Genomic DNA, 72,089 nt, shown 5'->3' on the forward strand with positions numbered 1-72,089 from the left:
CATGATAATATATATAGAAAATCCTTAAGATGCCACAAAAAAACTATTAGATCTAATAAATGAATTCAGAAAAATTACAGGATAAAAAATTAATATATGGAAATCTGTTGCATTTATATTGCACTAATAACAATCTATCAGAGAGAGAAATTAGGAAAACAATCCCATTTACCATTTCATCAAAAAGAATAAAATACTTAGGGATAAATCTAATGAAAGAGGTAAAAGACTTGTAAAAATACTTAGGGATAAATCTAATGAAAGAGGTAAAAGACTTGTACTCTGAAAACTATAAGACATTGATGAAAGAAATTGAAAACAATACAAACAAATGGAAAGATATACCATGCTCCTGAACTGGAAAAATTAATGTTGCTAAAATGACTATACTACTCAAGGCAATCTACAGATTCAATGCAATTGCTACCAAAATAACAATGTCATTTTTCACAAGACTAGAACAAATAATGCTAATGTAAACACAAAAGACTCCAAGTAGCCAATACAATCTTGAGAAAGAAGAACAAAGCTACAGGTATCATACTCCCTGACTGCTACTATAATTACAAACATACGGTAATCAAAACAGTGTGGTACTGGCACAAAAGCAAAGACATATAGATCAAAGGAACAGAATAGAGGGCTCAGAAATAAATCCACTCATATAGTCAATCTATGACAAAGGAGGCAAAAATGTACGATGGGGAAAAGACAGCCTCTTCAATAAATGGTGTTAGGAAAACTGGACAGATACATGCAAAAGAATGAAACTCGACCACTGTCTCACACCATATACAAAAACAAACTCAAAATGGATTAGAGACTTAAATGTAAGACATGAACCCATAAAACTCCTAGAATAAAACATAGGCAGGATACTCTTTGACATTGGTCTTAGCAAGAGATTTTTGGATCTATCTCCACAGGCAAGAGGGGAAAAAATCAAAAATAAGCAAAAGGGACTACATCAAACTAAAAAGCTTTTGCACAACAAAGGAAACTATCAGCAAAATAAAAGTGTAGCATACTGAATGGAAGATGTCTGCAAATGATATATCTGACAAGGAGTTAATAACTAAAATATACAAAGAATTCATACAACTCAACATCAAAAAAAACCCAAACAACCCAATTAAAAAATGGGAAGAGGACCTGGATAGACATTTTTCCAAAGAAGATATGCATATGGCCAACAGATACATGAAAAGATATTCAACATCACTAATTACCAAAGAAATGGAAATCAAAACCACAACGAGATACCACCTCACATCTGTCAGAATGGCTATCATCAAGACACAAACATGACAAATGTTGGCCAGGATGCAGAGAAACAGGGACCCCCATGCACTGTAGGTAGGGCTGTAAACTGGTGCAGCCACTATGGAAAACGTAATGAAGATTCCTTAAAGTTTTTTAATGGAATTACAATATCATCCTGTAATTTCTCTTCTGGATATTTACCAGAGGAAAACAAAAACACTAATTTGAAAAGATATATGCACCCAATGTTCATTACAGCACTACTTACAAAAGCCATGATGTGGATTCAACTGAAAATGTCCATCGATTGATGAACGGATAAAGAAGATGTGATATATATACATATATATGTATATATATGTATGTATATATACACACAATGGAATATCACTCAGCCATAAAAAATGAAATCTGGCCATTTATGACAACACAGATGGACCTAGAGTGTATTATGCTAAGTGAAATAAATCAGACAGAGAAAAAGTACCATACGATCTCACTTGTATGTGGAATCTAAAAACAAAACAAACAAAACTATATGAAATATTCTTAGATAGAGAGAACAAACAGGTGGTTGACAGAGGGGACATGGGTGGGGAAATAGATGAAGGGGATTAAGAGGTATAAACCTCAGATTCAAAAGAAATAAGCCATTTGGATATAATATACAGCATAAGGAATATGGTCATTAATATTTTAATAATTTTGTATGGGGACAGATGGTTATTAGACTTATTGTGGTGATCATTTCATAATGTATGAAAATATCAAATCACTTTGTAATACTCCTGAAACTAACAAAATATTGTACATCAACTATGTTTCAATTTTTTAAAAATGATAGGTAATTCTCCAAAAAAGATATAGCAAATAAGCATATGAACATTACCAGCCATCAGGAAAGGGCAAATTGAGACCACAATGAGATATCACTGCACACCAATGGCTAAATAATAAATAAATGGCTAAAATAAAAATAGTGAAAATACCAAATGCTGGTGAAGATATGAAGCAACTTAATCCCTCTGTGGTGGGAATGTAAAATTGTACAGCTACTTTGGAAAATAGTTAGGCAGTTTCTTAAAAAACAAAACACAACCACCATATGACCCAGCAAATGTACTCCTGAGATATTCCCCAGAAAATGAAAACTTGTGTTCAAACAAAAATCTAAACATGAATGTTTATAGTACTTTATTTACAATAGATAAAAGCTGGAAATAATCCAGATGTCCTTCAATGGGTGATTGAATAAATAAACTCTTTTACATCCATTTCATTGAATACTACTCAGCAATAAAAATGAACAAACTATAGATATGGTCAACATCTTGGATGAATCTTCAAAGAATTATACTGAGTGGAAAAAAGCCTGAAGCTTACTCACTGTATGATTCCACTTTTATAGCATTGTTGAAGTGATAACACTATAGAGATGTGGAACAGATTAGTGGTTGTCAGGGGCTAAGGAGAGACAGGAGGGAAGGGGGTGTGGATACAAAAATTCAACAAGAGAGGGATCTGTGGTGATGGAAACTTTCTATATCTTAATTGCATTAATGCCAACATTCTGCTTGTGATAGTATAATAAAGCTTTGCAAGATATTACTAGTAGAGGAAACATAGGCTCTGTCTGTATTATTTCCTATAAGTGCATATGAATCTACATTTATCTCAAAATAAAATACATAATTTTTAAAAAGGAGTTTAAACAGGTATTTTTCAATTGCATTGTATAAGCCTTATATACACATGGATTCAAACAAAAATTTATGTCAGTAGTGACACATTTGGAAATTTGAACACAGATTAGACATTTGATTATATTAAGAAATTATTAAAAGGTATAGATGTGATAGTTCTCTTCTTTTTATGTTTAAAAAATTTTTATCTTTAGAGATCCATACTGAAATACTTATGGATATAAAGATATAATGTCTGGATTTTGCTTCAAAATAATATGTGATGAGAGGTAATGGATGACATAAGATACAAGGTTTACCATGAGTTGATGATTGCTAAAGCAGTATGATGGGTACTTGGGGAGTTACCATATTTTTCTCAATACTTTGTTATGATTAAAAATTTCCATAATAAAAAATGCAGTTTTAATGAACCATAAGCAAAACATTTGATTTTGAAAACCAAAAGGGTTTTTAAAGTAATCATTGATTAGGCTTTGCTTTACCTCTAATGAGTCCTGCCTTGTGCAAAATCAAGCACATACTGGACAGAAAAATATATTTAAGATGAATGTTGAATATAAAGGAAAATCTCCTCCCTATTTCTGGTATTTACCATGTCAGTTCCAACTATACGTAAGTTATTTTGCCAACTCTAATATTATTCCACTTATCAGGTTGCCAATTATCCAAATTCTAACCATCTTTCTTCATTTATCTTAATAAAGAGCAAATAAAATGTTTATTGATAATATTCATAATTAGTTTAATAGTAAACTAACAACAACAACATAAATCTATATTGGAACTTTATCACTAAAGAACACAGTAGCTTTGCAGCCACCAAGAATCCTGTGTGCAAGCACAGGTCACTATCTACACACCCCGGGGAGCCTGTGCAGCACACCACTGCCAGGGTCCTGTGACCAGGGACAAGTTCCCCTGGAGAACATTTGGTGCACCTCAGGCTGTTGCAACGTCCCATAGGCCTCTGCCACGGCAGGCTTGCTCTGCATTTCAATTATAACAATCATACCCTTCCCTCCACCAGGCATGAGTGAGCCAGAGCCCCCTAAACAGCAGCTCCTTTAAACCCATCCTGTCTGGGTGGGAACAGATGCCTAAGAGTGACCTACATGCAGAGGTGGAGCCAAAACCAAAGCCGAACCCCAGGAGCTGTGCAAAAAAAGAAGAGAAAGGGAAATTTCACCGTGCAGCCTCAGGAGCAGCAGATTATATCCCCACAATCAACTTGATAAACCTGCATCTGTAGAATACCTGAATAGACAATAAATCATTCCAAAACTGAGGTGGTGGACTTTGGGAGCAACTGTAGACTTGGGGTCTGCTGTCTACAACTGATTTGTTTCTGATTTTTATGTTTACCTTAGTATACCTTTTAGCACTACTATCATTGGTGGATTTGTTTATTGGTTTGGTTGCTCTCTTCTTTTTATTATTATTTTTTTATTTATATATATTTTTAAATAATTTTTTTCTTTCTTTTTTCTCACTTTCCTTGTGAGCTGTGTGGCTGACACAGTCTTGCTGCTCCATCCTGGTGTCACACCTGAGCCTCTGAGGTGGGAGAGCCAAGTTCAGGACGCTGGACCACCAGGGACCTCCCAGCTCCACATAATGTCAATTGGTGAGAGTTCTCCCAGAGATCTATGTCTCAACGCTAAGACCCAGCTCCACCCAACAGCCAGGAAGCTCCAAGGCTCGATGCCTCATGCCAATCAACTAGCAAAACAGGAACACAACTCCACCCTTTAGCAGAGAGGCTGCCTAAAATCATACTAACATCGCAGACACTGCAAAACACACCACCGGATGCGGCCCTGCCCACTAGAAAAACAAGATCCAGCCCCACCCACCAGAACACAGGCACCAGTCCCCTCCACCAGGAGAGGGACTACACAACCCACTGAACCACCTCACCCACTGGGGGCAGACACCAAAAACAATGGGAACTACAAACCTGAAGCCTGCAAAAAGGAGACCCCAAACACAGTAAGTTAAACAAAATGAGAAGACAGAGAACTATGTAGCAGATGAAGGAGCAAGGTAAAAACCCACCAGACCAAACAAATGAAGAGGAAACAGGCAGCCTACCTGAAAAAGAATTCAGAGTGATAATAGTAAAGATGATCCCAAACATTGGAAATAGAACAGAGAAAATACAAGAAACATTTAACAAGGACCTAGAAGAACGAAAGAGCAAACAAACAATGATGAACAACACAATAAATGAAATTAAAAATTCTCTAGAAGGAATCAATAGCAGAATAAATGAGGCAAAAGAACGGTTAAATGACCTGCAAGATAAAATAGTGGAAATAACTACCACAGAGCAGAATAAAGACAAATGAATAAAAAGAATTGAGGACAGTCTCAGAGACCACTGGGACAACATTAAATGCAACAACATTCGAATTATAGGGGTCCCAGAAGAAGAAGAGAGAAAGAAAGGGTCTGAGAAAATATTTGAAGAGATTATAGTTGAAAACTTCCCGAACATGGGAAAGGAAAGAGTCAGTCAAGTCCAGGAAGCACAGAGAGTCCCATACAGGATAAATCCAAGGAGAAACACACGAAGACACATATTAATCAAACTATCAAAAATTAAATACAAAGAAAAAATATTAAAAGCAGCAAGGGAAAAGCAACAAATAACATACAAGGGAATCCTCATAAGGTTAATAGCTGATCTTTCAGCAGAAACTCTGCAATCCAGAAGGGAGTGGCAGGACATATTTAAAGTGATGAAAGGGATCTTCTCAAGTGCGCAGGGAACATTCTCCAGGACAAATCACATCTTGGGTCACGAATCAAGCCTCAGTAAATTTAAGAAAATTGAAGTCATATCAAGCATCTTTTCCAACCACAACTCTATGAGATTAGAAATGAATTACAGGGAAAAGAACGTAAAAAACACAAAAACATGGAGGCTAAACAGTACGTTACTAAATAACCAAGAGATCACTGAAGAAATCAAAGAGGAAATCAAAAAATACATAGAGACAAATGACAATGAAAACACGATGATCCAAAAGCTATGGGATGCAGCAAAAGCAGTTCTAAGAGGGAAGTTTATACCTATACAAGCCTACCTCAAGAAACAAGAAAAATCTCAAATAAACAATCTAAACATACACCTAAAGAAACTAGAGAAAGAATAACCAACAAAACCCAAAGTTAGCAGAAGGAAAGAAATCATAAAGATCAGAGCAGAAATAAATGAAATAGAAACAAAGAAAACAATAGCAAAGATAAATAAAACTAAAACCTGGTTCTTTGAGAAGATAAACAAAACTGATAAACCATTAGCCAGACTCATCATGAAAAAGAGGGAGAGGACTCAAATCAATAAAATTAGAATTGAAAAAGGAGAAGTTACAAGAGACACCGCAGAAATACAAAGCATCCTAAGAGACTACTACAAGCAACTCTATGCCAATAAAATGGACAACCTGGAAGAAATGGACAAATTCTTAGAAAGGTATAACCTTCCAAGACTGAACCAGGAAGAAACAGAAAATATGAACAGACCAATCACAAGTAATGGAATTGAAACTATGATTATAAATCTTCCAACAAACAAAAGTCCAGGACCAGATGGCTTCACAGGTGAATTCTATCAAACATTTAGAGAAGCGCTAACACCCATCCTTCTCAAACTCTTCCAAAAAATTGCAGAGGAAGGAACACTCACAAACTCATTCTATGAGGCCACCATCACCCTGATACCAAAACCAGAAAAAGATACTACAAAAAAAGAAAATTACAGACCAATATCACTGATGAATATAGATGCAAAAATCCTCAACAAAATACTAGCAAACTAATTCAACAGCACATTAAAAGGATCATACAACATGAACAAATGGGATTTATCCCAGGGATGCAAGGATTCTTCAATATATGCAAATCAATCAATGTGATACACCATGTTAACAAACTGAAGAATAAAAACCATATGATCATCTCAATAGATGCAGAAAAAACTTTTGACAAAATTCAACACCCATTTATGATAAAAACTCTACAGAAAGTGGGCATAGAGGGAACCTACCTCAACATAATAAAGGCCATATACGACAAACCCACAACAAACATCATTCTCAATGGTGAGAAACTGAAAGCATTTCCTCTAAGATCAGGAACAAGACAAGGATGTCCACTCTCACCACTAGTATTCAACATAGTTTTGGAAGTCCTAGCCACGGCAATTAGAGAAGAAAAAGAAATAAAAGGAATACAAATTGGAAAAGAAGAGGTAAAACAGTCACTGTTTGCAGATGACATGATACTACACATAGAGAAACCTAAAGATGCCACCAGAAAACTACTAGAGCTAATCAATGAATTTGGTAGAGTTGCAGGATACAAAATGAATGCACAGAAATTTCTTGCATTCCTATACACTAATGATGAAAAATCTGAACGAGAAATTAAGGAAACACTCCCATTTACCATTTCAACAAAAAGAATAAAACATCCAGGAATAAACCTACCCAAGGAGACAAAAGACCTTTATGCAGAAAGCTATAAGATACTGATGAAAGAAATTAAAGATGAGAGAAACAGATGGAGAGATATACCATGTTCTTGGATTGGAAGAATCAACATTGTGAAAATGACTATACTACCCAAAGGATTCTACAGATTCAATGCAATCCCTATCAAACTACCCATGGCATTTTTCACAGAACTAGAACAATAAATTCTACAATTTGTATGGAAACACAAAAGACCCCGAATAGCCAAAGCAATCTTGAGATAGAAAAATGGAGCTGGAGGAATCAGGCACCCTGACTTCAGACTATACTACAAAGCTACATTCATCAAGACAATATGGTACCGGCACAAAAACAGAAACATAGATCAATGGAACAAGATAGAAAGATCAGAGATGAACTCACACACATGTGGTCACCTTATCTTTGATAAAGGAGGCAAGAATATACAATGGAGAAAAGACAGCTTCTTCAATAAGTGGTGTTGGGAAAACTGGACAGCTACATGTAAAAGAATGAAATTAGAACACTCCCTAACACCATACACAAAAATAAAGTCAAAATGGATTAGAGACCTAAATGTAAGACCAGACACTATAAAACTCTTAGAAGAAAACATAGGAAGAACACTCTTTGACATAAATCACAGCAAGATCTTTTTTGATCCACCTCCTAGAGTAATGGAAATAAAAACAAAAATAAAGAAATGGGACCTAATGAAACTTCAAACCTTTTGCACAGCAAAGGAAACCATAAACAAGACGAAAAGACAACCCTCAGAATGGGAGAAAATATTTGCAAATGAATCAATGGACAAAGGATTAATCTCCAAAATATATAAACAGCTCATGCAGCTCAATATCAAAAAAACATAAAACCCAATCCAAAAATGGGCAGAAGACCTAAATAGACATTTCTCCAAAGAAGACATACAGATGGCCAAGAAGCACATGAAAAGCTGCTCAACATCACTAATCATTAGAGAAATGCAAATCAAATCTACAATGAGGTATCACCTGACACCAGTCAAAATGGCCATCATCAAATCTCTGCAAACTAAATGCTGGAGATTGTGTGGAGAAAAGGGAACCCTCTTGCACTGTTGGTGGGAATGTAAATTGATACAGCCACTATGAAGAACATTACAGAGGTTCCTTAAAGGAACCTAGAAAAGGAACTACCTTATGACCCAGCAATCCCACTACTGGGCATATACCCTGAAAGTCCACAATTCAAAAAGAGCCATGTACCACAATGTTCATTGCAGCACCATTTACAATAGCCAGGACATGGAAGCAACCTACGTGTTCATCGACAGATGAATGGATAAAGAAGATGTGGCACATATATATAATGGAATGTTACTCAGCCATAAAAAGAAATGAAATTGAGTTATTTTTAGTGAGGTGGATGGACCTAGAGTCTGTCATACAGAGTGAAGTAAGTCAGAAAGAGAAAAACAAATACTGTATGCTAACACATATATATAGAATCTAGGAAAAAAAAAGGTTCTGAAGAACCTAGAGGCAGGACAGGAATAAAGATGCAGATGTAAAGAATGGACTTGAGGACACGGGGAGGGGGAAGGGTAAGCTGTGACAAAGTGAGAGAGTGGCATGGACATATATACACTACCAAATGTAAAATAGATAGCTAGTGGGAAGCAGCTGCATAGCACAGGGAGATCAGCTCGGTGCTTTGTGACAACCTAGAGGGGTGGGATAGGGAGGGTGAGAGGGAGGTGCAAGAGGGAGGGGATATGGGGATATATGTTTACATATAGCTGATTCACTTTGTTATACAACAGAAACTAACACAACATTGTAAAGCAATTATACTCCAATAAAAATGTTACAAAAATAATAATAATGAGAAAAAAAAAAAGAACACAACAGCTTGAAAACACAGTCTCCATGTTGCTAGGGCTATGGAAGGGCCTAGACCCAAGACATTCTGAATTACCCAGATCATATTCTTTTCAGACTCTGGAAAAATATGCCTGCCTATCACACTGAGAGCCAAATTCACCTGAATCATATTTCAAATCCTATAGAGAGAAACGCAGAATTTTATTTTAATCAAATGCGTGTATTTGGATAGGAACGTTTATCAATATTTGAACCATTCTTTATTGTCTTATTTGAGATAATACGAATTTTAATATGGACATTAAAGAATAAGACAGCATGGTCTCTGCATTCAGGGTTAGTGATTCCTCCAAAATGATTGGAGATTTTGAAGATGTTGAGTCACTCTAGTCATATTTCCAGAGAGAATTTAATTTGTAGCAATTCTCTTAATTGTGCAACAATGATGAATGAAGTTCTCCAAATATTTTACATTCTGAAAAACACTAGCCTAGCCAGAGTTTTAGGAAGGGGTGCCAAGGGAAGTAAAAATCTTGGAAACAGATTCTATTAAGTAAGAAAATCCCAAAAAAGGGTAAGCAAAGAATATAAGGGGTAAAAGGCCTCAATATTTCCCCCCAAAATGGACCTAGCAATAGTCAGTCATCTCTACTATGGTAAAGAAATCCATGTTATTGATGAAACCTGGAGAGTGCTAGCTAAAAAAGACACTGCTAATTACAAAAATTAGCTGATTCCTTATAGGAAAGACAAAGAAGAGACACTGAGTTTGTGAAAAGTAATCACAAAAGATCAGCAAAGATGATAACGAGTAAAGTACATGTACCTCTTTCTCCCAAGGGATGATGTAGAGTTATGCACATGTCACACTGTGAGGACTCTCAAGAAGTGAGTTTTGATAACTCAGTTAATTAACCATGTCTCTAATTATTTATATTCTTTCAATGCACTTTGCCATCTCTATTTGATGCACTCCTACCATCCCCCAACTGTGTAATGTGGTGTAAAAGATTTATCAAATTTTAAAAATAACTGTTGGAAAAAATATTTAGCAACAATTTATATTGGTTCCAGTCTGAGTAGATACATATTCATTCAATGGGTTCTTGGCGCCTGGGCACATTAGGCTATTCTGCAGTGAATTTATATATCTCTGGGCCCTTGTATCCCATACCAACCCACTTCCTACAGTCAAAATCACATAATTAGATTAAAACTCCTCCTCTGTATAGGGCAACAGATTTTGTGACGTTCAGTTCATTCCATGCAACATTATCAAAGCAGAAAAATTTCCAATCTGTATATCTGTTTATTGTACTTCAGAGCCTAAGTCATCCCTTCTTACCTCCAGTGTGAAATAGTTAAAAAAATAACAGCTCTTGTGGCTTTTAGACTTCTTTCAAATCACCTACATAAACATGACAAATGTTAATCCATGGATTAAGGTGCAAATCTCTTTTCAGCACATTATCCATTTGTTTTTGATTAATTTCTCCAGTAATAGACATTCCAGTGTGCGACTTTTAGTAACAGCGAATGTTAATACTAAAAATTTTTCTGAGTTTTTTCTTGCATCAACTGTGACTTTGTCAAAAAACTGAATAAAAAGGAATAATATAGACAAAATATGAATGTAATTAAAGGATAGTTTTGTGTGGAAGAAAAGGAACAAATCCTGAGAGAGGCAGTGCAGGCTGACGTTAGGACACCCAGCATCAGTGTCCGCATCTCAGCATTCTGTGCGTGGATATTTACTAACTAGTTTTTTGAACCCAAGCCCGTGACATCTCCTTTCAGGATCTGAGGTTCTGCATTTGGAAAATAACAGAGCTGAATCTCCAAACTCTAAGATTCTCTAAGTTTGGAAAATATTATATGTTGACATTGTCTGATCTGGTAATTCTAAGATAGAAAATATGCCGTTTTTTAAAAGCCACAAGGCAATATCACTTGTTGTATCATCCATGTGCTTGAATACTTTCACCTGAAAATAGTTATTAAAAATCTACTCTCTGCCTGCCTATGTGATAGATATTATAGAGAAAATAAAAAGATGCATGAGACAGAGAGCCTTCCTTTAGGGAAGCTTACTTGGTAGAATATAATAGAGGAATATATTTATATTTATAATATATTTATATTATATATTTATAATACATTTCTAATAAGAGAATAAAAGAGGATAAGCATCATGAGACAATTAGAAATAAAATGCTATGGAAATAGATAAAATGAAGAAGTTCCTTTCACCTAATAAGGTCATTAAGGGCTTTATGAAAAAGGTGGTATTTGAGCTGGGTCCTGAAAGATTGTATATATGGAAAAAATGGAGAAGAAAGAGGGAACTGGGTAAACAGTTAAGAGGGTTAAAAAACTAAGGATTTCTTGGGATGCTGTGAAGATTTTAGTTTAGTGTGTTGAAATTGTTATAACAGTGAGAAATTGGAGGCAGGGAGAGTAGTTATTTTTTTATTGGAAGCCACAGTTTTTGCTTTGTGGATTCTGACTCAGAGGTTCCCTACAGAGCATACTCAATTATTCTGAGCACTCCTATGTTAGTCTTTTCTTTATTTGTATATATTTCACTATACTGTTTAAACAAACTCTACTTGACATTCATACATCCATTATTATAAAAATAAATATGAATTTTTGAATAGACAAACATTTTTTCATTTAGTCCCTCAACAACAAAGTATATGGATAAAATAAGTATGCGACGGCAATTTGAATACCAGAAATGCTTTATATAGAAAAAATATAATGATCTATTTTCCATGACAAAAGTTGTCTCTCTATGTTGTCATGTGGAGTGTTATTTAGTGAAGTATATGGTTAAAAATATAATTTGCTGTTTTTTCTATTTTAAAATTTGTTAGCCCTCTTAGGTTAATCGGTACATAGTGGCATAGATTTTCTGAAGCAGTTTGCAACCTAGGAGACCTAGTCATCTGTCCCCTAGCACACAAAAATGTTTTATTCACTTAAGTGAAGCAGGCCACCCCAAATATTAGAGAAAAGCAATCATCTAACTGAAGTTTAAACAACATCCTATACATGATTAATTATGTTTTGTCTTGGTTTCCGTTGGGCCTAGAATCCAGGAAGATGTCACTTCCCATTATCCCTATTCTCCAGAGTCCTTTTGGAGAACTGTCATTCTACAAATATATTAACTAGGAATGAGCCTATTCTAAAGCACATACACTTTTGTCCCACTCTCTTTAAAAGTGAATTAATATTGCTTACTTTATTCTGGTTGCTAGGTCAAAGAATTTTGTGGAAGAATATGATAAATGCCATTTTCTGTGTGTGTGTGTGTGTGTGTGTGTGTGTGTTTGTGTGTGTGTGTGTAAGGTACATAGCCCTCTTTGATCACCTCCTTCCTTTCATTTAACTCCAGACCTTAAGTCTGGTCTTCAAACAGTACAACTTCAAAATTCTGAACAGGTTTATTTGGATGAAACCGTGGAACATTCAGCACAAAAAGGAACAAGAGGGGCTAAAGGGCGCTGGTATCTATACAGAACGGATATTACTTTTGTGGCCCAAACATGAGCTCTAAATTATTTGATGCTATAAACAACAGAGATTTGGAGAGCAGAGTCTTCCAGAAGAAACTGCCTTATAGTGGCTTTCATTTTTGACTTGTATGAAAATCCAGGCTTTCAAGAATGAGTGATCTAAACTTAAATGTCTCTAAGCATTTGATAGCCCACATGCTGTAGCCAGAATGGTTTGAATTTAGGTCAGGGCCTCTTTTTGAGCAAGGATACATTTGGTGTGTCTCCTTCATACAGTTTTGCCAGAACTAAAAACTGTTAAAATGCTTAGAATTTAAAGTGGCAGATGTTACAGAAGCAGCTTCTGAGAAGCTCATGTATCTTCTTTAAAATCACTGTCTCTTCTAACTTAGATTGTATTCATTGTTGTATTGAGATGAATGCTTACTGCTCTACGGATTTATTGGAAGAGTTCAGAGTGCTACATTAGTGACAATTTAGAAATTATTGAATTCCAATTCAGTGTACTTCTCAGGTCCCTATGGCAGTTTTTAAAGGTTTAGCCACAGAAACAGGTACCTACTGAATGTCAGCTAAGTGTACAGCACTGATCGGAACACTGAGGTAGAGTGGTACAAGACGAACTTGAGATGTGCTATGCTCTTACATTCTAAGTAAGATAATAAGGCAAGCATATCTGAAAGGATATCTATAATTTTGGGTAATACATGCTAAGTATCCAGATAAGTACTGACCATGTTGGAGCTCTGAGGAGGCAAACAATAATATTCAATAAAGCTGGGCAAGGCTTCAAAGAGAAAGAGAAGTCTAAGATGAGCCTTGAAACATTTGTCAAGGCCATATAAAAGGATGAGTGATCCTTGGTGGTAGGGGAATTGTGATAGGCAGTCTCTACAATGTCACCTAATGATCCTCATCTTCTGGTTTTCACACCGTTATGTAATACTTTCCCCTTGAGTGTGTGCTGGACTTATTGACTCATTTATAATTAATATAATATGGCAGATGTGATGGCATGTCACTTCCAAGATTAGGTTACAATAAGACTATGTCTTTCATCTTTGACGCCCACACTTGCTCCATGGAAAGTTACCTTTCTTGTTGTGAGAAGCCCTGCATCTACAAGGCAAGAACAAATATCTCCAGCCAACAGTTAGTGAGTAACTAAGACCTGCCAACAGCCACATAAGTGAACTTGGGAGTATATCCTCCCCCAGTTGAGCCTTAAAATATTGCCTGGCCAACATCTTGACTACAGCTTCATGAAAGACCTTGAGCCAGAGGCACTCAGCTAAGCCACACCCAGATTCTTGACACAAAGAAACTTAGATCATTAACATTTGTTGTTTTAAGCTATAAATTTTGGAATAATTTGTTACACAGGAGTAGATAACTAATATAGGACTGGGTTTGCAATGGCTTAAACTAAGGTTCAGAGGTTTAAAAAAAAGAAAAGAAAAAAAGAGAAAAATAATTTCCATGACTAGGCTTGGCACTTTGAGTATACCAGTACTTTGTTTGCTTGTTTTTACTTGTTTGCTGTTTTGGCTGGGTCAGTCCAGGTAAGAGAAAAACATAAAGTAGAACTAAATCTCTTTGTCCTAAGGATGATTTAAGAAAATGGATTGGCAATTCAAGCCATTCAAAAGTAATGAACTTAAAAAGGTAGTTTCCAATTTTGTAAGCACTTAGATAAGTAAAAATATCAAGTTTGCAAATACTGAGGCCCAGAGTAAAGGATGATTACAAGGCATAGAAAAGCTTTACTATTTTGGAGCAGCTTGTTTTTGAGCAGTTTATTTTTGTTCATTAAGGAAAAACTGGATTTTCTTACCTTTATCTGAAAAAATATTGATAAACCACATTTTGTTTCATATTGATGATTATTTTTTGCTAGCACCCACAAATGAACAGGTAAATGAAATGCTTCACATTTTCTTCAGTGCTGTCTCTTAAAGGAGTTAAAAAACTAGCCCCAGGATAAGAGTAAAATTTTAAAGAAGGCTCTTTGACTAAGCTGAGTTAACTTTTTGAATGAAATCTCTTAGGCAGTCAAGAATTCAGTTCTCTCACCAGCTTGAGATAATCCTCTAGTACATGGCCAGCACCATAGCCCAAGTTCAGATTCTATCTGCTTGGCAAAATGTGACTTCATCAAAGGTGATCCCATTAAAACTTCTAGTATACCTGGCAAAGTTTCAGCCCAGTCATTTTAGGGAGAAGTCTGGGATAGGCAGGTATTTACTGAATTCTATTTTTGTCTTACTACCTGTTGATGGTGTCATGTTTTCCTGACCTAACTAAGGACATATTAATATTTATGTTTTGAACTAGCTAATCCTCACAGACAGAACAGCATGACAAAAATTCAATTATGTTTCAAATTGATGACATACTTTTGGAGAAAGTCATGGAGACATGCCTTATTTGTCTCAGAAGCAACACGTTACTGGGAATGCAGAAGTGTTAAGAAAGGGCCCTCCTTGTTGAAAGAACGTGTCCCCGTCAGTTTAAAGACACTTTTATTTATTTAAATTTCAGACTTGAACAAGATTTTTTTAGTATATCTAGCGCTGCTGTTGTAATTCTTTAAAAAAAGAAAAAGTTTAGCTCGGTTATCTCCAAATACATGCTTCACTAAAAGGTCAGCTATTGCTAAAACTTAGAAGTAACATAACTTTAGCTCTTTCAGTCCCCAGGTACAGGAAAAAGCCCAAAGATAAAGGAAAGATTGTTAAAATACAATGTGCTTTTTTGCTTCATTTTTTTTTTCCTTTAGAACTAATTGATAAATCCTTAACTGCAGATACTGTATCTTTTCTGAAAGCTAGAACACACTGTGGATATGAAGAGTGGTTATTGTGTTAAAATTGCGTGTATACAACGTCTGATGTATATACATAGGTTTGCATTATATCACTACTCTACTCATCCCTAAGAATGAACAAGAAGAGAGAAAAAGTTCTTATCCTTGTATTTATATACCTGCCATCACCATGGCATCTAACTCATGGTAACTTATGATGAAACATAATATCATAGAAAGTTAGTTTTGAGAGCTTGCTGTCAAATAATTTCCTTTAAAAAAGGCCAAGTGATCTTCCTAAGGGTTACGGAGAGAAAAACTGAGGTTTTTTGGCCCCCAGTCTACAACACATTTAATTATATTATTTTGCACTACAAAATATTTAGCAGTTAACTAATTTAGAATTCATGATATTTTCAGGAAACATATTCCATTAACAACTTTCAGCCTGACTTCCCTCAGGTTACTTATTAAATGGAAGTACTTGCCAGTTTTCTCATTTAAGCATGCATTATGCCACAAATATTTATTAAACTACAATCTATGAGATAGACAATGTTTCTGATACAGGAATGAGAAAGGCATATTCCCCTATCCTACGTATCTTTGATAGTAAATGAAATGGTTGTTTCATTCAATTTTCCCACCATATTTTAAAGTGGATTGAAAAAATTAACGTTCTGGGAGCTTATAAAATCCTAGTTGATGTGCTTGCCTTTCTTCTATGTTAGAGTAGCTAGTATCTTTCTTGCCAAGAAACACTATGAAGGTAGACTAGAAATATAATTGGCTATTTGAAGGTGTCAGAGAAAATAAAACTAGAACTTGAGGGGTCACATCCCAGAGAGAAGTAAAACACATTAAGGTGATCCCTGAACGCTCAGTATATTTTTTCCTCAAATTATTTTCCACTTAAGTGTGTGGTAGATAGAGGCCAAAGAAAAAGTCCTAGATTATATAGCAATCTTACTGATATTTGAGATTATGTCATCAGTGTCATATAAGATAACATAAAGGATAGAGACTGAACAAATTGTCAAGAAATTATTATTGTCAAGAAATAATAACATAAATCTTCTCAAATTCAACAAAAGACATAAACCTACAGATTCCAGGTGCTGAGCAAATTTCAAACAGGAAAAATCCAAAGAAAGACACACCAAAACACATCATAGTAAATTTACTGAAAACTAAAGACAAATAAACACTTTAAAAAGCAATAAGGGACAAACAACACCTTACTATAGGGGAAATAAAACAATCTGAGAGACAGTGGATTTCTCATTGAAAACAATGGAGACCAGAGGAAATGGCACAACAGCTTTTAAATGCTGAAAGAAAGGAACTGTCAATCCAGAGTCCTATATCAAGTGAAAATATCCTTCACGAATGATGGAAAATCAAGATATTCTCAGATGAGGAAGAACTTAAGGGAATTTGTCACCAGCTGGCCTATATTAAAAGAATGTCTAAAGGAAACTCTAAAAAGAAAAGAAACTAAAAAAGGCAAAAACTTGGAAGTTAAAACAAAGATTAAAAAAACATGGTAAGCAAAATATGTGTTAAAAAGAATAAACTTTCCTTCTCCCACTTGAGTTTTCTAAGGTATGTTTCAGGGTTGAAGCAAAAATTATAACACTATCTGATGTCATTCTAAATTTAGATACAGGAAATATTTAAGACAAATATAAACAGGGAAGGGTGAATTTGTCAAATGACACCAGTAGACTATGATAAGTTGTGTATATAAAGTGAATAACTACAGCAACTACTAAAACAAGCTATAAAAATATATAAACTTAAAACACTACAGATAAATCAAAATGACATTCTAAAAATTGTTCAAGTAACCAAAAGAAAGGCAGGAACAACAACAACAAAAAGGAAAAAAATAAAATGGAAACCTCAATTCCTAACTTATCAATAAATGCGTTAAAAATAAATGGTCAAAATATACCAATAAAAAGATAGCAATTAAATGAGTATGGTAAAAGATGACCCAAGTTTCTGCTGTCTACATTAAACTCACTTCAAATATAACCACAGAGGCAGAATGAAAGTAAATGGATTAAAAAACATATATCATGAAAATATTAATCAAAAGAAAGCAAAAGGGAAAGACTTCTGTAATGGTTATCATAAAGAGCATCATGGGCCTTCTCATCAGTGTAAAAACCATAACTCATGAAAATTAAAAAAAAACCAATCTGAAAATTATCCTAAAGACATATAGCAAATGAAAGAATAAACAATTGTTCAGTGGTGACATCAGCAAGATGGCAGAATAGGAGATTTCAGTCACCATATCCTCACAGAAATGTTGGTTTTAACAACCATCCATGGACAAGAACATCTCTGCGGGAACCCAGGAGTCCAGTAGAAAGATTCCAGCATCCTGTTTGAGCAAAAACTCTAAGAATACATATAAGACTTCAAGGAACATGAAGAAAGGAAGAACAGACTCACTTTACCCATGTCACCTCTCCCCCAAGGCAGCATAGCAAAGTGCCAAGAGAGATAAATTTGGCCTGCAATTTCTTATACAGGAAAAGTGAGACCAGCATAAACACGGGGCTTCACCAGCTTCATGGAACATTGCCTAAGAAGCCACTTTTGCCTTGCCCCACCCAGATCGCTGTGGGGATTGGCAAGGCTGAATAGCCTGAGAAGAGCTAGGAGCAAGTAGCAGGGCCAGGGTCTCACAACAACCACAACATGGATCTGAAAAACAAACCACAAATCCTACTAACTGGTTCACAGATTCCACCAAGAAGAGGCCCTCCCATGAACCTCATGGGACACCTCACCTGCAGCTCTCCATAATTGGCTGACATGTGCCCCCAGCACTCTGTGTGTGCCCTGAAACAGCACAAGCAAGCCTCCGCATTCATTGTGCACAAGCCTCCATGGATGGTGAGTACCAGCTCTGCAGAGGGCAAGCACAAACCCAAACAGAAAGCACATTGATATCAACAGTCAGTTCAACGCTGCAAGATTGGAAGAAGGCACACAACCTTGAACACTTCAGGGCATCACCTTGGAAAAAAAGAAGAAACGGGAAGCTCTCAGCAACTAGCCTGATTTTGTGGGATTGAGAGAAGGGACACAATCTCCCCACAAGAGAAAACAAGAAAACTGGGACAGACGCATCCATAGAAAATGTGACAAAAAGGAATCACTTTCCTAAGCATAAACATTTAAAAGAAATTCACCTGAGCCACTCTGAATTTATGCCTTCAAGATTTTAGCAGATAATCTGCAAAAGCATCTTGTTATTGCAACATGCAAAAGAGGATTATTACTTTCCAAGAGATGCTTAAAATATTTTTGGATACACTAAGTGGAATTTATATTTGGAATCTCCATCACTCTTAATTGAAAACTCCAGTTTATTAGAATGGTTTTAAAACGCTAAACCCCAAACATGGTTAGCCCTGGTAAATTCATTTCCTGAGAATATAAGATTAAAGAATGTTTTCCCTCTTTTCTACTCAAATCTCAATTCTTTTGATTTTGGCTATAATGGTTTGAAATAATAGGCATTTCATTGACCAGGTTGTTCATTTAGTCCAATCTCTAATACCTTTAGCTCTTGACAATATATCATATTGTCCTGCCCAGTTGAAAATAATTATCTGGAAATGCTCTAAACATCTAAACAAGATGAGCCTGCATCAAAGTGGTAAATAAGAAATTGGAGTTGAATTCTGATTGAGGTAATTACTTTGGGTCCATTGGGCATAATTCATCTTTGGATGATTCTCAAAATTTTTGGATTTACAAGCCTTCTGCAGCTCATGAATTTCCTAGTCCTGAACAAATTACAATAGTAACTCATATGAATCTATTACAACTTGATGTGCCATCCACTCAAGAATTATTCCAATCAGGTTCCAATGAGGCAAGTAAAAATACAAGAAGAGATTAGGCAAAAGCAAGAGAACAAACAAGGTCAGATCACAAGGCAGTACCACACCCAACTGATGGTGGTAGTACCAGGTGGTAGTGTTTGGCTTTCTTCATTTATATTTCTATATATGATATGATATGATATGATATGATATGATATGATATGATATAATATAATATAATATAATATAATATAGTAGTTCCCATAGAGAAACCTGAAATCATAGTCATTCTGAAATGGTAGTCTATGATGTAACCCTTTGTGTATCCTTGGTGAATTCTTTTTTAAAGTAAACATATAAAATTTGTTAATGATCACCCTCTGAGTTAGACAATTGGGTAAACCATAGCCCACTGGCATCAATTTACACGTCAAAATCATGTGGCTGATGAGTTAGGCCTTCTAATTCCCAGTTTCCTATTTTTTTCTGTTATTCTACCTACAAATATTTTGTCTTTGCATTACTGTAAGAGACTTTCAAATATGGCCTATTCATTTGAGCACTTGCTGTTAATGATAGCTGTATAATGCCTGGCAATGGAAGAATAATAGAAAACTATTTTCCAGGAGTATAATTACTTCTTTCAAAAAGATGCATAGGGCTTCCCTGGTGGTGCAGTGGTTAAGAATACACCTGCCAATGCAAGGGACACGGGTTCGAGCCCTGGTCTGGGAAGATCCCACATACCGTGGAGCAAATAAGCCCGTGCACCACAACTACTGAGCCTGTGCTCCAGAGCCCGCAAGCCACAACTCCTGAAGCCCGGGCACCTAGAGCCCATGCTCTGCAACAAGAGAAACCACTGCAATGAGAAGCCCGCGCACTGCAACAAAGAGTAGCCCCCGCTCACCGCAACTAGAGAAAGCCCACGCACAGCAACAAAGACCCAACGCAGCCAAAAATAAATTAAATAAATTTTTTTTAAAAAAGATGTATATATCATTCAATACAAAAATTCAAGGCATATACATCGAATTGGATAAACTTGAATTATGACTAATTAGAAAGCATTAAAAAGTAATCCACAGAAATTAGTGGTGGAGAGTTTGTGCAAATCCATTGAACCCCATTTTGTCTCTGCCTTGAATGTTTTTGGAAACTGAATTATGAGTTTTGTGTTGATTCATCGGCAGACCACAAATGCTTCCCTGTGAAAGCCTGTGTACCACTCATGCTGAGTTTTGAAATGTTAACAGGTCTGTCCATTTCATTTTGAGTAAACAGAAAGCTAAGAAAGTCAAATAAAATTACCACTCACAGAAAATGCAGTCAGCAAGGCTGATGAACTGTGAGAGGGCCAAAATTATTAAAATGGAATGTATTTAACAGGGTTGGCTAAGGAAGAAAAAGGTAATGCCAATTTAAAAAAAAATAAGTATATGAATTGGCAGAGAGTACTACCGTGTAGTACTAGGCAAATGGTATAGAGAATTCAACATTTCCCATGGTGTTTTCAATTGCAGCCTTTTAAATTTGGACATTATTTTGTTTGGACTGATAGTTACAGGCTATCACTAGTAGTGAACATTGAAGTAGCTTTCTCCTGGACCTCCTTACTGGGGGCATATGTTTCCATGGTCACCAGTGTTGTGCATAGTGTTGATAATAATCTCATTAACAGAACACTCTAACTGGGCAAGGAGAAAAGCCTAACCGATATGTACGCGGGATTGCTATATGGACCAGTAGTTCTCAGAAGATTCTTACTTAGTGTAATTGATTAGATGCAACCTTGTAATTGGACATATCAGTTGGGTAATGAGGAACTGTTCATTCGTTCCAAGTAAACTACAATTTAATATCAAAGAGAGCTTTCCTGTAAAATAGTGCTTTGAAATCAGATTATTGATTTTAGGAAATTATTAGTAAGGCATTTATCTAATTCTTCCCCTTAATAAGCTAAATAAAATAGCCCTCAACATGTAGTAGATCACATGATTAGATTGATTTTTATGTAACTCTGTCCGAGATTGTGTGGTGGAACAACAAATTCTGTCTCTATTCATTCCTAGCCTGGCACACAAAATGGAAACATGCTACAAGGCAAATTAATTTAAAGAAGAAAAAAATGTGTATATGTTGTGTGGTCTAAAGTATACTTTGTAGAATAAGGAATCTGAGTTACCCAGGACCTCATTTTGGAATACGCAACAGAAAGGTATGGATACTGCCAAGGTCATCATTTATTTTTTTAAAACAATTACTTGCATCAAATGTATAATTTCTTAAGATTTTTTTTAAATTGCAAAGCCTTACACCTAGTTGTTTCCAGTTTATAGGTGGTTACCAACAGAGTGGTTATTGTACATACAAAAAGTCAGAAAGAAAAATCAAAGGTCTGGTGACAATTGGTCTCAAGACCTGAACAGATTTTATTTTTCTTTGTTTCATATACGTGGAAAAGTTGGCTACATAAAATAGCCAGAGTTCACAAATGTGCTGTTAAAGAAAAGAATGGCACCAGTCTCTGTGTCTATTTTCTCTCACCAGTCTCTGTGTCTATTTTCTCTATCTCTGTCTTTCTCTCTCTCACACCCCTCACCCCAACACATGCACACAAACACACACACATCCATCACCATGATCACACTCATGGACCAATAATTTATAAGAACAAATTCTATGATTCTGATATTTATGGGAGATTAATATGGCGTTGTGCTATTTTCTTTGGTACTGCAAAACTAAGCCAAAATTGTTGGTTTTTAAAAATCAGTTTAGAAAATTAGTTCACATTACATAGTAGATACTGTTATATCAATATCAATACACTAAAATAGGAAAATTAATCTTGATTTATCTTTATCACCAAGATACATCTCATTCTATAAGGATTTTGGTATCCTACTGTCACACTTTCAAAATATACTGTCCAAATGTCTTGGGATTTCTATGGGATTGCTTACTTTTGGTGGCTCAGATAACTGAATGAATGAATGAATGAATGAATACTTATAGTAGGTCACAGTTTTCCCTCTAATAACTCAGGATAACCATATGCTCCTAAATCTATTACCTAATGCTTTACTTTATCTAGATGTAGTACATAATCTGATTCTGCTCCCACTGCGAAGAAAACCCAAATTGATCTGTTTCTAAATTAAGTGTCATAGTTATTTTATATGGTGCCCTATCTAAACTTTCAAAATCATCAGTACTACATGATGACAAAGAAATATTTAAGGGAGATATTAACAATTTTAAACAGATTCTGATAATAAAAATTAAAATGTGGAATTTGTTTCACAACACTTAGGTGATATTAAGAGGAATGTCTCAAAAATTTTAACTGATATGGTTGTTAGTAAGCAAAGTAATGTTCACATTCTGAAATATTTTGGTTTTACTCCAGGTAAAGAAACAATAATGAGAGAGAAAATCAGATTAGTCAGATAAAGCAATTTTGTTAGAATATGTTGACTTCCTGTCAAAAAGCTAAATCATATAAACTCAGATCCCAGTACTTAATCTATAGATTCTCTTGCTGCAAATATTACCAGTTGGACTTGGAAGATCTTGATTTTTAAAATCTTATTTGCAATTATTAAACTAGAGGCTTATTCAGGTGAAAGATATGTTTTGAGGAGAGTAAATCTCCTGGGTTTTTTTCTCTCTGAACTTGTGATTAATTTTTTGAAATGCCTAGCTTGGTTCAGACAGAAAAATACTGGCTATGTGGGAAAAGGCCAAATGATCATCCCAAGAAGATGTCATAGGAACTCAAGCCAGAGCTATAGGCAGGGGGGAGGAATGCAAAACAGAAATAAAACATCAGGTTTTCCTCTTTAGCTATCTTATGAATAATTAATATAGACAGCCACAAAATCAATATGGATCTAAGAATTCCTGATGATCTTATTAAAAATTAGCTAATAGAGGTACAATATTTTGATACATTAAAAACAAAAACTTCTAGTTTTCTAACCAGAGATTCCATCTTTCCCAAGCGTTATTTCCATCTGTTTATTTTTTTTACTTTTTTTTCCCCAGGAGAATCAGAGTATATTTATTCTTAGTATATATACAAGGCTACAAACTTGATTACTTTCTTCCAAGGCCATTGTGGAAAAGAAGTAAACAAACATAAAGAGCAAAAGGCATGCTATAAGTAAACACACCAAGGTATTAAGAAGTAATAGCTGAATGCTCTAGGGGAAACACATGAAACTATAAAATTCAGATAAAAATCTTGACAGTTTTAACTATCTGGGACCATTTAAATCTAGTATCGATAGTCTTTTACTCTGTGGATTGTGAAGGCTTTATTTTACTACAATAAGAGCACTCACAGATTTTATCAAAAACATATTTAGCACATTTTATAAGCCAAAAAACACCTTGTTCTTTTTTTTTTTAACATCTTTTTGGAGTATAATTGCTTTACAATGGTGTGATAGTTTCTGCTTTATAGCAAAGTGAACCAGCTATACATATACATATATCCCATATCTCCCCCCCCACCTCTTGCATCTCCCTCCCACCCTCCCTATCCCACCCCTCTAGATGGTAGTGTATATATGTCCATGCCACTCTCTCACTTCATCCCACCTTACCCTTCCTCCTCCCCATGTCCTCATGTCCATTCTCTACGTCTGCGTCTTTATTCCTGTCCTGCCCCTAGGTTCTTCAGAACCATTTTTTTTTTAGACTCCATATATATGTGTTAGCATACGGTATTTGTTTTTCTCTTTCTGACTTACTTCACTCTGTATGACAGACTCTAGGTCCATCCACCTCACTACAAATAACTCAATTTCGTTTCTTTTCATGGCTGAGTAATATTCCACTGTATATATGTGCCACATCTTCTTTATCCATTAATCTGTCGATGAACACTTAGGTTGCTTCCATGTCCTGGCTATTGTAAATAGAGCTGCAATGAACATTGTGGTACACGACAATTTTTGAATTATGGTCATATGGTAGTTCTATTTTTAGTTTTTTAGGAACCTCTATACCTCCATACAGTATGGAGGTTCCTAAAAAACTAAAAATAGAACTACCATATGACCATAATTCAAAAATTATGCTCCATAGGGGCTGTATCAATTTACATTCCCACCAACAGTGCAAGAGGGTTCCCTTTTCTCCACACCCTCTCCAGCATTTGTTGTTTGTAGATTTTCTGATAATGCCCAATCTAACTTACTCCTCCGCCATCTTGAAGGTCTCTCCTCCACCTGTTTAAAACAGCTTCTGGACTAGTAAGGATAACATGGTTGACACTGTTTCTGATGAGATGTCTTGTCTGTGGTCTATTTGTGTGTATGTGTGTGTGTTTTTTGTTTTGTCTCCATAATAACTCAGTATGAGTTGGCAGCCACAATGAAATGCTGCCAACCAAACTGTTTCCAGTCAGTCTTAACTTATGTTCTAGCTTACCAAAACCTTTACATAGTTTTCAAAACCATCGATCTGCAATTACTTCATGCTATTCATTAATACAAAAATTCAAAAGAAGTTCAATATGTTTTAAAATTACCAGAATTCCTTTGTATGTGATAGCAATACTGGGAGTAACTCTCAGTGTTTCCTAATGTATGTTTAGAAGTTGATAGTGTCTACTTGTGACTCACAACAGGAAGAAGTCAAATACCAGGCTCGGTGCTGGTGCCAACTGCAGTGGTGGGGGGCAGTTAACATTTATGAAAGGAAGTACAATTTCATTTGTACTTCTCAACAGTTTAGGAGGGAATAGGCCTTAACAAAGGCTTTTAAAAAGGCCATATATCTTGGTTTTTGATTGATGGTTTGAAATGTGATGTTAACCCCTTTTAGGTCCTTGATCAGATATCACCCTTTTAGTTAATAGGACTATATTGGTTGCTACAAACAAGCATGTCAATTTCCTGTGATAACATTTTGAATTTAGCAAATGATGACAGGGATGAATTTAGGGAGATTCAAGATGTGTCAAGTGGTAAAGAATAATTTGAGAATCTGCATATATAAATATATATAAAATGACCTTTGAATAATAGTGAATAAACAATTTCTCCTTTAGATAAAAGGTATTTATGGAATGAATTTTGTTTTGTTAGAGAAAAAAATGAAAATTGAATATCTATTAGAAAATAATTTGAATCTTCATTTCTCACTAAAAGTAAAAATCACGAGTTCTTAACTAGACAGATTCCATTTTTCTACGCATAACCCAAACCACATAAGTGGGTGAACAGTGGTTGATTCAAGGTTTGTCTTTAGATATTCTGGTCAAAAACAGTTAATTTATTTGTTTTTTTTTTCTTTTGTGCAATAATACACTTTTATTTTCCTTTCACCTTTGTAGTCATCTTTCAATAATTGTTGTGTAACAATATAATGGAATGAAATTACATTAAATTGTATGCAAATGGCTCTAGAACACCTTAACAATTGTCTAAAATTCTACCATTATTATCAGTTCAGTATTGTGGAAGTGAGGCTTCAGAAAAATTGGCTTAGGTTCCTATTTACAACTTGTGAATTACATGCAAGCTATTTAATCACTCTAAACATGAAATTGCCTTATCTGCTATGAGAATCAAGGGAGGATATTATATGTAATCATTTTTTGCAAAGTGTAAAATGCAACAAAAATGTATGGCTATGTTACCATTATTCTTTTGGGTTAAGATATTTCAATTCCCAGAGTTTTAAATCCTGGCAAAAGGGTCACATTTTACTATTACTGGTCATTAATAATTACTACCATTATTAACTTATTCATCTTGATACCAGGCTCAATACATACATTATTACATTTAATCTATGTAATCATCACCACAAGTGCATGAAGTTATACTATTATTATTGCCATTTAAACATAAGGAAATCAAGGCTTTGAAACATCTGGCCAGATAGAGACCTGCATTTGGATTTCAGCTTCATTATAGTTGTCTGATGCTAACAGTCATTTAAGCTTTCTTCAAGTTTAAAATATGTTTAACAACACCAGCATTGCAGGGTTTTTGGAAGAATCGGAAATAAAGACATCTAGTGGTTTTTAAGAACTGAGAGACAATAAAAGTAGTAGTAGCAGTAGCAGTAGTCAATTGCATAAGGGCTAGCCTTTTTGGTCCCTTCTCTCTTCCCTGCCAAAGAATCTAGAAGCAGCACTGTCCAATAGAACTTTCTGCAATGATTGAAATGTTCTATATCTGTGCAGTCCAATACAGTAACCATTAGCCACATGTGGCTATTAAACACTTGAAATGTAGCCAGTGCCACTAAGGAATTTACAAAATTTAGTAATTTCTAATTTAATTTTAATAGCCACATGTAGGCAGTAGCAACTATATAGGACAACACAGCTCTTAAGTGTATGAGATTCATTATTTCAGAAACAAATGAATAAAGGAACTCAGTTTTCTAATAAAATATTTGAAAGAGCTTGTATATATTGCAGACACAATAACTGATATATTATACTTTTTTTCTTTTATTTCATCCAGATAAATAAGGCACCATCATATAGTGAAAAGGGCAGTGGACCAGAAGGAAAATACCTGGGTCCTACTCCCAGATCTGGCACAAAGTAGCTGTGTGACCTTGAGCAAGTATCTCACTTTTCTAGGCTTTAGTTTTCCCTTTTTACTTTTCTAACTAAATGAAGATCCTACCAGGACCAAATTTTATAGTTTTTTGGACTAATTACATATGGATTGGTTTTCTTTTATAAAATACTAATACACATTTCCTTTTTCTCTTTTAACCAAGCAAAAAATACCACTACTTAATACTCAAAAAATAAATTTCTCAGTTTTGTTTCTATTGACATCTGGAGTAATAAGTTTAATATTCCAAGCTCCTAGTGGGCTTATCAGAGAGGCTTAACATTTTTACTGAGCATTGACTCTATTAACGCAAATATTACTTAACTAGAGCTTATTCTTTTTTATCTCTACAAATAGTTTCTTTCTAACACTCATTTATAAAACAAAAGCAGTAGGTCTCTGTCAGATTCCTCTCTGGACATTGATTACATTATTATTTCAAGGATATTAAAAAGTACCCTTAAAAAGGTGGCCAAGGAACAGAGGTGAATCCCATATAAAACCCTTCTTGACATCCACAGCTCATCTAATAGGCAACTTGTGTCTTGTCTGCATATTACCTCAATCAGGCTATTTTATTTTATCTAACACACAATACTGTTTAGTCTTCATTTTTGATGTGTCCTTGTCTAAACAGCAAGTACAGTATAGACATTTCAGTATCATAAGGACATGACCTCAATATGCATTGTCTTAGAATATTTAGAATAATGACAATACGAAGTGTTTTTGTTATCTACCCATAGTGTCATTAGTAATTACACAAGATAGAATTTGGACAGACGAATAAAGTTTATAAAACAATTTGATTATCTCATAGATTCCTCTCAGCCTCTGAGGTAGGTTTTATCATTCCCATTTTTAAAATAATGAAATTACATACCAGAATGGTTCAATCTTTTGCATAAGGCCACATTGTTAGTAATTTTTGAAAGATAAATTCAAACCTAAGTCTATCTCATTTTACTCTTAATATGAACTCTTTCAGGAAAACATCAAATATCTCAAATGTCGCAAGATATTCTAGTCATGTATGACTTACCTTTAAGTTAAATGTAGGCAAGTGCATCTTCATGTCCTCAAACCAACAGACTTCTAAAAACATCGTTGTTTGATTTACCTTCATCTGAGAATCCAGTTCAATAGTTTTTACTGTATAAAGGATTTCTGTCCTTTCTATCAGTTTCTCTTCTTCATCAAATGATTACAACCCTCTTCATAAGTTTCTTGCTGAAAACTTTGACTGGACAACAGTTTCCCACCCTATCAAATGCCATCAAGCGTACATAAAACGTATATTTTTTATTTGCAGATATAGGCATACTTTAGGGAAGGAGTTAATTATGTCATTTTCAAGGTGAGAAGTCAGGTGAGAGGGAAAATGTGGTATTAAATACCACGACCAACCACCACCATAACAACAACTATAAATATGTGCATACACGTTTGTGTGTGTGTGTGTGTACTTATATATATCATAATCTCTGACAAGTCTCTAGGCTTATAACAAATGCTGGAATCAACATAATAACTTGTGGTTCAATTTAGTTTACAAAAGAAAATAATGAAGAGAAACAGACAGAGGCATTAAAGCTCATCAGTAACATGAGATGATTCTGGATTATAATTTTGACATTGTTTTTAATGTGTCAATAAAATCCTGTGAATGTTGGTTTCTTCTTGAACTTCAAGTTTGAGACACTTATTTATAATCCTAGAATAAAAGTAACTTTAATTTCAAATAAATAAAGATTAATTTTTATTTTACATATTAATTGTACCTTGGTGTAATCTAATTTATGTGTAATTTCTTATAAACTTATTTCCTATTCTATGTAACAAATGTTACAAAATATACATACAGGGCCTTAAAGGCAAAGAATAAATGTTTTTAAGTTTAAAGGACAATTGAAAATTTTAAATAATTGAAATTTTTCCTCACGTATACTACTTGTGCTAAGAAAAATGGGAAATTAGTTCCTAGGAACTTAATGTAAACTTTGACAAAATGTAGATTATAAATATTGGACATCATATCCTGTGGCTAGTCAGAAGCCCAAAGCAAGAAACAGAAAGTAAGAGTAGCAGAAATAATATTCCTCTTTTATTTAGAATTCATTTTTTAAAAAGAGGTGAGGATAAAGAAAAAAATATCAGTGGTGAACCAGACGTATTAAATCTTTTAATTTGCTTCTCTCATGCAGTCTGTAACCAGTAACTGCTATAATTAAAGAAACCTGCCTTTTGTTGTGCCTTCAAGCTACTGACTTTTTAAAGTTTTTGTAAATTTTAAAAACAAAATGAGTTCTATTATGAATTTATTCTTTATTGAAATATAATACAATGTATTTTGCCCCATGCAGCGTTTACACAATATTTCTTATAGTTACATATTTGATGGCACTGTGATATTCCACAGAGAACTATTCCAAGGTTTCTAATATTTGTATATCATTTTATAAGAGCTTTCATTTGCACTACCTCATCAAGTCCCTTGGCAACCTTATAAGGAAGGATAGTTATTAATTATTCTCATTAGCAGCTGAAGAAACCATGGCTTAGAGAGGTTATGAAATCCAAAATTATTTGATAAGTAAAAGAGATGGAATTTAATGTGCATCCCTTTGAAGTTCAGCCTGAATCAGAAAAAGTCTGGATTATAGATTATAGAAGATGTTTAAAGACTTTTTTTTTTAAGTTTTATGGACATGTCCTTAGCCCAGTTGCTGGTTTACTAGTTTTTAAAAATATAGGAATTTCCCCCCAGTTTCACTAGCTAAATAATGAATTTAATCACATTAATAATTCAAAACATTATGTTTGCCATACCTTAGAACCATGCATGTTATTTTAATCTCTTCCACTGAGGTAACTTCTAAAACTAACTTTGACATATTATTGATTTCCTGTGGTTCTGTGTAAATTTTTACCAAACTACTGAATGCAATTGGGAAATCAAAAGAAGGCACAATAAAAATCTAAAAGTTAAAAAACAAAAAACAATGCAAAGTAACACAATATCTCTGAAGAAAAGTATGATCACGTTGCTAATATCAAAGGTAAACTACTTATGATATAAAAGAAGGCAGTTGTAATTGACCTTATTTCCTCTTTTTCCATAATGATAAATATTGGATATATATGTGTACAGTTTTAGATACATGGCAAGATGACAAGATTCTTTAAGGTAAGAGGAAAAATAAAGGAGAAATAAGAGTTTCACTTCTGGTATGGCAGTATGAGAAGCTCTACAGATTCACTACCCAGTAAAATAAGCATAACTGGTAAAAATTATTTTTAAAAATCTGTCTCATAAATTGTCCTAAGGGCCTACAGCAAATGAAAGAACATTTATTCAGGAAAAGCTACTAAAACTTAGTAATAATAGCAAGAGTCTGTTGCCCTTGAGTAGTAATATACTCCCTCCCCCTGCCCCTACCTCAGCTTAATAGAAACTCAAATATGGGCTTGTGTACCCAAGGGAATGATGCTGTTTCTTTCCTCAGTTCCCATTTAAGGGATAGAATATCTCACCAAGAGGAACTGGCTACCAACATTTCTTATCCTCTCCAAATTTAATTTGCAGAGGCTAAATTTCTAGAAATTAAAGCCAAGAGATCAGGGGCTACCTCCCTTCACCCAGCTCCCAAGACCAAGAAATACCGGGGCACCAATTGCCATCACTACAACTTGCTAGTAGGGCAGGGGTTCCACATAGAATGAATCAATTCAGGAAGACCAGACCAGTGGCTTCAGAGATTTTGTTCAGGGGAAGAAGCAGTCCATAAGGAAAGAGAACTCCAAACCAAACCTCTTCCCAAAGGAACTGACTTTATCTGAACAGAGTTTGGGGAAGTTTGGGCTTAAGGGCACTTTCAAAAATAATAGCTCTTCTTAGTTAAGAGCAACAAGCTAAACTATATGCCAGCTAGTCCACCAGAGAGATCTACTGAAAGAGACAACTAATAAGAGCCTTTCTGAGGTCAGAAAAAACTTTAAAAACTACCCATGCACAAGTTTTGTTGTATCAGATTGTAGAGCAATTTATACCCCAAACACTGTCAACAACAATAGAGTAATTGGCTGGGAATTAGTGGAAACTAACAACTGCATGTAATATCAAATGAAGCAGACAACTGAAAATGGAGATCAGTGAAAGAGACAGGGCTAAAACCACTGTCATCCTATGGTGACTGTGTGCATGCCCAAGGTTGTGCTCTCTGAGGAGTGACAACAAAGGCTTCACAAGCAAAGGAAATAAACTTCACTCAAATACTCTATCCAAGTAATTAAACAAAAATCAAGCAAACAACAACAAAAATATTCCCCTGATAGGATGGAAGGGAATCAGAATCCATACTTGCCACATTATCTAAAATGACTGGTTTTCAACATAAAATTGCAAGGTATGCAAAGAATCAAGAATGTATGACCCACAAAAAGGAAAAATGGCAATGAACATAAACTGTAAAAACCTGGACATAGGATTTAACAGAGAAGGCTTCAATGCAGACATAAGTATATTTAAAATCTAAAAGAAACTATACTTAAGGAAGTAAAGGAAACCACTACAGCAACGTTTCATCAATTAGAGAAGATCAATAAAGGGAAATTATAAAAAGAATAGAAAAGAGTGAATATAGCTTAAGGAACTTATAGGACAACATCAAGTTTACCAACATTCACATTATAAAGTTCTCAGAAGGAGAAGAGAGAGAAAAACTTATTTGAAGAAATAATGGGTGAAAACTTCTCTAACCTGGGGGAGGAAAATTATATAAATTTTATAAAAAATTATATAAAAGAACCAATGGAAATTTTGATGGTTAAAAATATAATAACTGAAATGAAAAATTCACTAGAGGGGCTCAAGAGTGGATTTCAACTGGCAGAAAAAAGAATTAGCAAACTTGAAGATCAGTGAATAGAGATTATGCAATCCAAAGAGCAGGAGAAAATAGAACAAAAAAAAAATGAATAGAGCATCAGAGACATGTGGGATACCATTAAACCAATATGTGTATCAGAAGGTGAGGACAGAAGAGAGCAGAAATAATTAAAGAACTAATGGCCAAAAACTTCCCAAATTTGATATTTAAAAAGAACATTATTCTACACATTTATGAATCTCAACAAACTCCAATATTTTAAACAAAAAGAGACCCATACCAAGACACAACATTGTAAAAATTTTGAAATCCAGAAACAAAGGGAAAACTTTGAAACCAGTGATAGAAGATGACCCACCATGTAAAAGGAACCCCAATATGACTGCCATTCTGACTTCTTGTCAGAATCAATGGAGGCAAGAAGGCAGTAGGATGATATAATTAAAGTGCTAAAAGAAGGGGAAAAAACCTGCCAACCAAGAATACTGTATCCAAAGAAGATATACAGATTGCCAACAAACACATGAAAGAATGCTCAACATCATTAATCATTAGAGAAATGCAAATCAAAACTACAATGAGATATCATCTCACACCAGTCAGAATGGCCATCATCAAAAAATCTAGAAACAATAAATGCTGGAGAGGGTGTGGAGAAAAGGGAACACTCTTGCACTCTTGGTGGGAATGTAAATTGATACAGCCACTATGGAGAATAGTATGGAGGTTCCTTAAAAAACTAAAAATAGAATTACCATACGACCCAGCAATCCCACTACTGGGCCTATACCCTGAGAAAACCATAATTCAAAAAGAGTCATGTACCAAAATGTTCACTGCAGCTCTATTTACAATAGCCAGGACATGGAAGCAACCTAAATGTCCATCAACAGATGAATGGATAAAGAAGATGTGGCACATATATACAATGGAATATTACTCAGCCATAAAAAGAAACGAAATGGAGTTATTTGTAGTGAGGTGGATGGAGTTAGAGTCTGTCATACAGAGTGAAGTAAGTCAGAAAGAGAAAAACAAATACCATATGCTAACACATATATATGGAATCTAAGGGAAAAAAAAAAGATCATGAAGAACCTAGTGGTAAGACGGGAATAAAGACACAGACCTACTAGAGAATGGACTTGAGGATGTGGGGAGGGGGAAGGGTAAGCTGTGACAAAGTGAGAGAGTGGCATGGACATATATACACTACCAAATGTAAAAGAGATAGCTAGTGGGAAGCAGCCACATAGCACAGGGAGATCAGCTCGGTGTTTTGTGATCACCTAGAGGGGTGGGATAGGGAGGGTGGGAGGGAGGGAGATGCAAGAGGGAAGAGATATGGGAACATACGTATATGTATAACTGATTCACTTTGTTATAAAGCAGAAACTAACACACCATTGTAAAGCAATTATACTCCAATAAAGATGTTAAAAAAAAAGAATACTGTATCCAATAAGAAGTATCTTTCATACATGAAGAATAAAATAAAGACATTATCAAATAAACAAAAACTGAGAGATTTTGTTGCTATCAGACCCATCTTATAGGAAACACTAAAGGAAGTGATTTAGGCTGAAAGCAAGTGACCCAGAGTGTAATTTGAATCCACATGCAAGAAACAAAGGGTACTGGTTAAGGTAATCATGCAGGTAATTATAAAAGACATTATAATTGCATATTCCTTATCCTTTTTTCTCTTAGCTAATATAGAAAGCAATTGCATTAAACCATATGTATATAAGTGTATTTTGAGCCCTATAACATAAAAACTAATATATTTACAATAAAAAGATTAATATAACAAACTACATATAGTTATTCTCCTTTCTTCTCTCAGCTTCCTTAAGAGATATAAAATCATATAAAGTGATAATGACAACAAGTAACTTGGTTCGTAACATATATAGATATAATGTGTGTAGCAATAATAATACAAAAAGAGGGAAGGAAGCTAGATAGTAAAATTTCTATATGTCACTGGAATTAAGTTAGTATAAGTCTGAAGTAGATTCTTTTGTTAAGATGTATATCAAGAGCACTAGAGCAACTACTAAGAAACTAACTGGAAAATATTGTGAAAAGGTCATTAAAGGAATTTAAATGCTACATTAAAAATATTCACTAAATGCAAATAAAGTAGTAAAGGAAGAACAGAGAGAGAAATAAAAACATGAGACATATAGAAAACCAAAGATAAAATGGCAGACATCCAACTATATCATTAATAACATTAACAGTGAATGTTTTAAACAATTCAATTAAAAGGCAAAGATAGTCATACTGGATTAAAAGGAAATGCAACTATATATTGTCTAAAGAAGATATACTTTTTTTCAAAGATAGTAATAGGCTGAAAATAAGGATGGAAAAAGAAATATCATTCAACTAGTAACCATAAAAAAGCTACAATAGCTATATTAATATCAGGCAAAATAGATACTTTGAATGTTATTAGAGATAAAAAGGGATGTTTCACAATGATAAAGCATTAATACAGACAATATATAGCAATTATAAACATATATGCATCTAAAAACAGAGTTCCAAAATACATGAAGCAAAAGCTAACAGATGCAAAAGGGAGAAATAGACAATCCAAAAATAATAGTTGAGAAGTTCAATACCCAAATTCCAATAATAGATAGAACAGCTAGGCAGAAGATCAACCAGGAAATGGAAAACTTGACAATACTATTAACCAACTATATCTAACAGGTATCCATAGAACACTCTACCCAACAACAACATAATATATATTCTTCTCAAGCTCACATGGAACATTCTCCAGGATACATCATATGCTAGGCCATAAAACAAACTTCAGATAAATTTTTAAAAATTGAAATAATAAAAAGTGTCATCTTTGACACAATGGAATGAAACTAAAAATTCATAACAAAACTGGAAATTTAGCAACACACACTTACACAACCAAAGTTTTTCTAAACTTTGGGCTAAATGAAAATGAAAGCAAGACAAACCAAAACATATGGAATGCTGCTAAAGCAGTTCTTAGAAAGTTTATAGCTGTAAATGCCTACATTAGAAAAGAGAAAGATCACAAATAAGCAATCACTTACTAGCAACAGCAGAATAAAAACACTTCACAAGTGTACACGGAACATTCTCCAGGATAGAGCATATGTTAGGCCATAAACAAACCTCAATTAATTTAAAAAGATCGAAATAATACAAAATATGCTCTCCGACCACAATGGAGTGAAATTAAAAATCAATAGCAAAGAAGTTTGAAAATTTAACAAGTATGTGGAAATTAAATAACACATTACTAAATAACCAATGGATCCAACAGTATATAAGAAGGATTAAAATCATGACCAAGTGGGATTTATCACAGGAATGCAAGTTTGATTTAACATCCAAAAATCAATTAATATAATATACTATATCAATAAAATAAAGGACAAAACCACATGGTCAACTCAATAGGAGCATAAAAATCATTTGACAAAATTCAAAACCTTTTCATTGTAAAAATATACAACAAACTAGGAAGGGAAGTGAATTTCCTTAACTTGATAAAGTACATCTATGCAAAACCCACAGCTCACATCACAGTTAATAGTGAAAGGCTGGATGCTTTCCCCCTAATATCAGGAACAACACAAGGATAGTTGCTCTTGCCATTTCTATTCAACATTGTACTGAAGTTCCAGTCTGGGCATTTAGGCAGAGGAAGAAGGAGAAGGAAAAGGAGAAGGAGGAGAAGAAGAGGAAGAAGGAGGAGGGGGAGGAGAAAAATAAAAAAACAACCACATCATAAAGGAAGAATACTATCTCTATTTGCAGATGCCATTATCTTGTATATAGAAAATCCTAAAGAATCCACTAAAAATTGACTCAAAATAATAGAGTTCAGCAAAGTTGCAAGATAGTCAATATGCAAAAATCAGTTGTATTTCTTAGCAATGAACTAATAATGTAAGTAATAAAACAATCCTATTTACAATAGCACCAAAAAGAATAAAATACCTTTTATTTTATCAAGGGTTAGGAATTCTTCCTAAATTGATCTACAGATGCAATGCAATCCTTATCAAAATTCCAATGGCCTAATTGGAGAGACTGACAAGTTGATCCTCAAATTCAATTGGGAAAGGAATAGCCTTTTCAACAAATGGTGCTAGCACAACCGGATATCCTCATGAATAAAGCTGGAGCTCCTACCTCACACCACATACAAAAGTAAACTCAAAATGAATCAAAGACCTTAGTTTAAGAGCTACAACTATAAAATTCTTAGGAAAAAACATAGGTGTAAGTCATCATGACCTTGGATTATGCAACAGTTTCTTCAATATGATATCAAAGGACAAGCAACAGAAAAAAAAATAGGTGAGCTGAACATTATCCAAAATAAAAACATTTGTGCCTCAAAGGACACCATCAAGATAATGAAAATCCAACCCACTGAATGTAACAAAAAATGCAAATCATATATCTGATGAGTGTCTAGTATCCAGAATATATAAAGAACTATTTCAACCCCAAAATAAAAACATAAATAACCAAGTTAAAAATGGATAAATGACTTGAATAGACCTTTATCCAAAGAAGATAGAGAAAAGGCCAATAAGCACACAAAAAGATGCTCAACATCATTAGTCACCAGGTTATGCAAATCAAAACAACAATAAAATACCACTTCACAGACATGAGGATATCTAAAAATTTTTTTAAATGGAAAATAACAAGTGCTGAAGTGAATATGGAAAATATTAGAACCCTAATACACTGCTGGGAAATAAAATGAGGCAGCCACATTGGGAAACAGTCTGGCCATTCTTCAAAAGATTAAACAGAGTTATCATATGATCCATTAATTCCACTCCTAGGTACACACCCAAGAGAAATGAAAGCATATTTCCACTCATAAACTTGTACACAAAAGTTCATAGCAAAATTATTTGTAATAGCCAAAAAGTGAAAAGCTAAATGTCCATCAAATGATCAATGTTATATCCATACGATCAAATATTATTCAGATATAAAAAGGAATGGAGTTCTGATATGTGCTACAAAATACACAAATCTTGAAAACTGTGCTAAATAAAAGAAGCCAGTCACACACACAAAAATTAATATATTGTATGATTCCATTTATAGGAAATGTCTAAAATAGGCAAATGTAGGTTGACACTACATTAGCTGTTGCCTTGATATGGGAATGGCTTATACATGGGGTGATGGCTGAAGGGTACAGCGTTTCTCTTTGGAGTGATGAAATGATTCTAAAATTGATTGTGGTGGCGGTGGCATGACTGTGAATATACTAAAAAACATTGACTTATACTGTTTAAATGGGTGGAATACATTTTGTATGAATTATATCTCAGCAAAGCTGTTTTTAAGGGGAAAAATACAAACACTATCCAAAGAATGAAATAGATTAATGAATAGAAGAAATAAAAAAGAAATGCTGAATAGCATGTAGGATGCCTTAAAAATCATTCAAATCTTTCTGAGCTCTGATTTACAAACAACTAAAGAACTTAAATATATTTGCATGCCCTAAAAGTTTAGACATAATTTCTAAGATATAGACTTACATGATTGACAATGCACTTCTTCTCTGTTATCTGTAAAATCTGTTGTCTACTTATCCATATTTTTGCTTAGATCTTTGAATTTTCCCTCATCACTTCACCACCACTGCCTTTATACCTCCATAGTCGGTACATGGCAAATTAGCAAAGACAGCTATTATAATATTTAAAAATATTAAATTTAGAAATCATTTTACATTTAGGATTTGAGAAGTACTAGAGCTGAATTACTTATAAAACAATTACATCCTCATTAGTGTTAACAAGGGCATCCCAGGCAAAAATTGTAGCTAATGTTTAAAACGAGAGTCTCAGCACACAGTATTAATGTCAGGTCACAAAATATTTGCCGCTGCTGCTCCGAGCAATTTATCATTATTTACTGAGTTCTAATAAAATTTTTATAAGCTATTCAACTCCTCACTCCTTTTATCTGAGACAATAATGGAGCACTTCAAATATATTTAACTAGTATTTAATGACAAGTTTTAATTCTGAGTACTCAATAACCATATGCTACTTCAACTCATTCCCAAATGACCACTACTGTTCCACTCATATATCCTATTTTAATTTGGCTAAAAATTCATATTCTCATTCTTCTGTGCGCATGGGAAAAATAGCAGGTGCACATTTTATAGGCACTTGTAAAAGTCATTTTAATTGGCTTGTGTATCTAGTGAGTTGATGGTGCATAGTGTTTTGTTTTTTTTTATAATCAGTGCCTTTTTGACGCAGACAAACATTTATTGAACTATAACAACACAAAATGCAAACCCATTCTCTTATTAGGAGTAAATATGCCATGTTTGGTGTCACACTAACAACTAATTTGGCTGGCAAGAAGTCACTTCAGAATCTTAACTTTTGATTTTACTACCATAACATTTTGTCTAAATTCACTGTGTTCCAGAGGCATGTTTCTTTGTCAGAGACATCAAATCCTGAGGGAAAAATAATCTAGCAGTCAGTTAGGGCATGAAAAGTTGTTAAATTCCCACAAAAGCAGTCACAAGGTGTCCGTAAAAATCAAAGATGTGTCTGAGAATTTTTGACAGAGAGAAGGACAGGAAGGGACTGAGGTAAATTTGAGGATATGGGAAAAAGTAGCCAATTTAAGTTCTAAGCCAGAAAGTGGAGAAAGGAGTAGGACAGCTAGGGAGAATTGGATTAGCCTTAGAGTACGTAGGGATCTAGGCCCTTTATGGAAGAAACTGTGATAAGGGACTCAGGTTCTGCCTCTCCAGGAAACTCTTAAATCGAGGCTTCTTGCCCTCCCCAGAGAATATGGATTAAAATGCCTAAAATGCTTAGAAAACTTTGAAGCAGAAAATGACAAACTATATAATGAAGCAGCCCAACAGCATTTAAAGTGTCAAGCAATTGCAAGAAAATGAAGAAAAATAGTGACAGCAAATCATGAAGCTTTGTGTCAAACTCATCAAAGAAACTATCAAGCACCAGAAGCATAAACATCAATGAGGGGAAAAAAGATGGAGGGAGGTGATCATACATTTCAAAAGATTAAAATGAACAATAAATGGTAGAGCGCAATTTATTTTTAAAGTTTACAAATTTGATAAAGAGAAGTTGTATATTCTATGATGTCACCTAATAATAATTTCTTTCTCATACCTAAGATACAAAGAAAATACTAGCAACCCATTCTTATTAGGGCAAGCCCTTTGACCTATTTTCCAGGAGCAGTAAATTATTTGTACTTATCTCACCAAAATCTTTTGCTCAATTGCCCTAGTACCTCCTTTTAAGGGAGTTGGTCAGAGTTTCATTTCAACCTGGAGTCCAGGGTTACTATAGATCTTACATTTATACCACTTAATTGGCAATTTCTATACTGCTAATGATTGTTATAATTTTACACATATCTTGTCTACCTAACTATGTTGCTGAAGGACAGAGACAATGTATTTTATCTAGTATCTTTGAGACCTGGATATAAGTCCTTAATCAACATTTGGTAATGGTGATGAGGAATGATGAAAGAGAAATGTAGAAATTAAAACCATGATGATATTTCATTACTCCTATGATCTAAATAGTGAATTGAACAGGCACAGATAAGCTTATGACTGGTCATATGAAAATCCAACCCACTATCTCAGGAAATTCAGGCTCTCTGGGCCAACAATATGGTTTTTAAAAATCTGCATACCCTACTGTCCCTTAAAGCATATTTTATGATACAGAATCATCATTATATTTCTCATTGCATCATATGCATAAAAAAAGTTCATCCTAGGCATGTACGATAAAGATGAAGCATTATGGCCAAAAAAGTAAGCCTCATAAAAATATTAGTATTAAATCTGAGATAACTTTTAGGGCAGTGACTTGAATCTCAGTCTGCTCAATAATATCTTTCAAATGAGTATCTGATTCAGAGTTACACGTTCTAATTTGATGACTCAAAAAGAAACAAATTTTCCCCAGAACACCTTTACTTTAACCTATAAATAGAAGCAGTTATTTACCAGTTAATGCAATAGATGTCAGTGGGTAATATCAGCTAATGAAATGTACTTTTGTGCCAGTCAATCTATGAATAAGAGCAGTGTAAATCATCCACCAACCAACCTGACAGAGGGGCCAACAAAGTTGAATTGTCTTGAAACTGTGCATCCCTTGAAGCTAAGTAGCAAATGTAGATTATGTCATTATTTTTCTGTCCTTCTGCCTAAATAAAATTCTGCATTTAGAAAAAGATATGAATCATAAATATGGGCGATCACCCTTAGATCATGATTTTCTCCTTTATAATTCCCATGGAAACTGGATGTCATTTACCCAGTCGACTGCTTCATCAGCACCTTGAAACTAACTTTAAACATATTCTCTCCATAGGCCATTCAGCTGAAATGTATCTATTGATGTAGTTGAACACCATTCATATTTCCCCACTTATCAAATAATATCCAGTAGTCATGCTAATATATTTAGAAGGGATCCTTCTACTAAGCTCTAGCTGTATATTGCTTGGGCAAAGTTCATGTGACTGAATCAATTTGCTTTCAGATATTATGTTAAGCAAAGAAAGTATAATGAGTGAGTTTTGACATAGTTGAAGAAAGCTGTCACCATAATGAAGTCTATGGTACATTCTATAGACAGCTTAAGTTTTTATTTTTGACTAAATTCTGGCGTTCAAAGCTTTCTACTTTCTATTTGCATTCTATTACAAAAAAATTTAAACTTAAGTTATTTATTTTCACATAAACCCTGGTGGTTCACAAAAGTAAGAAGTGATTAAGATATCTGAAATCAAAGGCTGAGGTAGTGAAAGAGTTCATTTATTCTATATCACATCCTCAATTTCCACCCCTAGATAATGGAAACACAAATAAAAATACTTCTCACTCTAATTTTACTGGAACATAGAAACTTACATTCTCTGTTAAACTACAATAACAAACTTCTCATATGACCAAGAGAATAGAAATATGATTTCTGAATATTCACACATTAGATATTTTGACTCAAATTTTGGAATAAAACTTATCCTTTCAACTTCATGGCATTGTCTGTAGCTTGGAAAAAATTGTTCTCAAATGCCTTCTGCACATATTTTCTCCTTCATATAGAGAATCTTAGTCAGTTTAATAAGAAAAGCTTCTATTATTACTTTTCAATGCTTCCCTACAACTTTGGTGGATGAAATCAAGAAAGAGTGACCATCTCCTTTCCAGATTATTCTAGATATATCTACATAACAAACATTGGTTGAAAGAAATATCACACTAAGGCAACAGTTTGTTGTCTTCTTTCTCTTTTTACTCATCTATGCATTATTACAAAGCTCTTTGTCATTGACACAATTAAATTTAACAAATATTTATTGAGTACTAACTGGGTATATGGTACAACAAATGATGTAAAGAAGAATAAGATATAGTTCCTGTCCATGTGATACTTCCAATCCTATAAAGTAATAAGACAAGTAGGCTATGGACTACAACAAAATTTTGGGTAAATATGAATAGAAAGGTAGGGGCAAATTTCCAAAGGGAATCAAAGAAGCAAGTGTGATGCTTGGGGTTAGCCTCAAAAGGTAGAGAAATTTTGTTAAGAAACAATCCCTATCAAATTACCAATGGCATTCTTCACAGAATTAGAACAAAACATTTTACAATTTGTACGGAAACACAAAAGACCCCGAATAGCCAAAACAATCTTGAGAGAAAAATGGAGCTGGAGGAATCAGGCTCCCTGACTTCAAACTATACTACAATGCTACAGTAATCAAGACAGTATGGTACTAGCACAAAAAGAGAAAGCTAGATCAATGGTACAGGATAGGAAGCCCAGAGATAAACCCTGCACATATGGTCACCTAATTTATGACAAAGGAGACAAGAACATACAATGGAGAAAAGACAGCCTCTTCAATAAGTGGTGCTGGGAAAACTGAACAGCTACATGGAAAAGAATGAAATTAGAACATTACCTAACACCATACACAAAAATAAACTCAAAACGGATTAAAGACCTAAATGTAAAACTGGACACTATAAAACTCTTAGAGAAAAACATAGGAAAAACACTTTGACATAAATCACAGCAAGCTCTTTTTTGACCCACCCCCCTAGAGTAATGGAAATAAAAACAAAAATAAACAAATGGGACCTAATAAAACTTAAAAGCTTTCGCACAGCAAAGGAAACCATAAAGATGAAAAGACAACCCTCAGAATGGGAGAAAATATTTGCAAATGAAGCAACAGACAAAGGACTAATCTCCAAAATATATAAACAGCTCATGGAGCTCAATATCAAGAAAACAAACAACCCAATCGAAAAATGGGCAGAAGACCTAAATAGACATTTCTCCAAGGAGGACATACAGATGGCCCAGGGGCACAGGAAAGGATGCTCAACATCACTAATTATTAGAGAAATGCAAATCAAAACTACAATGAAATATCACCTCACACTGGTCAGAATGGCCATCATGAAAAAAATCGATAAACAATAAATGCTGGAGAGGGTGTGGAGAAAAGGGAACCCTCTTGCACTGTTGGTGGGAATGTAAATTGATACAGCCACTGTGGAGAACAGAATGGAGGTTCATTAAAAAACTACAAGTAGAACTACCGTATGACCCAGCAATCCCACTACTGGGCATATACCCTGAGAAAACCATAACTCAAAAAGACACATGCACCCCAAAGTTCATTGCAGCACTATTTACAGTAGCCAGGACATGGAAACAACCTAAATGTCCATTCACAGATGAATGGATAAAGAAGTTGTGGTACATATATACAATGGAATATTACTCAGCCATAAAAAGGGATGAAATTGGGTCATTTGTAGAGACATGGATGGACCTAGAGTCTGTCATACAGAGTGAAGTAAGCCAGAAAAGAAAAACAAGTATCGTATATTAATGCATATATGTGGAATCTAGAAAAATGGTACAGATGAACCTATTTGCAGGGCAGGAATAGAGACGTAGACGTAGAGAACGGACATGTGGACACAGTGGGGGAAGGGGAGGGTGGGACGAATTGGGAGATTGGGAATGACATATATACACTACCATGCGTAAAATAGTTAGTGGGAACATGCTATAAAGCAGAGGAAATTCAGCTCTGTGCTCTGTGACGACCTAGATGGGTGGGATGGAGGTTGGTGGGAGGGAGGTCCAAGAGGGAGGGGATATATGTACACATATAGTTGATTCACTTCATTGTATGGCAGAAACTAACACAACATTGTAAAGCAATTATACTCCAATATAAAAAAAAAAGAAATAAAAAGAAATAAAGATAGTGAAGGCAGATGGAACTGCATGACTCAAAACATAAAGATAGGAAATTGGAAAGTGGGTGTGAAAACTAGAAGTGGAGGCTAGCAATCGAGATTTGGGAATAATATTCTGAGTGATAAGGTACAAGGAGGGAATCCTGGGAATGTCAGCCCATTGGCACAGATGCTTTCACCATAAATTCATGCCTCATTCAGAAGCAATATTGTATGGCAAATCATGATGGTGACGAGGGTATGCAGTAAGCTCACGGATAGTGATGCTGGCAGAAGTACAGCAAGCACTGAAGGAAAGTCCATACCCAAAAAATCTTTCAGTGAAGACAACTCTGTCCACAACCCCTCCCCACCATGATGGAGGGTAGCTGACAGATCCTCCAAGGTGCGGAGCAGGCTAAGGATTGATCACTGCTATAGATTGACTGTGGACACACAGTGATGATAGAAATATCTTGGGGAGAGAAAGTCTATATAACTGAGCACATGCATAATCTCCATCCCTGCCACCAAGACCATTTTTTCATGAGTTATTTTGAATCACTTCTGGAGTTGCTGGGGATAGAAGTTGACTGACATCTACTATGGGTTATTTTGCCTGCTTGATTATTGAAAATCACTTCTGCAGTAAGTGACTTTCAGGGAAAATTCATACAAGACACAAATATCAATATCCACACATTTGAGATCATTTTGAGAGTCCCATCCAAATTCCTCCCTCCCAAACCTCTTGTTATCAATCCTTTAATCTTGTTCTTGTTAAGCCCCTGACCATCTGGTCATTCTAATAGCTATTGTTCATGAACTGTGTGGAGCCATACTTTAGGTAAAGTATTTTACTTTAGGTAAAATACTTTAGGGCATTTTACCTGCCCTTCAGGTAAAATGGACCTCCAGATAAAGACTGGAGCTTGGAGCTCTGCCCATGTGGAGGACTGTCCTTTCCCATTACCCTTTAAGGGATACTCCCTGAGTGGGGCTGTAACATGACAATAATCCACTTCTGTCTGTGATAGCATACTGTCTGACAGCAGAAGCTTCTATAAATCAAACATGAGGGTTTTTTTCTCCTAGGTCAAATTATCATGGTAATTTCCTCAAGAGGCCATAGAAATGGATTGAGGGAGAAGTGGCAGTCAGGAAGAGTTAAGTGCTATTGGAATGTAAGTAGCATGCTTGTGCAATTATTTGTGACTTCAGGACCAACTTGAGAGTGACTACATATTTCACTTCCATTTGATATTGGAAGACTGGTGCGCATACCTAACTTCATGGCTTGATGGATCAACTATTAGCATTTTTAATAATGGGAAGCTACTTGTGCATACTTAAATAATTACTTAGTTATGTCCCATAGTCAGGCATTCCACCTCTACCAAAGCATGGATGTTGTAATGGAAGTCCTGGGAGTGCCTTTAAAGAAGTTCCTTTTAAGTGTTTAGCAAACCAATAAAATAAAATACAGCATTGCTAAAGCCCTTCCATTATTTGAATACCTTTTCCTCTAAAATTTTTATAATTTAAAATTGGAAATAGACTATTTCCTTATGTTAACAACAAATAACCACCACAAAATCCCTATATCCACAAGAACACAATGGGTTTTACTTAATGCACTAGCCTACATAATTGCTTTCATAGATAAAGCAAAGTTGATGATGAAGATTACCTTCATGGAATCTTCATGGAATCATGAAATGGAAACACCAACAATGTCTCAGCCTCTCGAGGAGTATCCTCTTCTGAGTAGCAGTCTCCTAGAATAAATTTAATTCACCACAATGGATGTCACTAGTTAATACTCAAAACTTGACAAGTAATATATGTATTCTTCTGGATGGATGTGTGAGTTTTCTAAGACTTTTGATTGACATTTATCCGTCATGAAATGCTGAGGAAGACTCCCTCATGTAACAAGAGAGTAAGAAGCATATAGGACAAAACATTACATGAAAACAGCTGGAGTCTTAAGGATGATGTAATTCAGGAAGTACTATTGGTTTTTCTTATTTACAGCCATTTTCATATGTTACCTTCATATGTAGCTCTATTTTCTAAATGAAAGATTCTGGTTTTGAAAGCCAATCTTCGTCCTAGTATTTCCCAAATCTTGTTTTAATGCATGGAAGCAGAAGAGGAGTAAGCAAAAATTTAGATTTGTGACACCACTCTAAAAAACTGCTCCCACCCAAGTTTCTCAAGAAGTTCTTCTATCTACGTTTTGCCTTTATGTGTGAAATGATTTATTGATGTGTGAAAGTAGAAAAATCAGCAGCAGCAGTCATTCTGATATCCAGACTGGAAGACATGGCTATTTGGGCAGCCCCTACATTTTTTCATAATTTTTACCAACTTCCTTGCAAAGCATGCCACACTGTAAAAACCCAGTGGGTGTAAATCTCTTGTGAGAGCTGGAAAACTCCCACTGGCTCAGTGGGTGTTTGTTTGCAGATAGAAAATTGACTGAGGAAAAATATCTCCTCTACTGAGCGACTTTGCATCAAGGAGACTAGGTGATGCAGAACAAAAAAATTGTATATTCATTGGCTGTGTCGGTACAAATGAAAGAGTCAAACTTATCTTTTGGCAATGTAAATTTACTCCACAGGCAAATAAACTGCAATAATATCAACAGGCCTCACATAAACTGGAGAAAATTGTCTTCCTAGAGTCATATATGCTAACCCTGATTCAGAACATGGCACATTGCATCGGAATTGTTTTTGTCTATGAGTGTCCTTTACTCATAAAGGTTAGATGCAGGTACACTTACAGCTACTCCTCAGTGAGTGTGCAGGGACACTAAATGATGAAACAGGGAGCATGATTTATGGATCAAGTCAAATAACTTAATTTTACTGGAATGCTAAGAAAATAGTGTGCTCTGAATTAATTTCTGATTAATAGACAATTGAATAAAACCTGTTTTACGTGGGCCTTATAGCTATAAAGCTTTCTGAAATATGCTGGTTCACATTCCCACCTAGCAGATACATGGTTGAGGGTCTGCAAAGGACTTCCTGATTTCTGTCAGTGATTCAATAATTTTGTCAATCACCCTTTTTATACTAATATTTCCTTCTAGGAACGTTACATATATTAATTCACTTCATCTTTACAAGGACTTTATAAGGTAGGCCTTTCAATAAACTACATTCTACAGTTGAGGATACTGACAACAGGGAGAGGCTGAACTTGGCACTTTAAATGTAGAGCCCACATTCTTAACCACCATATCATGCTGCCTCAAAGTCTAGCATACAATCACTTGGATGTAGAATATTACATATTTTTGTTTCTTTCTCCCTTGGTTTCCAAAACCAGTTTTCAAGTCATAATCAAACCCGTACCATCCTTTAAATTGCCATTGCTTCTTACCACCCAATTCCTGGACACTGTCATATGTTCACAGAACAAATACAGAGTATTCTAACTGACTGTTCCATCTGTCTTCATTCTTCGCCTCTAGTTCATCACATACAATGTTACAAAATTAATCTTTCTGGAGCACAACCTGAATTTTGTGCCTATACACCTGTTTCTTGCTCTAATACAAAAATCCTTCATTCTAGTCAAACCAATATCCTCATTCTACCCTTGCATCTTTGACAGTCAACCCATTTGTATCACTACACTCAATTGGAATGCCTTCCTCTTCCCTTTCTACGTACAGGAAACCAATACTCATATTTCAGGTCACATTTTAAGGCTTCTCTGAGCTCCATGACGAGTCTCAGCCTACAGTTACTATCTCATTACATATCCCAAACATTTGGCAGCCATTCAGCATAAGATCACTCACCGCTTTCACTTTGTAGGTAAAAGCTCATTTTACAATTGATGGTAGAGTTCTGGGATTGTAAAAGTTTTAGGTAATGTTGAACTGAATATTAATTGACCCCAAAATACTCAGCAAAATTTTTCCCATTACCCAAATTTCTTCTGCTGAAAGAGAACAGAAAATTCAGGTTAATTTACATTTATGTTATTTTGAGTCTTGTAAAGTAGAAGGATTACTGGTTTACCCATCCAGAGCCCATTTCTCTATTGCATAAAAATTATTTAGTGCTAGGAATTATTTGTGTTTAACAGTCTCCTTTAAAAGTTTAACCAGACATTTAAACATTTTAAAATTACCAGCAGTAAATTCACTCTGTGCTATGAAAAATACTCATTCCTAGAGAGAGTAGAATCTAGAAGTGTGCAAAATTTCAGATTTGAGAATGACCATAATCATGGATATTTCAATCTGTGTGTTTGAGGGAGGGATAGGGAATTGAGAGAAGTGATGAAAAATGGACTGACTAAAAATCCAAAATATAGCCAAAATTCATTTCCATCCTGTGCACATAGAAGAACTGTTTTTTACTTGCATATGCCATAATAATTTACCACATTTCATCCAATTATAAGCAAGGTATCCACAAACTTATATGACTGGCTTGTGAAGATCAATAATATAGAAATCAGGGCAGTATTTACTGTCTCAAAAATAATTTACCAGAAAAGGTTTTGATCCTGGGAATAGGTGAAGTAAATCTTATAAACATTTGAGAGAGAGATCAATACAATGAAACCCCACTTTCAATGAAAACTTGAAATGTAATTGCAAAAGCTCTCTTTTAGGGGAAGCTTTAACTTACAGTAAACATATGCAGTTAATAAGCTTGAATTATTTGATATAAGAGGTTATCATAGAAACGTTGACAGAACATTGAAATGTCACGAAAGGCACCACTATTATCTAATGCGGTCTTCATACCTCGTGACAAAAGAAGTAATGATTAAAGTTACATTCTCAAAATCATCTGTCTCTCCCACGGCTTAACAATTTTCTAATGTAGTAGAAAATGCCTGTGATAAACAGATATGTCACATGTCAATTAAAAAAAAAATGAAGATAAAAGTTCTCCAACAATGTGCTGGGGGAAAAAAGTAACATGTTTTGATATTTTAACATAACTAAAGTTCACATTTCATTTCAGAACTGCCAGGAAAATAATGAAAAGTACTGTGTGAAAAACATGGTCTTTAAATTCAATTTCCCACTGATGTGTTAATGAACTTGAAAAAATATCAAAGTATAATATAAAAGGCACAAGGCAAGTTACAAATAAGGAAAGACATTTTTAATAACATACTTCAGTAAAAGTAGACATTACTCTTTTAATATTTTCATTACTGAAATGTTTACAAAGATATTTTTCAATTAACAGCAAATCTGCCTTCTTGTCCACTATATTCTTAGAATTTAGAAAAATTTACCAAGAGTCCAAATAGAGCTAACAGTAATCAGTATGAACAGGCTTTTCTAGGATGAATAGAAATCTCAGGTAGGTATTCCTTGCTTTGTCATAAATGTGAAACTAAGAACATAGAATTTTTTAATTTCTCACTTTAAAAAAAGCAAGAGAAAGTATGTAGCCTATTATTTTGTAAATCAAATAATCAAACATTGGGCTACTTTTTTTTCTAGTCAGTTCAGATTTTCATATAAAACAATATCCTTTAACAAGTAGGAGGTGTTTCATGGAGAGAAATTTTATTGTCAAACTTTATTGTCAAAGTTGAAATAACATAGGAAGTAAAGAGATTCATAGAATATTTTCTGTGGTAGATGCAAACATAGGCATTATATTTTTAATTTAATTATTAAATAAGGTACATGGTTCTGCTTAAGAATTAAACTGCCTCAACCTATGAGGCTACTTCTCACTCTATCCTTAATTAAGAAAGCAAAATTCTCTTCTCCTAGTAATGCTTCTTTATGTGGCAGCTATTTGCTTGCTGTTATTGGACATTTAAATTCTTCTTTGCTTATCTTAAGCTTCTTTACTTATTTATTCCTTTACAGGTTGTTGATACAATAATGGGAAAGTTTTCACAAGGTGCTGACTCAGCAGGAAAACTTCAAAAACTGTTTTAAAATATCTTGAACACTGGTAAAGTGGGGAGGGGAGGTTCATCAAAACAGTGTATGGAGTTTTAAAGTGAGCTTATGAAGCAGATTAAAACAGTCAGAACTTGCAACAGTGGAAATTAATTAGTTTCAGATTTAAGGAAAAGTTCTGTAAGGAAGTGTGAAAGAACTTCAAATAGGAACTAAATGAGTGAAAGTGACCTACATTTCCATACATAAATCAAGTTGTATTCAAATATTTCTTCTGAAATAGTCATACAAGTACCAGCTATTAATTCAAAATTAATTAATTCAAAATTTAGGCAAGAGTCCCACCACATGATAGTCAGATCACACTTGCAGTGGTATGTGAAATTCTTGGCACCATGTTTTAAAAACAAGTATTTCCAGAAGCAGGCAACCAATATTGTGAGAAAGCTTGAAACCCCACAATGTTTATAGTGGAGAAACTTAGGGGACAATTGATCTCCATTTTCAAACAACTTGACTTCCATATAAGAGAAGGAATCATTTACTCTTTGAAGCTCTGGAGGATGAATCAGAGAGAAAAGACGTATCAGTGTAAGGAAACATCTTATGAAAGTCAAAAGGAATAGGCTGCTTCCTGAGGTAGCCAGCAACTCACCACTGACCGTGATCTAGCAGAAACTAAAAGACAATCCATGAGAGATGCAATGTTTCAGTGCGATTAATTACCCTTATTTGTTCTTTTAAATAAGGAAAATTCATAGGACAACTACAGAATTGCTACAAAAAGTTCCAAATGATCTCATACGGTTTATTAACCTATCAAAATTTCAAAATGCTCTTCCACTAACAGAGTAAAAACTGCACTTGATGAAAATGAGCATAAGTAATTTACATAATTACTCTATGAATCTTTTTTTTCCAAATTTGCTTATAATTCTTATTTTGGTGAAATCTGACTTTTTACAGTTAACTCCTTTTTTAGGCCATGGGCCATTGGGCCACGAATTAACTATATAATTTAATAATATTAATTTATATTAAAAATTTATTAATTATTAAGAATATACAACGGGGAAAGGATACTCTCTTCAATAAATGGTGCTGGGAAACATGGATAGCCACATGCAAAAGATTGAAACTGGACTCCTATCTTACACTACACACAAAAACCAACTCAAAATGGATTATAGACTTGAATATATGATCTGAAAGCATAAAACTCTTAGAAGAAAACATAGGGGGTAAGCTCCTTCATCTCAGTCTGGCAACGATTTTTTGGAGTTGACACCAAAACAAAGGCAACAAAAGCAAAAGCAAACAAGTGAGACTAGATCAAATGAAAAAGCTTTTGCACAGCAAAAGAAATCATCAACAAAACAAAAAGGCAACCTATGGAATGGGAGAAAGTATTTGTAAACCACGTATCCAAAATATCCAAGGAACTCACACAGCTCAATAGCAAAAACCAAAACAAAACAAAAAAAAACAAAGAACCCAATTTTAAAATGGACAAAGGACTCGCACAGACATTTTTCCAAAGAAGACATACAAATAACCAACAGGTAAATGAAAAGGTGCTCAATATCACTAATCATCAGGGAAATGCAAATCAAAACCACAATATCACCTCACACCTTTTAAGGTGTCTATTAGCATCAAAAAACCCAAGAGATAACAGATGCTGGCCAGGATGTGGAGAAAGGGAACTCTTATACACTATTGGTGGGACTATAAACTGGTACAGCTGCTATAGAAAACACTATGAAGGTCCTCAAAAAGTTAAAAATAGAACTGCCATATCATTCAGCAATCTCACTTCTGGGTATGTATCCAAAGGAAACAAAACCACCATCTCAAAGAGATATCTGCACTCCCATGTTCATCACAGCATTATTCACAATAGCTAAGATAGGGAAAAAGCCTAAGTGTTCATCAGTGGGTGAATGGATCTAAAAAAATGTGATTTTATATATATATATATATATATATATATATATATATATAATATAATAAACACACAATCGAATATTATTCAGTCTTAAAAAAGAAGGAAATCCTGTCATTTGCAAAAACATGGATGAACCTGAAGGGCATTATGCTAAGTGATATAAACCAGACAAAGAAAGACAAACACTGCATGGTATCACTTATATGTGGAATCTCAAAAAAAAAAAAAAAATTCAAACTCATAGACTCAGCAAGCTGCCAGGGGCTGGAGGCTGGGAGAAATAAGGAGAGGCTGGTAACAGGATAAAAACTTAGTTTTTTTCTTTTGGTTTTTTTTTTGTTGTTTTTTTTTGTTTCTTTGTTTATATCTTTATTGGAATATAATTGCTTTACAACGTTCTGTTAGTTTCTGTTGTACAAAAAAGGGAATCAGCTGTAAGTATAAATATATCCCCATATCCCCTCCCTCTTGAGCATCCCCCCCTCCCATCCTCCCTATCCCACCCCTCTAGGTCATCACAAAGCATCGAGCTGACCTCTCTGTGCTATGCAGCAGCTTCCCACTAGCCATCCATTTTACATTTGGTAGGGTATTTATATCAATGCTACTCTCTCACTTTGTCCCAGCTTTCTCTCCCCCCACACTGTGTCCTCAAATCCATGCTCTATGTCTGCATCTTTATTCCTGCCCCGCCACTAGATTCATCAGAAACATTTTGGTTTTTGTAGATTCCATATATATGTGTTAGCATACGGTATTTGTTTTTCTCTTTCTGACTTACTTCACTCTGTATGACAGACTCTAGGTCCAGCCACCTCACTACAAATAACTCAATTTCATTTCTTTTTATGGCTGAGTAATATTCCATTGTATATATGTGCCACATCTTCTTTATCAGTTCATCTGTCAATGAACACTTAGGTTGCTTCCATGTCCTGGCTATTGTAAATAGAACTGCAATGAACATTGTGGTACATGACTCTTTCTGAATTATGGTTTTCTCAGGGTATATGCCCAGTAATGGGATTGCTGGGTTGTATGGTAGTTCTATTTTTAGTTTTTTAGGAACCTCCATACTGTTCTCCATAGTGGCTGTATCAATTTACATTTCCACCAACAGTGCAAGAGGGTTCCCTTTTCTCCACACCCTCTCCAGCATTTATTGTTTGTACATTTTTTGATGATGGCCATTCTGACTGGTGTAAGGTGATACCTCATTGTAGTTTTGATTTGCATTTCTCTAATGATTAGTGATGTTGAGCATCCTTTCATGTGTTTGTTGGCAATCGGTATATCTTCTTTGGAGAAATGTCTATTTAGGTCTTCTGCCTATTTTTGGATAGGGTTGTTTGTTCTTTTGATATTGAGCTGCATGAGCTGCTTGTATATTTTGGAGATTAATCCTTTGTCATTTGCTTCATTTGCAAATATTTTCTCCCATTCTGAGGGTTGTCTTTTCATCTTGTTTATGGTTTCCTTTGCTGTGCAAAAGCTTTTAAGTTTCATTAGGTCCCATTTTTGTTTTATTTCCATTACTCTAGGAGGTGGGTCAAAATACCTAGGAATAAACCTACCTAAGGAGACAAAGGACCTGTATGCAGAAAACTATAAGACACTGATGGAAGAAATCAAAGATGATACAAACAGGCGGAAAGATATACCATATTCTTGGATTGGAAGAATCAACATTGTGAAAATGACTATACTACCCAAAGCAATCTATAGATTCGATGCAATCCCTATCAAATTACCAATGGCATTTTTCACAGAACTAGAACAAAAAATTTTACAATTTGTATGGAAACACAAAAGGCCCCTAATAGCCAAAGCAATCTTGAGAAAGAAAAACAGAGCTGAAGGAATCAGGCTCCCTGACTTCAGACTATACTACAAAGCTACATTAATCAAGACAGTATGGTACTGGCACAAAAACAGAAATATTGATCAATGCAACAGGATAGAAAACCCAGAGATAAACCCACGCACATATGGTCACCTTATCTTTGACAAAGGAGGCAAGAATATACAATGGAGAAAAGACAGCCTCTTCAATAAGTGGAGCTGGGAAAGCTGGACAGCTACATGTAAAAGAATGAAATTAGAACACTTCCTAACACCATACACAAAAATAAACTCAAAATGGATTACAGCCCTAAATGCACGGCCAGACACTATAAAACTCTTAGAGGAAAACATAGGCAGAACACTCTTTTGCATAAATTACAAACTTAGTTTTAAGATGAATAGGTCTGAGAATCTAACATGGTGACTATAGTTGATAATACTGTATTGTATAATTGGAATTTGCTAAGAGAGTAAAACTTAAGTTTTCTCACCACAAAAAAATGGTAACTATGTGAGATGATGGGTGTGTTAATTAATTCAATGGTTGGAATAAATGTATATGCATATCAAATCATCATGCTGTACACTTTAAATATATTACAATTTTATTTGTCAAATACACCTCAGTAAAGCTGCAAAATATTGATATAAAATAAAGTAAAATTAGAAATACTTGAAAATTGAGTCCTGTAGAATTTACTCAACTGTGCAATATTAAGAAACTTTAATTCTCTCTTTGTCTTCAAACATTCTAAAATGTTTTCAAGTTAAATTTTTTGACAAGTTCTTCCAGGAAAGCTCACTGCTCAGCTTGCTGGAGATAGACAACTCTTGAGTGAATCATGTCTAAAACCAGAGCCAAGCACTGCATGGGAGAAACTCGCCTGATGTATGACCTTAGTTCTGGAATTCTTGATACAATTGGGCCAGCTTGTTCTTCAAGTTGACGATTTGCACAAGGGTAAATATTAACATGAAACTTAAAGAAACCTGAGGAACTATATGAATCCCAGAGTATGTGAAGTTTAACCCCTTTCAACTCCTGGACAAATTCTGCTTGATCTATAATAATATTAATAGATATGTTAAACCTCAACTATGTGCTAGATCTATTGAAGCACCAGAGATAAAATAAAAAACGACCAATAAACTGGCTGTCACTAAGCCCTATGCAGTTCAGACTAGTGAGAAAGACAGGCAAGTAATAAGGGCAATATGATGCAGTACACACTACAATAGAGGCCATGTAAGCATTAAAAAAAAAAAAAGGAAAGTTTGTTACAATAATTAAGTGGACTGGCAAAGAAGAACATTCCAGACAGAAGGAATATGATACAAACAAGCGGACCACTTGAAAGAACGTGAGTTGTTCTTACGGGGTGAGTGAATTTTACACAGAAAAATGATGGGAGATAAGGCAAGAGATACATCTAAGGGCTAGAACAAGAAGAGAGGGTGTTTTTTTGTTTTTTTGTTTTTTTGTTTTAATTTATTTTATTTATTTATTTATTTTTGGCTGTGTTGGGTCTTCGTTTCTGTGCGAGGGCTTTCTCTAGTTGCGGCGAGTGGGGGCCACTCTTCATCGTGGTGCGCGGGCCTCTCACTATCGCGGCCTCTCCTGTTACGGAGCACAGGCTCCAGACGCGCAGGCTCAGCAGTTGTGGCTCACGGGCCCAGTTGCTCCACGGCATGTGGGATCTTCCCAGACCAGTGCTCGAACCCGTGTCCCCTGCATTGGCAGGCAGATTCTCAACCACTGCGCCACCAGGGAAGCCCGGTTTTTTTTTTTTCTTAATTCACAATTAGGATTTTTAACTTTATCCTACATATATATCCACGTGGGAGCCGCTGCCAGATTTTAAGCAGCAGAAAGACATAAAGAAATTCATACTTTTGAAAGGTCATTTTTCAGAAACAATGCGGAGAATTCACTTGAAGAAGTGAGCCTGGAAGCAGGAAGAAATGCTTGGAAACTAATGCAGTAATATTCTAGGTTAAATATAACATGCTGCTGAAGAAAAGCAGTGGCACTGGAGATGAAGAGGAAGTGACTGACCTGGTATATTTCTGAGGTAGGGTTTATAAAACAAGTGAAAAATTGGGGGTGAGGCTAAGAGACAGGATAATGTCATGTATGAATCATCTTTCTCTCCTAGGCTTCCTGCGTCAGTGGGAAAAATATCAACTCAAGACGAACAATTGATTTGAGAATATTATAAATAACTTTGGTTTTGAAAGGCCTCTTTAGGCTTTGAGGTGCTTGTAAAACATGCATGTATTTTGGTAAAACTGTCCAGTAGGAAGTTAAGATTATAGATCTGGAGTTGAGCATTCCTTCCTCAAAGTGGCTTCTTAATTACCCAGTGTTGGCATATTCAAACAGCTGTATAGGTTAATGCACTTGCTGTCCTATAACACAACATTTCCCACTTCTGATGATGACATACTGTAATTAAGCAAGTTATTTATTGTAATAAAATGTGCATAGAATTATAGAGTTTAAAGGAGTTTCAGAAATTATTATACTCTTCTTTTTGATTTGAACTGAAAACTGTACCTAATGCATTCCCAGAAACACCATTGACTTCTTAAAAATCTCTGGTATAGATGACGAAATAACTCCCTTGATAACATGGGCTAGCATCTCACCAAAATGACAGGAGGATTTGCTAATGCTAGCCTATACCCTTCATGCTGCAAGTGTAGTTCCTTCTTTCTGGTCTTATTCTTAGTGGAAATAGAGAACAGCTGTTTAATGCTAATGGCAAAATCAGCACATTTAAAATTGTTGAATACACACTTCAGACTTTGAATTATGAACTGGGCAATATTTATGAATTTATAGCATGAAAAATAAACTAGATTCATCACGATATTTTTCAAACTGCATGGCAGTGTGATAAAACAGTGTTCTCAGCATTAAAGTGTCAAAGTACTATCCTAGAAGTGATGTTCTAGAATCCTGAAGTGTTTAAATATTTTTTAATAAACTATATGAAAGTATTTTTTATCCATACAGATTTCAAATGAAATGAGCAGGCCTAAAAAAATAAAAATAAATCACTATTTGCGGGCTTCCTTGGTGGCGCAGTGGTTAAGAATCTGCCTGCCAATGCAGGGGACACGGGTTCGAGCCCTGGTCTGGGAAGATCCCACATGCCGCGGCCAACTAGGCCCGTGAGCCACAACTACTGAGCCTGCGCGTCTGGAGCCTGTGCTCCGGAACAGGAGAGGCCATGACGGTAAGAGGCCCGCGCACCGCAATGAAGAGTAGCCCCCACTCGCCGCAACTGGCGAAAGCCCTTGCACAGAAACGAAGACCCAACACAGCCAAAAATAAATAAATAAAAAATCACTATTTGCATTCCGAGTTGCAATATCAGCCACCCACAATCTTCAGAGACTCCAATATTGTACCCAGCTACAAAAATTATTTGTACTGGAGGTTTACATAGGTTTTAATGAAATATTAATAAATTGTAATCACTTTAATGCAATTCCAAAGGGTAAACATAATAGTTGTTTGCAGTCCTAAAAGCTGTATTTGTTTGTGCTTGCTCATCCTCACACCCACTGATTTCAGGGATGGGTATTAAAGGAAGATAGAAGTAAAGAGAAAAATGATTTCTTGACTTAAATATAATTCATTCCCTATTGCTAGCCCTAATTAATTAAGTCTGAATAGAAATACTTTCCCCATCTTTTGAACCTATCTAGCAGGTTTTTTTCCTAAGAAAACACACTTGGTCATTGTTCACTAAAGTTGGCCACTTCCAACCTCTTACCTACTTCACCTCCAAAGGGGGGATGTGCAGGGGAACATAAATGTTATAAATGACCTATTTCAAAAGTAGTAGTTTTGTTTACTTTCAAATTTAAGTCATTTTACAGTGTTGTGAATAGGCTGAACTCTAGTGCAAGTGGTGAATGAAGGAAAAATATTTTTCTTGGAAATGCCCCATGAACCAAAAGCCCACATGGAAGTCAAATGCGTACACCACCAATATAAAAAATATGTAGGGTGAACTTATTTGCTATATGAACTTATTATCTCCTAAGTGTTTGGGGAGAAGCGGGGAGTCATAAACAAAGCCAGAAAACCCCACCAAAGAAACACATGATTACGGCAAGTATTTCTAAACCTTTGAATAACTCCACATTTCTAGGACTCACCAACCAACCTCTACCAAGTCCATTGTTTTAAAAGTGCCTAAGAACCCAGATCCTGGAGTACAATAGATCTAGGTTTATAATCCTGGTTCTACAGTATACTTCCTGGGTGATCATAGTCAAGTCACAAACTCTAATCTTTCATTTCCTCATCCATAAAAGGAGGATACTTATACCAACCTTGTAGGGCCATGTGATGTCTAAATGTTATAATACATGCAAAATGCCTGGCACACAATGCTAAATTATTATAATTATTATTATGGCTTCATTGCTATTTGATCAATCATACCATCCCCTAATTAGTTTAATGTTGTTTGCTTATTTAGTACTATATTTTCCACTGTTCTTTTATTACTGCGTTTTTCTTGAGAACACTGGTCACGCATCTGAGGTACTCCCACATCAACCCATACACAAATACCTAGCTGCTAATACAATGTGTTAGTAGCACACCCAAATGTATCTGCCAATTTTCTTCCCTTTAAGGAATGTTTCTGGTAGTGAGCTAAGAAAAGACTTATGAATTCTCCATCACACTTAGAAGTGACCAAACTACCACAACTCACAGTACCTACTGTTATGAAAAGAGTAATGACTAACTGCATCTTTGAGCCCGTTTCTAAACTGCCCTACGAATCTGTGATACTTGTTAAAGATTGACAGCTTATGTCTACTGCTTCTATTCAGGCTATCAAGCTAGTATTGATGAAACCAGCTCAGTGTCATTCCAGAGGAAACAGAGATGACAAATCTTAAGTGCGACTAGAAGCAAACTATTGATTAAAGCAACAGATCATCACATACTATATTTAACAAAGCACTAAGACTACTGAGTGCTCCAAATTCTTATTCATCAACCAACACACATTATATTTCTATGCACCAAAGAACACGTCCGGCAATAATCGAATATTCTTAAGAATATTAAAATTTAATATCCTAGAAGTCCAGACTGTCTCTCCAGATTTGACAGACTAGTCTATAATTTAGGAAATATGATGTTGCAAATTATAGCTCAATGTTTTAAGGTGACCATCAGTATAACAAAGAAGAAACAATTACTAAAATAAGCTACTATCTTTATGAACGCTTCTAAAATTCATCTCACTTATAAGTTGCATTTGAAAATTAGAAACCAAAATTGGATAGTGGTAATGATTTCAAAACTTTGTGAATATATAAACAAAAGCTCACTGAATTATATACTTTAAATGGGTGAACTTTATTATTTGTGAATTGTATCTCAATAAAGTTGCTATTAAAAAGTTAGAAACTATGTTTTAGAACAACAGAAAAAAATTCATTTGAATCCCCGCCCCCGGAAGAGGGGAGAGCGGAAGAGCTCTAGTTCCAAAGAAATTAAAATTGTCAGCTATGTTTTATAAATTTAAAGACAAAGATGATTTCAGCAAGCTTTTCAAGCACAGTAAGACATTTTACATGTGGGCATTTTTTCTAAGTAAAATCTAAGTGAATTACAAATGATCTAGGCTTGTTAGTATCTGTAAAATTATGTAAAATAAAAAGGCCAGCTCCTTCATCTTCCTTCCCAGTCCTCATTTGGAAGGCAGGGGAGTGAGAACAGAGGAGAGCAGAAATAGGAGGAAATAGTGAGTCAAACTTTTATTAACTAAGAATGAATTAAAATTGCCCCAGGTGGTCTCTAGAGCTCCAATTACTTACCTTCTTCTTTCAATGTTTAAATCTGAAGCTAGGGGAAAAAAAGACAGAAAATACTGCAGAAATCACCTTCTAAGGACAATGTAGAAGCAAAGAGGCCATAAAGTTTAAGAAAGGGAACAGTGAATGGAATGATAAATGGAAGACTACCTCAACAGAAACCATTTCAAATTCAAATTGGAGTTTCTGCTTCATGAAATCAATCTCAAATTAAGGCTGTGTGAACACTGTGTGTAACATACTTTCTGTCTTGAAAATATAGCAAAGGAATTGAAGTTTTGTTACCCTTCCTTATAGGTGTTTAAATGTGATTGGTACTGTATGTAGACACAGAAATTTTAACTTATCTTCCCTTAAATTACCAGAGTGATTCATCCGAAGTTTCTGATGTTTAACATCCAACTGACTTACCATCCAATTTGGTCAGATTTGACTTCTGTCCTGGTTATTATAGAGTTTATCCTGGGGGTATTAGGAATATCAAGTTTTTAGAACTTTTGGTTCGGAAAACTGCTACATTTTTTTCTATAATTATTTTCTGCTGACTATTCTATAGCTGAGAATTTTTATTAAATCTTATAGGTCTAATCCATATTAAGGAAAATACAAAATTAATGTCCAATTCTTCTGAGAAAGGCTTTACATAAATACAAACCTTTCAATGTATCAGACTTTATAGCCTCTTTGTATGGAAATATAATGTTAATGGAAGGTTAGGTTGTCATATGGGTTGACTGCAATGCCCTAAAAATACTTTTTTTCCAATAACCTCCAATACTAAATTTGGAAAATTAATTATACATTTTATGCACTAGTGAATACAACATAAATGAAATGTTGCTGCTGTTCCTTGTGTAGTGTTGACTTCAAAAGAGAAAGGGACATATAACTTTATAACTAGCTGTAAATAAAGAGCAAACAAATCACTTATATCAAATAATGGATTCTGCTCAGGAGAATGTTGTCAAGTCTAACAGCCCTAACTTGGAAATTAAATTATCTTCAAAAAAATAAAATCATAAACCTTCTGCTTTTCGAGTGATGAGGAGACTCTAGCAAGGTCTTCTGCTATACTAAGAATTACTGCATTTATGAAATATTTCACAATCCAATTCCCAGTGTAGTAAGAAACATTATGAAACCAGTAAAGCCAACGTCTACACCAGCAGTCATTAGTATAACTGTCAGGATAAGAAAAGGAAAAGGTTTTCGATAATTTAGCATTCTTCATTTTAGCAATTTTTGAAGTTCATGGTTCTTTTTTTTTAAGTAATAGATTGCATTTCATGTATAATAAGGCTAGGTCTACTTTGATTTGCATTTTAGTCTGGTATGTGATCAAACTGTCTCTCTGTAATCATAATTTTTTGTATCACGTGGTATTTCAGCTTCCTTAGATAAGCAGTCAGAACTCAGATTTTGCAACAAAGTAAGAAGTGAAGCACTTATAGTTTTTTTAAGAGTAGAGATGATTGAATTGTGGTACACTGTCTGCAATAACACAGAGGTGACTTTTTCAGAGAAAATGCCTCTTTAATAAATCCAATATTGTACTTTAAGCCTCTTTTCCATTCTAAATGCAACCAATAGACAACCAGCATAGTCAAGATCAAAACTGTAAGTCAGTTTGTGTATTAATTTTGGATTTGGTCACTAAATCTTACCTAGTACTCATTTTTTCCTCAAGTAAAAGCTTTCTTAATTAACTTTATTAATTAGCTTCAGAGAGATCATATACATACTATTGGTTCTTCTACACATTTCCAAACCATATGCATCAACATAATTCTTTTAAAACCCTCAAATTTAAAGGACTTCTAGCCATGGTTACACTGTGAAGTTATAAATATTTCAGATTACACAGCATGTAATTGAATGCTGAGTAGGGCTCAGCAGTTCTAATTTATAGTATTAATTCATCCATTCTTCTGGAAGGGGAGTGAGAGGAGATGTATTTATTCCAGTTTTACTATACTAATACAGTTAATAGCCAGATCAGTGATAAGTGTTTCTTGCTTTAATTTTTGAAATATTGACCTAAGTGTCATCTTTGTGCACTGCAAGATTCCAGGAAATTTTACATCTTGTGTTTCTACTAGAGCAGACATATAAGGAGGTAGAACAAATAGAAGAAAATTCTTGCCTACTCTGGGATAAATTGTCACTCTAAATAAATTACATAAGCAAGGCACTTTTTTTTTTGGCTCCTCCAGTGGGTTTTAAGGTCATGTGCTTTTGCTTGACTTGATACAATTTAGGATCATAAAACTTTAATCACCAGACATAACTGTTAATAACTTTGTAATATTTCCAAAAATTGAAAATAATGTGGCATTGATTCTTAAGGCAATTAAAAAAGAGATGTTAATTTCAAAACTGATGTTAGGAAATATTTTGATGAATCACTGAAATGAGTGTCTAGTCTTTGAAAGGCAGACAACATTTTTAGATGTATATATTCTGTTGGGACTTTTTTTCTGTGAGGGGTGGAATTGCAGATAACTCTGTTAAAAATTTTTAATGCCATATTAATTGATAAAAACAAACAAACAAACAAAAAAACCTCTCAACAAGCCAGGACTACTGACAAAATCCAGCCATAATACTTTGTAATCAAACCAGACAGTGGAAATGCTGCTTCCCACTGTGTCACCTGCCTGGAAATAATATAATGATCGATATTTCTGTTCACCTTTAACTTCCTTCCTTGTGTCTTCTGAACTTCAGCTCAGTTATATCGACAAAAAGATTGAAGTCTTCATAAAGCCAGAAATGTACAGAGTTGACAATGACAGATTAAGCCATCTAGTTCTTGATTAAGCAGCTTTTTTTTTTTTTGGTCATTGTATATAATACTCTAAAAGATAAAGGTTTATTTTTGTATCATATCTTGGTAGATGAAGATTTCTGGCCAAATGGAAGGGCAACAAAGTTGAATTCTCTGGCAAATCTTGCCCCCCAGCATTGTTCTACTGGCAGTGTAAGGATTCGTTACTCTCCATTACAAGATCACCTAGTAAAAGATTTTTACTATCATTTTCCTGCTAATGACTAGAAGACACCCAAATAGTAAAATGATGTCACTTCAAAAATCAAAAGTCCAGAAAATAAATTTCAACTCAGGCAGTTCTACTCCAGGGCTCTCATTACATAATAATAGGCATATAGTCATTGCTGTATTGGATTTTGCTTCAAATTAAACTCTACTTTGACAGAATGAGGGATTTGTGCACTTGGCTATAAATAAAAAGTATATAAAATTTTGGTGATAAGAAAATATTTTATTTAAGATTTTTTTCATTTAGTCTTAAAAGGGGATATTTGCTATCCCTTGCCTTCAAAGCATCATCTTGAGTGAACTTTTATTGCTCTAAGACATTGAAATGTGTGGAGACTTAGTCCTTCAAATTTGTTGGTGAAAAGAAAAGAAAGTCCTCATTTCTTTGGTTTAATGTTACAATCTGTAACATTAAACCAAAAGACTGCTTTATGTTTACCAATGCAGCCTGATTGAGACATTTTATTAAATAAGCATAGTTAATAGGTTATTCATAGTAGGATGGGTAAGAAAATATCTTTCAGATCTCTCTGCTTCCATTACAAGTGAAGCTTTTTCAGAGAAGGGAGGCCACTTAGATAGGGAAATAATTCAGGTCTTAATTTATGTAAATATGTCATGATGAGAAGAGAGAGAAGCAAAGTCTGACAAAAAGAAGTTCCCATCAACAAAGTAAATGATTGGTGCTTATTAATCAACTAAGTAATTCTTGTTGGTCAGCTTCCCAATAATGATGATGAGATTAGTGGTGGTGGCAGTAGTGGTGGTAGTGGTAGTGTGTTTTTAATAGCTGGTTTGGTTCTGCCATGCTAAATCTGGTGTCTTCCAATATACATTATCTTTAGGAGATGGCAGATGTTAAGGGTTTGCCAAACCCCCTATGGCAAATTTGATACCATAGATGAGTTAGAACATAGGCTACGGAGTTTATAAGCCACGTTATCCAAATGGATTAAACTCAGTTGATTATGTTGTTTACTGGGGAAGGTATGGATAGCAAGCAAAAAAAGAAATTACATAGCTGTGTGAGTTCTGTAGTGAAATTGATTATTGTCTAAAATTTTATGTTCAAGATTTTTCTGTTAGGTAGCATCTTACAGTAAAATGTAGACTTCGTTATTCGTATTCTTGTCTAATGAATATACATAAAAAGGAAATTTTTCTCTTTTTCAAAAAGACTGAAAGTTTTCAGTGAAGGATTTTTAGAGAAACAAAGAGCCGTATTTCAAACATTAATGATAAGTAAATTCCTTTTTATCTTTGTTATCCCATCTGTAAGGCCACTGTTAATGACATTCAAAGGGGATTTATAAACTCAAGATTTTTTTCTCCCTTTTGAATTACAAATTGTAGTTTAAAGAGCTCTTTCCCACCTTTGAGATGTGTGCTTGGCTCCCACGTGTATTTGAGTTATGGTATATGTCTACTTAATGTGTAATGTGTTCATTGCAGCCTCAGGGAAATCAAGAAACAACAGCTCTCTGTACTAAGTCTAACTTTACATCATACTGAACAAGTGGCCTCACTTGCAATGCAGCTTTATGTGATGATAAAATTATTTATTGAGTTCCGTAAAATATTTTTGAACGTTAATTTAAATTCTATCTTTAAAAAAAATCTGGGAGCTCTGAACTAATAACAAATAATAACTCTTGGGACAAGAATAAAAGAATAGAGTCAAATAAACAAAAGCAGCTCACTCGGTTATACAAAGACAGCATGATAAGGTACATATTTTCCAAACTCCTTAACTGTAGGTTCTACGTTTGATCTGAGCTTGGTCTATAACTTATCCTTTATTCCAATTTATCATATCTTGGTGAACTATATCACTTCTGACATAAAACAATATTATAATCAGAACTTAGTTCTAAGGCTTCTTTAGTATGATAGTTCACCTGAAACTCTTGCCAATTTGTTCAGTTACCTAAAATAATTAATAGGGAAACAAAAGAAGCTGCACAAAACATTATTTTCAGGTGTGCTTCAATTTGTTCTCTATGCCAGCTCTTAGGGAAAATTTTCTCTGTGCAAATCTCAGGAGTCTTAGGCAAAGATGTTACTGGAGAATACTGAAGTCCATGCACACATATTATACAGGATAATCAAAAACTAATTCTCCTTTTGTTTAAAGCTAACATTCAATTTGTGTTCATCAGATTCCCATAGTAACACTCAATTTAATTTACCTCTTTTAATCATACCAGATATTTTTTCATTGAAGTATAGTTGATTTATAATATTATATTAGTTTCAGATTACAGCACAGTGAGTCAGTATTTTTACAGATTATATTCCATTAACAGTTATTACAAGATAATGGCTATAATTCCCTGTGCTATACACTATATCCTTGTTGCTTATCTATTTTATATAGAGTAGTTTGATCAGTTTTGTATAGTATTCTAAACTTATAAAGAATGCTAGTATCCCAGCATAATACTGTTGTTTTCATGATAATAAGCTTCCCAGAGCCTATTTTCCATGGAAGCCAGTAGTTAGCAAAAAAAGTTCTCCCAGGCAAAGCTGTTGGCAGGAGCTGTGAAGCATAAGAGCTCAGAGAGTGGCAACAGTGTGAAAAGACTGAAATCGGACCCTGACCCAGATGACAAGAATCAAGAAGCCGGGTCCTGTCCTGCGTGTCTCTTGGAAGCACATCCCTGAGCGGTCCTTCCATTCACTGCCCCTCCGCTGCCGTCTGTATCGGCATCCTCCCAGGTTTGGGCGCCTACTCTGGGAGCAGCGACTGAGTCCAGCTCAGACAGCGAAGGCACCATCAACGCCACCGGCAAGATCGTCTCCTCCATCTTCCGAACCAACACCTTCCTCGAGGCTCCCTAGCTCCTCTGTCCTTACCCCAGGGAGCTCAACAAAAGTGTCTTGTGGACTTGGTAAGAAGCTGCTTCTTTCCTGCAGCAAAGCTGAATCTGTGGCAGGCCTTCAGTGCGTAATTTCCTCAGTGTTTGTTTTTCAGAAAATTCAATATTCTTTTCTATCCCAGAGAACTAGATTGAGACAGCATTTATGGATTCTGCAAGATTTAGGATTGGAAAGAGCTTTAAATGTCATTCATGTTTTCCTCTTTCCTCATCCATGACTTCAGCTTTCTAACATCCCCACAAAGTGATTAACCTGTACAGGGCTGAACACCCCAATATAGGAGAACTCACTACCTCCAGAAACAGCTCATTCCTTTTGACCAGTTCTGAATGCTATAAAATCCTCCTATAGAGCCAGATTCTGTAGGCTCCACCACTAATTCCAGTTTTATCCTCTTGTGCCTGTAGTTTCCTTCAGTTCACAAATAGTTATTGAATGCCTAGGTTGTGTCAGACACTGTGCCAGGCACTGAGGGAACAAATACAAGTAAAATATAAATACTGACCTTAGGAAACGAATCAAATCATTTTTCCATTAAAAAAAAAAATCCCTCAAATATTTCAAGTCAGCTAGCATGTATCCCAAGAGTCTTGTCTTCCAGAGGATACAAAGGCCTTGTTCATCATATAACATGCTTCAAGTTCCCTACTGATCTGAACATTCTTGTGGATGAACTCCAATCTACTAATTTCATTCTTAAAATATGTATCTGGAAGCACCAAATAGAGCCTAGTTATAGTCTGACTCTTTCTATGAAAGTTGAAAAAGTCCAAGATAAAGTTACGTTTTCTTGCTAACATATCATATCATACTGAGGACTTGTTCACCCTGATGACAACTAAAATCCACCAAGTGTTTTCTTCTGTGACCAAAATTTGTGCAGAGATGTTTGGTACCCAAAGTTCAGCATATCAAATTTATTCCTATTAAGTTTCATCTTGGTCAGTTCAAACCTTCATGATCTCTTTGGATGATGGGCCAATTTGGTAAAATACCTTCTATATTTATATTCAGGTCATTGAGAAATTCAGGTTTTAGCAGTCCTGTCCTTCTTGATCTTTCATCCTATCCTCTTTTGTGTCAACAATTAGTAGTTATCATCGTGCCCAGTATTAGGATAGATGAGAACAAAGGAGACGAAGAAAAGTATATGACTAAATCCTTGCCACTGAGATACTTATAACTTGGTTGAGGAGACAGTTCTTACAAAAAGAAAAGAAGAAATTGGATAGCAATGCAATTAGCTGTACCTCATTTGAAATAATATAATAAGATTGTTTTACAGACCAAGAAAACCAAGCCCATTACTCTAGAAATGACTCTCAAGCAAATGTTTTGTTGCATGGTAAAAGCCCTAATTACTACAGAAATGTTGAGTAGAGATCAAAGTGGTCTGAAAGAGTCAGAATAAGATATGGAGGTAGCGAGAATGCTAGTTGAGGGACCTAGTAGTCTTGAGCTAGGAATAAAGGAAATATCACTGTTGCCCTGGCCCTTCAATCTTAGTTTAATTTAAACAAAAGGTCCTAACTGCCATCTTTCTCATCCTATGCTGGAAGAGTGAAATGCATGCCATAATATAAGATGCATTCATCATAGCATGAATGTGCTCCATGACAACACATGTTTCTCTAAAGAAATGACATCTAGGTAGCTTCCAGTTCTTTCTCCTCCTTGGTGGGGCTGCTAGATTCCGTGCTGTTCCCTACTCAAACTTACATGTATATAATGTTGTTTTTAAAATATATATTTGATTACTAGAAGCCACAACTACAGGAATGTCAGATACAATTAAATTAATTCAATAACACTTATTTCAAAAAAATTAAACATAGATTTTTAATCTTGATATACCTTTTTATTCTGAGAAGTGGTGAAAATATGTAGATGGGACCTTCCAAATCCTACCAAAGTGTTTTCAGTTTCTTTCTCCTCCCACCCGTGAGGGTATCAGAGAACCAGAGTTGATTGTTGTTTTTCACTAAAACAGGGGATCTTTCCAAAAAGAAGGTACACTCAGAGAAAGACTGACACGGTCAGAGACTGCCCCCTGCCTTCCTACACAACACATAGAGTTCAACTGCTTTGTTTTCATTAAAAATAATCCTATCAACTTAGAAAAGACTTCGTGTTTAATGATCCATCTGTATCTAAGATTTTTTTCCCATTCAGTGACCCCGCTTGAGAAACAGTAAAAAAGAAATTTGCTGCGTAAAATATTATAAAAGTTTATCGAGGGTATGTCATACCTCAATGATGGACATTATGGATATGATCCTGAGTTTTTCCAGCTAAGCAAAAATACGAAATGCTGAAAATATTATTTTATACAATTGTATAATTACAAAAAAAACCTCTGGCTCTCAGGACCTGCTTTAAAACTGAAAAAAAAAAAAGGGTGGCAGAGTTATCAAAATGCCTTGCATTTATGTCTTGTGGTAAACAAGGGGGCGGGGTGGGGGCGGCATCTCCTTGTAGAATTTTTGTGTAGTTTCTTTTGGTCTGCAAAAATACCTGCCTTGGAGTATTTTTCTAGAGCCAGGTCACTCATTTTTAAATCGATCACAGCCTATAACTTTTTAGGTTTGTTAAAATAGGGCTCTCTGAGAATTAAACTTTTCCAGTCGGTTACTATTATTTATAATGAAGTTCCCCAAATCTTAAAAGATGAGGAACTTTTTCCTACTTAGTAACAATCTTCTTTAATGTGTCCCTGAATTTTTAAGTCAGTAGTTTTGGAAAGGTACGTATTGAGGTGGGGAAAATCTCCCTGGCGCGAAAGTTGCAAAAGCATGTCTATATTCTTAGAAAACGGGCCAGTTTTTGGAAACTGTATTGGGGGGGCGCTGGGGATTTGCATCAAACTCAAGGACTTCACAGTAAATGACTCCTCGTTCCAGGGACAACCTCCATAGACCTAAGGAAGGGAAGGGAAAGCCATGAGGACTTTGGCCTGATTCCCCAGGACACTTTAGCCGGGGGTTCCAGAAAACTTCTTTGGCGATGACAGAGCGCGCCGGCACGTACTTGCTCTGAGTTTGCTTGCCTGATCTTAAAGTGCGCGCTAAATTTCTCCGTGCACTACATTCTCCAGGCTAGTGTTGCCAAAACCTCTAAAGCCCGTCGCATCCGCCAGCGCTAGGCTAGGCGGCCGCCCAGGGAACCCGAAGAGGCTGTACACGCCGCCAGGGCCGAGAGAGCGGAGCCAGCGCTCCGGGCTGAACAGGGCGCCCCGAGCCCGGCTCCGTCCCCGGCTCTGGTTCAGCCTTTTTCGGTTACCGGCCCCGCGGCGAGCGCCGCTCCAAGGCGAACTTGCCTGCCTGTTTGTCAACCCGAATTCGGAAGCCCAGGCGCGCTTCTGCCCGCCGCCAGGCTGGCTAAACTTTTTCTCTGCTGCACCAGGAACCTTCCCATTCCCTGAGTAGCCACCACCCTGGGTCCCTTCGGCACTTTTGCCCTTCTAGAGGAGAAAGAGAGAACAGCCTAAAGAGCCAGTTGTGTAGTACTAGTAGTAATGATAATGGTAATAATAATTGTTATTATTACCCTCATCACCTTTATCCTCATCATTGTTGTTATTTCGGTCAGCGGCTCTAAGTCGGTTCGCCCGGGAGCCGGTGAGAGTGAAAAGGTCCCTGGCTTCGGCGAATGCTATCTCTGGCTCTCGGCTCGGCAGAGTCTACTGTGCCTTGGCGAACATATTACAGGGACATATTTACGTTTTTTTCTTTTAGTAAAACCAATGTCTCAGCCTCCGACAAATTAAATATAAGTCCCGCCAGACAAGCCAGGATGAAGCATTGCTTGCTCGTGGGGATAGAAAAAGAGAACACGGGTAATTTTTTAAGATGAGTGCTTAATTATTTAAAAAGAAGACACGCTTTTTCTTTTCGATATTTGTAAATTACTATTCGCTAACAAAGCATTTCTAACGACGCGAGCGTTGTACAATCCTTGGACCTGGCAGCGCTGTCGCCGCCACCTGTGAGGCATCGTACAGTAGCATTCAACAGATGCTTCAAGAAAACTGCGAAGGGTTTTGCTTTGCGAAACAGAACTTGGGTGTGACTGTATGTTCAGTGCCAAATTAAATGTCAGAGCCCTGCAAAGTGGCTCAATTCAGTGGGGATGGAGGGAATCGGAGAATTCCCAAATGCCCCTATTGGAGGAGAACAAAAAGTTCCGTTTACAAATCGGAAAACCAAGGCACAGAGAGAAGTGACCCAGAATCAGGAAGGAACCCGATTCTTATCACTGCTCTCATATCCTTCCCCATCCCTAACTTTTGGAGCTACTGAGGCAAACAGTCCCTCAGCAGCCAGCGACTCCCTTCCCTTCTGCGCTCTGTGGAGTTCGAGCCTCCAATCTGCTGCACGGCCTCCCTGTAGCCTCTACCATATAATCGCTGCTCCGCCGACCGATCCCAAGCAGCAGAACCAGAGTTTCGATCTCTTTCTTAGGTCCAGCTACCTCGGAGCGGCTGGGAGCCAGTTCCCACTTCTCTCACCCGTGGCCCACGGTACAGTGCCACGCAGCCTCGGCAGAGACCTGACACCTCTCACTCCCATTCCCTCTTAGGAGAAATCTTCTCTGTCCCGCTTCTCGGTAACAGCAAACAGCATCTCCACTACTAAGCTTGGTCTTGGTGCCCCCGAAGCGTCTCCGGCCAAGGTGGCCCTGACCGCCCTTCTCTGTGCTGCAGCCAGGACGCCGCAGGCACCTGCCCGGCGCCCCGGGGAGTCGGTGAAGAAGAGCTCTCTTCGCCGGCTTGCAGCTCGGCTTCCCGTTAGTTGCCAAAAGGGAGGTTCGTGGTTGACCCCTTGCCCTGCTGCCTTGACCATGTCATGGCAGCCCTCGCAGCGGTCGGGCGACCAACTGGCTGTGGCCCCCAAACTGTGTGCGGGAGAAATAGGCGCAGCCCCGCCTTGGAAACCCGAAGGAGCTGCCTTCAGGGTGTCATTCTAAGCACTTAGCAGGGGGCCTATGGGTTCAAGACGGGAACTAAGCTGTGCCCTCTTGGGGCACGAAGGCCAAGTACTTTCCTTTTTCCCTTCTCTGCGTTTGAGGCTGGGGACAAGGGTGGGGAATCGAGACTTTTAACAGGGCCAAGGCCTTTGCGCACTAAACGTATTTGACCCTGTGAATGCCTCAGTTGCTCGGCTGGGGAAAGGGGCACGAGTCGGGGAGGGAGCTTCAAAGCTCTTTGGAACTTCCAAGACTTGAGAAGTGTTTGCTGAACCGAAATGTTCAAGGGTGTGTGGGGTGTGTGTGTGGGTGTTCGGGGAGGGGTGTTCTTTGAATCTTTAAGGGCACATTCTTGAGGACCACCCTCCCCTGACTGACCCCGGTTCCCCCTAGTCTCCAGGCCTCATGAATCAAGTTAATCACCACCACCACCACCACCACCACCACCACCACCACCACCGGGTCTCGCGCCCCCTGCCAGCAGGCTCCAGCTGCACTAAGAGACTGGTCCAAACAGGCCAGGGGCAGTGGAACGCTGAGCGCTGATTGGCCACTCTTGGCTCCACCCCTCATCCCTTGTTCAGCCCAAGAGCGGGGCGCAGCTTCACCGGCGCGGGGTAGGCGCTCTGGTGCTCGCCGAGGACGCTTCACTCCTCGGGTGCACCTATCTTTCTGATCCTGCCATTGGAGCAGCTAGATTGCCAGCCTTGGCTGCTCCATCGGCCTGCCTGCCCCTTACCTGCGACTGCGTATGAACTTTTCTTACCTCTTCTTGCACACCGTTGTCGTCGGAGTCGTCGAGATCGTCGTGGTGCTCGCGTGATGGCCTTCGTCCGTTTAGAATAGTGTAGCTAGTTAGGGGCCACCGAAGAAGAAAGAAGACGCGAATAGCGCAGAGATGCTGGAGGTGGTCAGTTACTATGCTAGAGTAAGATAGTGGAGCAAGAGAAGCCAAACCTATCCGGGGTCGCACGGTCGCCCTGAGGAGGTCGACTCGCCGGCGCTTGCCATCGCGCCGAGCTCCCTCCGTCCCTCCCTCCGCCGCGGCGCGAGATTGCGGCGCGCAGCGCAGCGCAGCGCAGCGCACTGACTGCCGCGGGCTCCGCTGGGCGATTGCAGCCGAGTCCGTTTCTCGTCTAGCTGCCGCCGCGGCGACCGCTGCCTCGCCTTCCTCCCGGACGCTTGTGGTAAGTTGGAGCCCCGGGCGGCATTGCTAGCCAGGACCCTAACGGTTTAGGCGGGGGGTGGGGTGGGGAGCGGGGGCAGATCCCGGATGGTTGGCAGTTTGCAAGACCGCACTGACCCGGGCAGGAGAGTGGGAGGGACTCTGAACGCGCAGATCGCCGAGGGACGGGGGTCTTGGGGAGGAAAGAGGAGCTTGCGTTCCACGGGAGGGGCACCTGAGTCTCGAAGGAGGTTGGGAAGGGGGGGACTCGAAATGGGAAGGCGCCGGGCAGAGGCGCAGGCCTCCTGAACGCGGCGCCCGGGAAGCCGAGGGAGTAACCGAAAGCGGGCGTGGGGTCTCAAGAAGTGAGGTGAGAGGGAGAAGAGAGGGAGACAGAATGTGGGTGTCTCTGGGTAAAGGTTTGGGCTGCAGAAGGTGCAACTGAATTGGGGGTATAGACTACGCCTTTAAGAAATCTGATATCGGGCAAGTGGGAGGGGGCTCAAGGCTTGGGACAGTGGGAGCAGAGGAGGGGGGGGGCGAAGGATCCGCTATTAAGTTCACATTGAAAACCGACCCTAATTTTCGGAGAGTCTCAGTGAACACCGGTAACTCAGGGGAGATAAAACACTGCGGATCTGTGTCTTGGTCTAACAGCTGTTGGCTGAATTTGAACAGCGCTGCTGATGATCACGTAAGTTTAAGAGGAGAGTATAAGGGCATACAGCGAGCCTTCTTTATTAGCTTACCTAAGTCACTTGGTGACAGTTTTATATTTTGAAAAGGATTGCCGAGAAGTCTCCAGCGCTCCCTCGTATTCCTGTTCCTTTACTCAATTTAACCTGACAAGCAATCTTAACAGCGTACCTCGGAATTGCTAAACATGAGAACAGGTTGCCATTCCTGATGCCACACAAAGTTCGTCATTGCAAAACGTGTCTGTGTGTCTGTTTCTTTAGTGCGCCGTGCCCTTTGCTTTTTGCTTCCTGTTGGGTAATATGCGACCTGAGGTGACAAACGTTTTGTATTGTGTCCGAGACACCTTTTAAGCGACAGCGCTCCTCCACTCAAATTCAGCGGGAGACATTTGGTGCTTAGAGAATATCTGATTTGGTCAAGAATCACTGCCAG

Source organism: Balaenoptera physalus (genome assembly GCF_965194825.1).
Source record: "Balaenoptera physalus genome assembly, chromosome: X".
Lineage (NCBI taxonomy): Eukaryota > Metazoa > Chordata > Mammalia > Artiodactyla > Balaenopteridae > Balaenoptera > Balaenoptera physalus.